The following is a 62724-nucleotide window of genomic DNA, read 5'->3' as shown; positions in this document are numbered from 1 at the left end:
CCCCCCCCCCCCCCCCTTGAGATCTGATGTGTTTTCAAAGTGTTCCTTTAATTTTTTTGAGCAGTTTACTTCTTTGATTTAGTGGAATTGGCCACAATGGCATATTTCAAACTGACACTCTTTTTAGTACATTGTGCAACCCTTACAGCACTAAGCTGCTCTCCATAATTGGGGACTACTTTATTAGGACTTTGACTATTTAATACAAAATATTTTAAGGTCTGCTATATCCTTATGTAAATACTTGGTGTGTAGCAAAAGCAATCTATGTTTTCAAAATTGTTCAAGGCCACATAGAATTGGACAGCCATTGTAACCACTGGGGTTTACACTCAACTTATTGCATGATAGAGAACAACAAGATTTGAGATAAATGGTCCTGGTCCTTAATATTCATATAATGAATAAAGGGCCCATGATTCATTAAAGCAAATAAAAAGAAGTCAAATAATATGAAAAGTTCTCTTACATTTCTCAACAGGTAAGAAGTTTAAATTCCAAAAATGACTACAGGCAAACGTGTGACTTACAGTTAGGTCCATAAATATTTGGACAGAGACAACTTTTTCTCATTTTGGTTCTGTACATTACCACAATGAATTTTAAATGAAACAACTCAGATGCAGTTGAAGTACAGACTTTCAGCTTTAATTCAGTCAGGTGAACAAAACGATTGCAGAAAAATGTGTGGCAACTAAAGCATTTTTTTAACACAATTCCTTCATTTCAGGGGCTCAAAAGTAATTGGACAATTGACTCAAAGGCTGTTTCATGGGCAGGTGTGGGCAAGTCCGTCGTTATGTCATTATCAATTAAGCAGATAAAAGGCCTGGAGTTGATTTGAGATGTGGTGCTTGCATGTGGAAGATTTTGCTGTGAATAGACAACATGCGGTCAAAGGAGCTCTCCATGCAGGTGAAAGAAGCCATCCTTATGCTGCAAAAACAGACAAAAACCCCTCCGAGAAATTGCTACAATATTACGAGTGGCAAAATCTACAGTTTGGTACATCCTGAGAAAGCAAGCACTGGTGAACTCAGCAACGCAAAAAGACCTGGACGTCCACAGAAGACAACAGTGGTGGATGATCACAGAATCATTTCCATGGTGAAGAGAAACCCCTTCACAACAGCCAACCAAGTGAACAACACTCTTACCAGGGGGTAGGCGTATCGATATCCAAGTCTACCATAAAGAGAAGACTGCATGAAAGTAAATACAGAGGGTGCACTGCAAAGTGCAAGCCACTCATAAGCCTCAAGAATAGAAAGGCTAGATTGGACCTTGCTAAAGAACATCTAAAAAAGCCAGCACAGTTCTGGAAAAACATTCTTTGGACAGATGAAACCAAGATCAACCTCTACCAGAATGATGGCAAGAAAAAAGTATGGAGAAGGTGTGGAACAGCTCATTATCCAAGGCATACCACATAATCTGTAAAACACGGTGGAGGCAGTGTGATGGCTTGGGCATGCATGGCTGCCAGTGGCACTGGGACACTAGTGTTTATTGATGATGTGACACAGGACAGAAGCAGCCGAATAAATTCTGAGGTGTTCAGAGACATACTGTCTGCTCAAATCCAGCTAAATGCAGTCAAATTGATTGGGCGGCGTTTCATGATATAGATGGACAATGACCCAAAACATACAGCCAAAGCAACCCAGGAGTTTATTGAAGCAAAGAAGTGGAAAATTCTTGAATGGCCAAGTCAGTCACATGATCTTAACCCAATTGAGCATGCATTTCACTTGTTGAAGACTAAACTTCAGACAGAAAGGCCCACAAACAAACAGCAACTGAAAGCCGCTGCAGTAAAGGCCTGGCAGAGCATTAAAAAGGAGGAAACCCATCATCTGGTGATGTCCATGAGTTCAAGACTTCAGGCTGTCATTGCCAGCAAAGGGTTTTCAACCAAGTATTAGAAATGAACATTTTATTTCCAGTTATTTAATTTGTCCAATTACTTTTGAGCCCCTGAAGTGAAGAGATTCTGTTAAAAAAATGCTTTAGTTGCCTCACATTTTTATGCAATCGTTTTGTTCACCCCACTGAATTAAAGCTGAAAGTCTGCACTTCAACTGCATCGGAGTTGTTTCATTTAAAATTCATTGCTATAATGTACAGAACCAAAATTAGAAAAAAGTTGTCTCTGTCCAAATATTTATGGACCTAACTGTATACACTTTTTATCTAAAAATGACCAAATTCAATTCAAGGGTTAATGCTGTTTAACTCCCAAGAGTTAAGTTTTTTTTCCCCATTCTAAATAGATTTTTTTCAGTTACCATTAGTCTTTGGGGTTAAGGATTTCATCTGTAGACTTAGTAATCCCAAGATGACAATTGTTATACTTGTGTAACTATGGCCCCAGACTTTTCTTTACATCCTAAATCATCTTTCTCATCAATTGTTGCAGCAAGACGTATTCGTTTATCTCTTTTCCACTGGTTATGAATTTCTTCATTAGTGCAGTTTTTCCAGTCTGACATTTGCTTGGGGAATTGCAAGTCACAAACATATGATATCTGTGTTTCAAAGACACACTCAAAAGCAACTCCTTAACGCTCCTAGCAAAACAGAACTCGCTCCTGCACCAGAACAGACTAAGCCACCCCCAGCAGTACACTTCCTGGAGGGCTACACCAACATAACTGGTAAGCTTTTTAAAGCGCTTTTATTTTGCCTTATTTTTATTCAAGACTTTTCCAAATTCCATCATCACGAATAAACATTTTTAAAGAAACATTACCTCTTTTTGTAACTTGGCGATATTGAAGGCTAGAACACAATTAGTTTAGGAGAAGATAAACAAGTCAGTTCATTTCACACTAAAGCACTTGTTTATTAAAACCTCTCCGTCTGAACAAACATTTTACTTGTGTTGAAAATACAACTCCCTAATGTTTCCTTTTTAACATATAATAATTAGCTCCCTTTATATTTCTATGTGCATCCTGATGATTCTAATTGAGAGAGCTATCAAGTTTGGAAGAGCCTTTATACAGGTTACTGTTAATTAAGCTTTCAATATTTAATAAACAGACAACACTCTTAGTGAACATCAATGCATTGTTTTTATTTGTAGATTTAACTTTGCACGTCTTTTGAGGTAAATAACAAAACACAGATTTCACACACCCATGTCCTACTGATTTGTATACAGACCACAAGTGCACCAGGCAAGAAACAGAAAACTGGTGAACTGTATGAAATAAATCTAAATATTCTAAGCAGCATATAGCAAAAGAAATACAAACTAACCAGAAACTATCCAGTTCCTTTAAGATCTGTCATTAGAACAAGCAACGTGCTTTCTTTATCGGAATTGTTCCCATGATTTTTACAGGAAGGAAAAAAAATGCATTTCTACTTTAGCTTTGTAGTTGTAAGAGTAATGTACCCTGTTAGTCATTTACGGATGCAATGAGAAGCAAAGCAAAATTACACCTTTTACTGGCTAACTAATAAGAAAGCTTACGATGCAACTATAATATCAAATATTAACAGACCTTTAGATTGGGGAGGTCTGTTAATAACACTAAAGATGTCTCAGAAGGGTTTTAAAAGTGGACATCTTTCCTGGTGTATATACTGTATAAACACAGGTAACTCCACTTTCTGTATTACACCTTGCCGGAAAAAGGGGCCTGAGCTGCCTTGAAAGCTTGCATATTGTAATCTACTTAGTTAGCCAATAAAATGTGTCATTTTGCTTCCCCTTCTCATTGGATTTTAGCTTTTAACATACAGTATATGTCAGAGCAGAGAAGTAGAATGTCACCTTGAGTTTTGGCAGTCAGTAAACTGTGTATACTGCACTGTTTTACAAAATCATGTAAATTAATCACTTATTTAGTAAACTATTCAAGTAGGAGAAATTTAACCAGATTCTTTGAACTTCATTAGAAAATACAGGAAAACATCCACAAGTATCCAGTTTACTGGTCAAATTAAAAAAAATACATTTCTGAATGTAAAAAATCTAATCCATGTTTATTTAAAAAAGCAGTCAGTTTACAGAACAAAACTACACATTGAAAGCTGAAACCAAATTTTGCGTGAATATCCAATTCAGTAAATGATATCCAGTTTCAGTAAACTGTACATAAATCACTTTAAATTCTATGCAGATAACACACTAATATTTGTTAAACATGAGGTATGATTAAAGGTTGCAGTTTATTGCAAAAACAAAGACATAATGTTTTGTTGCTGCAAACTAAATATGGAGATGATTTATTATGTTCCTGATTTGGACAAAGGTTTAAAAAAGTTTTTACAACGCAATACTAGAGCACATTCTAATATAGCAAAGTGCTGTTAGTTTTGTTATTGTGGAGACAAAATGATCTGTGCCTAAAGTTAAAAAGCCTGAATACAAATTCTAATGCAAACACTAGAAAGATTTGAGACTACATCATAGTTACAAATTAATATATTTTAATACGGTTGCTGTGGGGAAAATTATTTTCAAGAGCCAATCAGTAATTTTCGAATTTCCCCATGGGATTAATAAAGTTATGTGTCCGTCTATCAGAAGACTGTCTAAATTGTAAGCCTTTAAAAAAAAAAAAAAAAAACCCCCACAATATTCACCAATTAAAATAACGTATAAATGTCTGATTAACCACTAGATTTTAAAAATACCTTGGTTAAGTTAGAAATATATTTTTAGCCATAAAAAAAAAACTTATCACTTAGATAGAACAAAATACAGAATCATTTTATGATCCTTATGAGGGAAAATTTCCGATGTGTGACCTGTTTTTAAGGAATCAAAGATAGCACTTATCAAATTGAAGCAACCATACATTCACAAAAACAGTGCACATTCTGAGAAATTTTCACAGCCAATTTGGGCCAAAACCAAACACTTATTTAAATATAAAAACAGGCATTAGATACATCTACTTAATTTTAACAAGACAAAAGATATTCATATTTAAAGCAGATTTATATTTTACATTTCAAAAGGTAACAAAATAAGACCATTAAACTGGAGGCAGTTACTAATTAGGTTTAATATCTAAGGAATGGCAAATTTCAGGAGAATAATGTGAGGAAGATGCTACAGAAAGGGCTTCAGTGACTTACAATTAGGGTTACAAAAATGAGAGTTAAAACAGGGCAAGCAAATGTGCATTTAAATTCAGAAAAAGGGTTAATATTTTCAAATGACTGCGTGTGTTTTTGGTTATACACAGTATACATTATATCCAAGTCTAGTGAGAAAACAATTTATAAATACATTAAAACAATGGTGGTACTCAACATCCTGAAAGTCTTACAACTTTAAAAACTATTCTTTCTGATCCTTGCCTGCTGCTGTAATGAATGATTTTATTCTGTCCGAGAGGTCAAAAAGTCACAACAACAAACAAATTGAAATTAAAGCAGCACAAAATTGCTTGAAGCCCTTCTTGCAAAAAAAAAAAAAAAAAAAAATTTATAGCCAAGAAATGCCTTGAATCATTAAAACAAGCTAAATTTTTGTTGAATTCCAGCAAGGTTAAACAGATAGTATCTTTAACAAAGTCAAAGGCTGAATGACAAAAGCATCTTTATTTATTATGTTGCTATAAATCAAAGTCACAACATTCAGCCTGGGGAAAAGACTAAGCAATCCAGGATTCATCATACTGTGGTAATGATCAGGCTTGTTTAGGTTGGTCAGGTGTCTGTGTCCATCTTCGGCAAAGTTTTTACAAAGGTTAAAAAAAGAATAAAGACACCTTCATTCACCCCATGATTGGAAGTATGTAAGAAAATCATCCATGATTACATTAAACCACACAAGGCAAAGGGCTTTGAAAAGTGCTGCATCTTCAAGAACAGTAAATATATATAACAATATAAATACTTATCCTAAACTCACAAGATTATAACTAGCCCAGCATGTCACAGACATGAGACGATTGAAATAGCCACTGAGCTGGTAAACGGTGTTACAACAGGTAATTACGTATTCATATTAATTCATACCCATCAATACAAGATTAGTACAGTTAACAGTAAAAATACAAAAGATGGTCACTTAATTACTGCTTCTGAATGGAAAAGGCAGAAGGGTTTGTGTTTGTTCAAGACCTACAATGCCCTTAAAGTAAAAGCAGACCCTGTAAAACTTGACAAATGTAAAACAATGAGTCCTAATGACAAACACAAGTTTCTACACTTGTGTGAGAATTTTTATTTCAGTACAATGAGCAATCTTGTTCTTAAGCATGACCTCACAAAGATACAAAACAGGATAAATGAAAAACTAAATGTGTAATTTATTTGGCTATAAAAAAAAAAAAAAAAAAAAAAAAAAAAAGGATCAATTGCAGATAGTAAAAAAAAATAATTAAGAGGCACTGCGGACCCACTTGCAATTGGGCAACACAGAGAAGAAACAAATAAATAACACATCCAAACTGTATCTACTATACAGTAGAGGATTTTCTTTATATGCATTCAGTAGTTACAAGCTGCTGTGTTAATGTCTGAAGTTATGGTCACCAAAAACACTTCAGGACATGAAATGTTAAAAGCCTCTTCACCCCAGACTACTATTCATGTCTATGTCCAAAGGACAGCCATGCCCTATTGAAGGTCTGGAAATATTTGAATGCACAAGTTGTTTGTGATCCCACACTTCAATAAATTAAAAGATACCTGCAGGAAACACTGCAGTATATATTTTTGGTCCCCATGCAAGTTATAGTTAAACAATTAAACCCACTTTGGATAATGAATGTATCAGGAGGGATTAAGTTTAGAGTCAAAGCTACTTAAAGCTAAACAAAAACAAAGGGATAGGAGACAGATGTTGTAAACTATAATAAATATCTGTTATGTCAGGAATTTGACAAGTTCTCACAGCAGAATATGGAAGACAAATGAGAAATGATTGCACAATTCCTTGTTATTACACACATTTTCAAGTGCTGTTGGACATGACTGAATACTGACAAGATCTTAAAAATCTAACTTTAAATAATTTCATACAATAACTGTGCATGGTAATAAATGAGAAGACAGCATGGTCTCCCACTGAACTGTTTAGGTCCATCTTTATAAAGTTCACAACTTTGTTTTTTGTAAGAATAGTAAACATTTTTGGGAAATTAATTGTTTTAGGTCATTCTTCAATAGTGCATAACATGAACAATTTTAGTGTTGAAATGGATATTTAATTTCTAAACTTGTATTTCAGCAATTGTTTACACTAAATACTAGACACAATATTGTGTGATTTTCTAAAATATCTATGCAAATGGTGATATGCTGCTATGAACACTTCATTTGGATAATAAAAATCTAAAGCTGGAATTATTTAAATATCTTCCTCATTTTGCATGCAAGACCCTCCCCAACAATTCAATTTATTTCAAGTACATCTGTAGGTAATTTAAAGAACACCATATTCATTCTTTTGAATAAGGAGTACCTGAAACAAACCTCACATGTATCAAAATATAACACATTCTACTTTCCTACAAGTCTTTCTTGGCACCAATACAGTGCTTAGAGTACAGTACAGTAAGTCAAAAATTAATAAGAAAATGTGGAACAGGGTATCATGTGATTCAGCTCAACAGAAGGCCATCAGATAGTTTTGTTTAGCCTGAAAAGTCTTTCTGTATTTACTACTGACAAAAACCATGTGAGAGCGCGTCTCCAGCCAGTAGTTAACATAAGCCATGGGAAACGAGGCCCACAATGCAAAAAGCATGAAATACATGCATAAGTATGTTATAGCCAGAGCACTATGACTAGAACATTTAACAGTTACCTATTAGCACACTTTAAATTTGGCCTTCTATTTTTAAGATACTTTACATGAAAAACACAATTTCACAGATAATAAAGCATTAAAACCTGTCTAGTAATTCACTTATAGAAAGTAACTGCTTTTAGGATCATGGCAATTACAAACATAAACCAAAAAAGTAATACCATTAAGTGTATATCAGGTTATCCTAAAGCAAACAACAACTTAGAGCTGATGCATCTAGCCGACTAAGCCTATAGGTGACTGGATGGTAGTAAGGCAAGCATCTACTGTATAGAAAACCCTTATAAAACACAAGAATGTTACAATACTGAAAAAAGACAAACTAAGGTCAAAATGTATCCCATCTCAGTGAAGATGGCAATGATAAACAAACTTATAATGATCACTTGCTATCACAAATAATTTTATTTGGAGGAGGACGTTTTCCCTTAATCTTGAAACAAATGTCCTCTATGTTATAGTAAAATTAGACTTTTCAAATATGTGTCCATTTCAAAGGAAGTGCCTAATGCATGTGGCATGAGCATTCCAAATGCAATTTACATATAAATGCAGAAGTAAAATGTTTTTATGGTCTTAAATCCTTTTAACCAAATTAACACAGAATACTTTGCATTCAGAAGCTAAATATATTACCCTTGCCTTTGGAAGGAGATGTCAGACATTAGCAATAAAGACAATAATGGTTAAGATTATTCATTTTGGTTTGCTTATAGCACTGTATGCAATGCATACTAGAAACTTACAAGGAAATAAAGACATTTGAACTGGATCACAATTTACTGGCACAATGCTGCAAACACGTGGAGGCCAAGAACAGAAGATTTAATGAGAACAACACTATGTAATATGGTACACTTTTTTTGAAGTATTATATTGGTTACTGGTCTAAGACCATCCTTTTCGTTTTCTACAAAACTGTTATCACTGGTTTCTAGAATAGTTGAATGACCAAAAATAATACAAAAAAAAAAAAAAAAACATAAATGACAGTCATGTGTTAAAAAAATACATTTGCTCCCTTGGTAACAACACGTTACCACACTGCCGCAGTCTAACGAAAGAAACCAAGTTTCTCACGAAGCCACTCCTCAGTCAGGTCTTCTGTGTTCCTTATCTCAAACACCTGAAACAGATTTTTTAAAAAAGGAGAACATAAATAAATCCTCTAAAGATACTTCGGTTTTCCTCTCATAATCTAAAAATTTCCTAGTTAGGTTGACTGATAACTGTAAATATATGGGCCATGGGAAACACCAGTGCCCTAAGTACAATTACAATACAATACAATTTATTTTTGTATAGCCCAAAATCACACAAGAAGTGCTGCAATGGGCTTTAAGCCCCCCAGCCTTGATTCTCTAAGACGACAAGGAAAAACTCCCAAAAAAAAAAAAAAAAAAAAAAAAAATCCTAGTAGGGGAAAAAAAAATGGAAGAAACCTTGGGAAAGGCAGTTCGAAGACAGACCCCTTTCCAGGTACTTAGTACCCTATGTAGTATTGTGAAAAGTGCCCAGTGCTGCCAGGAATGTTTCTTACCTTTGTAAGTTCCACCGTTTGTACAAGTTTGTTTTTGCTTCCAGCATACATCATCTGCTGCTCAGGTTTGCATCCTAGAGGAAAAAAAAAAAAAGAAATAATAAAATCATCCTTAAACTGAACAAAATTAACAAGGGCAATTATGCTACAAACAGCACAATAATACATACTTCAGCAAAGCACTGCAATCCATAATAAAAGACAAAAAGTGACAAAGAAAAAGTTAAACCAAAAACTGAAAGGCATATTTGCTAAATGCTCCACTTTATCACATTTACAACAAAAATCTGATAAAATATTTCTAAGAAAAATATCCCAAAGCAAGGAGCATTATCTCATATATATTTCTGTTCTGGTTCGTCCTGCTTCCACTTCAAAACCGGTCCTGCCCACACGAAGCTGACACATCATTTCTCGATTCCTATTCGTCCTCTTCCATGTCATGCACAATACTGGCCTAATGAGCATAATACATCCAACAAGTACTCGAGATGCTGCCACAACGGTAAAGTAGCTTTACCACCTTTGCAGGAGCCACCTGTGTCTTTACAACAGCTTCTTACACAGCAAACATCAGAAGCTAACAATTATCATGAACACATTCGAGAATACAACTCTTCTCTAGCGTTTGCTTCCATGGGTATACAGATAACTCAACCTCCTGGCCACGGACCATACTATTTTAAAATACACGGGCTAATTTATCACCAAATCTCTCCACTATACACTAACATTTCTACCTCTCCAGGATATGGACAGTTGTATGTTTTTGACACAGCGCAAGCTACTGAAGTACGCTTACAAAATAAAGCAAACTCTGCATGCAGCGAAAATGTACTTCTCCAGCTAGATTCCATGCTCAGAACCATCAACCGCTTTGCTAAATCATACAAACAAATGCATGAAATCGCTCTGTCCAATCCAACAGCATTTGTATGAATTGTTTTCAAGGAAAACCCTAGGCAGGATTTACGACGATACAATGCCCCAACATGTCACACCGATGTTGCAGCGATTTTCGTCGGAGAAAATGGTGAAACGCCTGCTGAAAGGGACATTTGCATCTATCCCATAGGCAACTCCTGTAAACAGATTTCTACGCTCAATATGAATTGCGATCCGATGGTTTACCCACTTTTATTCCCTTATGGAGACATTGGCTGGCACAAAGTTTTACAACATGTTTCCGATAAAAGAACAGCTAAGCGAATAAGGCTTACTCAATGCCAATTTTACGCGTACAGATTAGCAATGAGGAATACATTTAGTATTTTGCACTCCAGCGGCAAACTATTCCAACAGTACGTCGTAGATGCATATGTTAAAACAGAGGGCGCGCGTCTCAACTATCTCAGATTACATCAACAAGATTTGCGCATGAACTGTTAGACGCACTGCAAGCAAACACTGAAAATAACAATGTACGTGTAGGTCAAATGATTATATTACCATCCACATTTCCAGGAAGTCCAAGATACATGCAACAAAACTATCAGGATACCATGGCCATAGTACGTAAATTCGGAAAGCCGGTTTTATTTATCACTTTCACATGTAATCCTGCATGGCCGAAAATTCTACATGCACACTGGGTCTTTCAAGAAGTATTTATTTCTTCTTGATTTCTGAATTCCTTTCTCACCATTTTCGATTCCTAGTCTTACACCGCCGTATGCTACGGCGGGCGTCGGCTAGTACTACTATATTAAAGCATTTCACACACAAAACAATTACTAGAAACTGCAATCAAATTTCTGCACTCCAAAATACAAACTGGCTTAATTTAAATTGTTCATATAACAAATGAAGCAGGGCCAATATTATACAACAATATTTATTTATATAGCACATTTTCATACAAATAATGTAGCTCAAAGTGCTTTACATGATGAAGGAAAGAAAAATAAAAGACAAAGTAAGAATTAAATTAAGACAACACTAATCAACACAGTAAGAGTAAGGTCCGATGGCCAGGGGGGACAGAAAAAACAAAAAAAACTCCAGACAGCTGGAGAGAAAAAAATAAAATCTGTAGGGGTTCCAGACCATGAGACTGCCCAGCCCCCTCTGATGATTATAGTAAATCATCAAAGGAATACTCCACTGAAAAATGATACATTCTTTATATGTTACTTGCCCAATGTATTTTGTAGTGATGGCAGAGAAATATTTAATCCCATGTTTTCATGGACATTGGAGAAACCAAACATTCTGAAAGTATGGACGTCTATGGTGGCCAATGCTAGACCACAGCAACAAATATAGAAATGTCCATGAAAAAAATCTCAAATTACTCGCATCGCACAATACACGTGTCAAGTCATCCAGTCTTATACTTTCATGGGCTAAACGCATGCATTTTTGATAAAATATTGTTACACAGACTGAATTAAGTTTTTTGTTTATTTTTATGTACAAGTTCCTTCATTAAAGAGCTGATAAGGAATTAGATTTACAGAAACAAAAAACTCCTTGATATACAATCAAAGGAAATTGCTACCAAGTATCAGGTGTTGCAAAATGTAATAATGCATCCCAACATTCTGATTCGTCGTATTTTGGAAACATTCCTGCAAAAATTGAAAAGTCTCTATACATTTAAGATAGCTAAATCCATATTTTAATTGGCAAAGAATGTAAGATAGCATTTGCATTTTGTAATTAAATTTCTTTTTCATCATCATGCGCCTTTTTGAAAATGTAGAGAACACTGAATAGACACAGGCTTGCTTGTTTGTTTGTTTTACACAAGCACAGAAGGTAAACGGCACACTGGACCACTGCATGTGCTTTTGTCTTCTGGCCACTATTCTAGCTTCTTATTAAAATGCTGAAAGTGCATTTGAGAGTCATCCATGTACTCTCACATTGGTACTTATTTGCACAGATTTACAGAGTAATGTAAAGAGTAAACAACTAATATTGTGATTACTTTTTCCAGGAAGTAAAGAGTAAAGTAATTATGTTATAGTTTGACAGCTGTAATTAGTAATGGATTACTTTCTTTAAGGATATACACCAACTCTGTTTAAAAGGGATATTAATATTACTTCAAGGATAGAGTGTTTTCATCATTGACTTTAAACTCTATCAAAGACTGAGCTTCTTCCTTCTGGCACATGCTACTGGTCAACTGGTCAACAAAGCAGGTGTTTTGAGTCTAAGACATCTATTATAACGAAGAAATATTTGTTTACATACCGAAAAATACTAAAAAACTGTCACCAAATAACTTTTGATAACACATCACTAAATGTACTGTCAGCACCAAAAAAAGAAAGTTTATTTAGAACAATGAAATCTGGCTTCATTTTTGCAAAAGCTATGGAAATTGATGTTACTGGCTATTTCTGCACAAGAAATGCTCCAGGGAGAGCTAGGTAACCCAGTGGCCAGTAGCAGAAAGGATTTATGTTGTCTGAATTTATTCTTCTCTGTTGCCAGTATGTGTTTTGCTCTGCTGGTATTTTTGTATTCTGGTTTAGTTACACTTACTTGGCCACTGAGTGGACATCCATCTACACATTCATTTATTGAATTGCTTAATCCAGTTTTACATCAGTGCAAGAAGGCGTGACTCAATCCTAAAAGGGGCATCAGTCCATTCCCGGGGAGACTTACAAACGTTAACTATGTATATTCATACCAGATAAATTCAGTGTCACTTATTAATCTTACATACACAACTTTGGTACATAGGAGAAACAACAGAACCCAGAGAAAATCCTCAAAGACAGAGAGAACTTGTAAACTCCATGTAAAGAGTGAAATTAGTCTTCAACTGGATCCAAGTCCACAGATATAGAAGGCAGAAGAGCTAACTACTGCAGCAGGTGCTATAAAAGGACATTGGCATGCGAGTCTTTGTCAGGGTTTCCATGCTACCGTTAACTTATTTTATTTAGAAACCCAGATTTAAAATCTAATTGTTACTAATCATTTGTAAACAAGTGCTTAATACAGTATACATTAGCTTAGTTTCAAATAAAATATACAAATGTACTTGTAAATATATTAACATATTAAAACATGTTACCCCATATAAATAAAAATAAAAATCTAGAGAAAAAAGTGTAAGTATTTTACCTAAAGGACTTGAAAAAATGAAACAGAGAGGATAAGAAACACGACCATCATCATGCTGGTACTTATAGCTGTATACAACAAATGTACTGAGAGTCAAGGAAATTCGTAAAAGTGCAGTGTTCAGAAAACTATATATAAATTACTAAAATAGTCAGCCATATAGATTCAAATATTTAGGTGCATAATAGATTATGCAAGATATTTTCATATTTAAAAACGTTTACAGATAGAATGAACAAGAAAGATTATGCCAATAATAAGAAAGGTTTTTTTTTTTTTTTGTTATGTACCCCTTATTGTTTGCAGTGATGGCTGAGAAAAACATTTAATCTCATGTTTTCATGGAGAATGCAGATCACAAAATTCCAAACACAATGAGCTACAATGCGGAGACATGGCTTACACAACAGTAAACATATATATTGGGAGTTATTTATGTTGCATATTTCAAATTTCAGGTAGCCAATCATAAGCTCACATATTCAACACAGATGTATTTTGGCTAAAATATCATTAAAATAAACTCCTAGAAAATGGTCTTGTGCAAGAGAGAGAGAGACAAGCACCCCCTTCACTGTCAATTAGTAAAATTACTGAAAAATTCTAATGCATAATTTTAATCTGCAAACAGTTACAGAAAAGAAACATTTCATATCATTAAGCATTAACTGAAAAATATCAAAATAATCAGCTTTCAAAATAAACTAAATAACTAAATATCAAAATGTACTATAATATAGACAAATTAACATCTTAAAATTGTTACAAGTAAATTAGGCAACCTAGAGACTACATAGAGACAATCTAGAGACTGCAAAGACCAAAGACTGTGTCAAAATTCTGTTCTAGTCCTATATTTAATATACTGTTTATAAATGTGCATACTTGTGGTATGCAGACTTTAAAGGAGTGTGAGCCGTGACCCAGCTTGATCCTTTATAACAGAAAGGGGTCTTTATACCAAAAAAAAAATGTACTTGTAAATATATTAACATATTAAAACATGTTACCCCATATAAATAAAAATAAAAATCTAGAGAAAAAAGTGTAAGTATTTTACCTAAAGGACTTGAAAAAATGAAACAGAGAGGATAAGAAACACGACCATCATCATGCTGGTACTTATAGCTGTATACAACAAATGTACTGAGAGTCAAGGAAATTCGTAAAAGTGCAGTGTTCAGAAAACTATATATAAATTACTAAAATAGTCAGCCATATAGATTCAAATATTTAGGTGCATAATAGATTATGCAAGATATTTTCATATTTAAAAACGTTTACAGATAGAATGAACAAGAAAGATTATGCCAATAATAAGAAAGGTTTTTTTTTTTGTTATGTACCCCTTATTGTTTGCAGTGATGGCTGAGAAAAACATTTAATCTCATGTTTTCATGGAGAATGCAGATCACAAAATTCCAAACACAATGAGCTACAATGCGGAGACATGGCTTACACAACAGTAAACATATATATTGGGAGTTATTTATGTTGCATATTTCAAATTTCAGGTAGCCAATCATAAGCTCACATATTCAACACAGATGTATTTTGGCTAAAATATCATTAAAATAAACTCCTAGAAAATGGTCTTGTGCAAGAGAGAGAGAGACAAGCACCCCCTTCACTGTCAATTAGTAAAATTACTGAAAAATTCTAATGCATAATTTTAATCTGCAAACAGTTACAGAAAAGAAACATTTCATATCATTAAGCATTAACTGAAAAATATCAAAATAATCAGCTTTCAAAATAAACTAAATAACTAAATATCAAAATGTACTATAATATAGACAAATTAACATCTTAAAATTGTTACAAGTAAATTAGGCAACCTAGAGACTACATAGAGACAATCTAGAGACTGCAAAGACCAAAGACTGTGTCAAAATTCTGTTCTAGTCCTATATTTAATATACTGTTTATAAATGTGCATACTTGTGGTATGCAGACTTTAAAGGAGTGTGAGCCGTGACCCAGCTTGATCCTTTATAACAGAAAGGGGTCTTTATACCAAAAAAAAAAAAAAAAAAAAAAAAAAAAACTTAAAAAGGATATCGTGGCTGCCTTTCTGGAAGTTCATCTTTCAGTTCATCAGGAGAGATGTTCTACAAGTGAATATGAAACATTATTTGCGAGAAGAGTATAAACCTACATGAATATCTATTCAATACAATTTTGAAAATAAAAAGTTACATACTCAAAAATCACCCTCACACATTTTTATGCATTTTCTACATAATGAGTCAGCTCTGTTGACAGACTTTTACACTACCTTGAAACTAGCCTGGAAACAAATAGATCTGGGATCATATTCATAGAACTTCTACACACATAGAAAGAGGTTTAAAATGTGCATTTAGAACTCTCCACGCAAATACTGATATTTTAAAAGAAACTGACACATCCATAGGCAACAGTTAGGAGAAACTGGGAAATGGCGACACCATTGATAAAGTAAGGGAATGCAGCAAAACCACCTCAGTGACGACTCACACATACTGATTCATATCACCATGCTGTTATTATAATTTATTTTGACTTGACAAACATATTAAACCTTAATATTGCTGAACAGGATGTACTGATTCTATTGTAGTTCCCCAGCTTTCTGGCAACAGGCACCTGCCAAATTAAGAACCTGAAGAAGAATTTCCAAGATATTGGGACAACCTATCTAAATGTAAAATGACTAGATAAACATTAATTCATAAAAAGAATCAGCCAATAATAGGTTAAACAAATTTGGAACATTTTGGCAGGCAAACTCATGTATCACTTTTACTCTTGCTGGGGGGGGGCGCATGTATGGGTAGATTTTGAAACATGTACATTTGTAGTTGAATACAGACCTCATGTTCTTCATCCAGGATGACCAATTGTCTGTCTTTGTCAATCTTCACTGGGTAGCAAAGAGATAAGGAGACAAAAAAAAAAGCGAGTAAATAAAATAAAAAAAAAAAAAAAAATTCAAACATGCAGCAAAACATACCACAAACATTACAAGAAAATTAGATTGTGCTCCTGTATATGTATACACAGACACATATACACCCACACCCAATTGAACATGAAAAATCACACCACATAATGTCAAATAAAAAAAAGCAGCATGGAACTGATTCTCTGGCATGTTTTTTTTATGTATTAACTGCTAAAAATCATTGAGCTTAAACACTCAGCATTCTTGCAATGATGGGTGCATAGTAGTCACCCAAGAGAATAATAACAAATATAAGCATTCACCTGCATCTAGAATCAGTCTATATCAGGCTGTCATATGTTATACAAAATGGCCTTCATTTTAATCCATTAGAAATGTCCTTTCTACTGCTGCAGTTAAAAAGTTGTGAAAGGTGTGCAGGGAAATTATGGGTATAGGCATGTAAATTAAACTGTAATATTTAATAATCTGTTTTGATGCTGGGGCAAATGACTCAAAACTCTGGACTGCCAGACACTCAGGTTTCATATGCTTTATCTATACTATTGGTAAAAATAAGACTAAACTTGTTCAAGCTGCTGGAGTGCAGGCAACCCAATAATTGGTGGTGATGGGGTCACCTTGGCCCTATTTTAAAAAATATTAAATATAAAAAAGGTATACAGTCCAAACGCCAGCAGAGGAAGCTAGAAGACTGGTGCACTGTTACAGTTACAGCATTTTCCTAAATTCCACACAAGATACCGATGTGACCTGAAAGTATCTCGAGGAAATGTTTTATTTATAGCTTTTAGAGTGTGAGAGTAGAAACAAACATAACTGGCTAGAGAAAAGAAGCCAGAGATTATCTAGATAGGTAAGAGATGAGAAAGACGTGCCATTAGCACTCTAGTGGTCATTTAGTTAAGATAGTCAATCATTACTAGTAGTAGTAATAATAACAACCCTGTGGCCTGTTTTGGCTGCAAGGTTATTTTTATGGATTGACTGGACATTACCTTTTTTGATAATACAGTTTACCCTTGATATACAGTACGACTGGCCTGACATGCGAACAACTTGATTTACGATCAAAATTTTAGTTTTCATTTACGACCAACATCTTGCGTTACAACCTGAATGCGGTCACGTGTATCCGCTAGCGCGATTTTAAACAAACAGCCGGGAGCATTCGTAAGCGTCAGTCGGAGCCCAGATACATGTGTTTGTGGACGTAATTTCGGTCAGTGCAGTGATTTATATAATTTTTTTTTGATAATTGCTAAGGAAGGAAGAGAAGGTAACGAAGGTAAAGAAAGCAATCACAATCGAAACGAAGAAGGAAATTGTGTGGAAATATGAGAGTGGTGTTCGTGTGACCAATCTAGCTAATATGTACAGCATGTCAAAATGCTCGACAATTTTACAAAGAAAAGATTTGTATAAGGAGGCTCCTTCCAAACAATAACCACCTTCCATTTCATTCTCCTCCTCCTCCTCCTCCTCCCTTCCTGCAGCTCAAAGATGTCAAATTAAATGGAGAGTACCGTATGAAATTGTTGTTTCTGGTAGGCTAGGCACTTTTTATAACTTTTTGGTTAGTACATTAGAAAAATTATGGGTGATTTTGGTAAATTAAGCACATTATACAACCCTTTTTTATTATGAAAAGGTTAAGTAAGTGTTGCTGTGGGAGGTTCAGAACGCATTATGGGTATTTCCATTATTTCTTATGGGAAAAATAGTCTTGACTTACAACCAAACTGAGTTACAACCAGCCCTCGCGAACGAATTGAGTTCGTAAGTCAAGGGTCCACTGTACCTTACTGTAAATTAGGGTGGGCAGATCAAACGTCACTATTTGAATATCATTTAAATGTATTTGGAGGCAAAAAACCTTTGAAGGCAAAACCTGATATTTGATTGTAAAACAATTGTTTATTTTACTTTGCAGTAATTTCACCACTACGTTACTTCAGACATGTTATGCAGTACTGCTTTTGCACATTATTTCCGCTATCAGACTTTTTGTAATTTTCCAATGGTTAGCCTGCATTATCATAAAACAGACAAACTTCTGCTTCTTACACACCTCACCTTCACAAAACAGTTTGGGACAGACTTTTTCTACCCCACCACTTTGCTTTTTAATAAACAGGTACATCAACAGGTTTACTATACAAAACAATTTTTTTTGTTAAAATATTGCTGAATACTGTTGATTGGCAAAATTCACCAAAGCATTTTTGAAAAAAACAGCTGGCAGTATTAGGATTACGGTCACCAGATAAATAACACTGATCCCTATGAGCCAGCAAGTCCTGACTAATTATGCATGCAAACTAGCCATGTGCCTAGCAACAACTCAAAACAAGCCTTAAAGTAGCCCTCCCAATCCCCTCATCAGAAAACAGAGGACACACTATGAGAAAATGTACTATTTACAACGCATTTCTTTCTAGTTGATACAAGATGAAAGCGCATAGCATTTTTTCCAGATACATGGGAAACCAAAAAAAATAAATAAAAAGACTTCCCGCTGTTCCCAAAGCCTGTCTTCAAATAATGAAACTAGCCAGTCCCTCGCTGCCACTTTGAGGCATGGCCAATTTGTGTCCCAAGGTTGGAACTCTGTGAGCACAATAATCTATTTATGTTATGTTTGTGGTATTTATTCTGTCAAGAGTTGTTTGTGTTTGGAGGCATCATGGCACTCAAATCACATATATGGACACAATAATGGGTCCAGTATAGTTGGCAGACTTTTCCCTATCCCTTAGAGACACTTAGAAGACCTGTATATTCCACTCAAAAGTAGTTCAGTCCCTCATTCCTCTCTGAATTCAATGGAGTTCAGCAAAGTTCACACACATTTCCTTAATTTAGTCAAACTTGAGGTGAAGCAAATTCAACATTGTGTTAAAAAAAACAGTTACATTGTAATTGGTGTGTAAAATTCTAGAATTTATTTTGGCGTGGTAAAGTATTCAGCAGTTTAACAGCTCTGAGATAGAACCTTTTCTTCAGTCTTGTTGTGTGTGCATGGATAGTCCTGCATCATTTACCAGTAAGGAGCAGTTTAACCCCAAGTACTTGCAGGAGTGGACTACCTCTACAGCCACTCTTTGAATAGTGACTAGACATAGAGGCTCTTTGGTGCAGCGAAAAGCAATAACCAGTTTCTTGGTTTTGCTGATGCGAATGATTTTTTTTTTTTAATATTAAATTAATAACAAAGAAGTGACTAAAATATTTTATATGAGATTTTTTTTTTCCAAACTGTCATGATACACAAGTGGATTAAATGTTTTCAATTACCCTAAGTTCTTGTCTATAAGCCGGACTCATGTATTAGCCGGAGACCAAAAATCATACGAATTTTTAAAATAAAATCGTATCATAGATAAGCCGGACTCATGGATAAGCCGAACGTACTATAACCTATAACTAATAGAAGGGAGGGAGGTCAGTGGTCTCACTCGCGCCCATTTAATTTCTTTAAGGGGGGAGAGAGTGTGAGATATTGCCGTCTCTCTCACTCCCCGCATGGCGCGGTTGGAGCGGCCGGAGCGCGTTCTTTCTGCTCTGGGCGTCGCCGAGTCAACACGAGCGCGTAGCGGTCATTTAAATTGTGATTTTATATGTAAGCATATTTAAATATATATCGCGGATTTCTGCGGACAATGGGTCTTTTAATTTCTGGTACATGCTTCCTCAGTTGGTTTGCCCAGTTGATTTCATACAAGGGACGCTATTGGCAGATGGCTGAGAAGCTACCCGGCTTACTGTTCTCTCTCTCTTGCGCTGACTATCTGTGATCCTGACGTATGGGGATTGAGCAGGGGGGCTGTTTGCACACCTAGACGATACGGATGCTCGTCTAAAAATGCTGAAAGATTATCTTCACGTTGCTATCTTTTGTAAAGCTGATTCCTGAAAAGACATGCTGCACAGTGCTTCGCATACTTAAAAGCTCGAAGGGCACGTATTGATTTTTGACTGAAAAACAAACTCTCCCTCTCTCTCTCTTTGTCTGCTCCTGACGGAGGGGGTGTGAGCTGCCGCCTTCAACAGCTTTGTGCCGCGGTGCTTCGCATACTTAAAAGCCAAACAGACATATTGATTTGTTTGCTTCACTCCTTTGAAGAGGAAGATATGTTTGCATTCTTTTAATTGTGAGATGGAACTGTCATCTCTGTCTTGTCATGGAGCACAGTTTAAACTTTTGAAAAAGAGACAAATGTTTGTTTGCAGTGTTTGAATAACGTTCCTGTCTCTCTACAACCTCCTGTGTTTCTGCGCAAATCTGTGACCCAAGCATGACAATATAAAAATAACCATATAAACATATGGTTTCTACTTCGCGGATATTCTTATTTCGCGGGTGGCTCTGGAACGCAACTCCCGCGATGGATGTATAAGCCGGACTTATGTATAAGCCGATATTCTATTTTTTCATTTTCACAACTTTTTTCCTTAGATAAGCCGCGGCTTATTGACAAGAACTTAGGGTAAATGAAAAAAATCTAAATAGTTTAGAATTGGAATAAATAAAAATGTACTTAAAATTGACATACATACAAATAGAACACAAAAAATATTTAAATTGTATCCCTTCATTACATGCTAAAGAGGAAGTTTAGTCTTTCAGACAGGTGACCTCATTGGTAACACTTAACACAGAGAGAGCTGATAATATAAATGGTTTATCTATGTGAGGCATGCATACAAATGATTTGATTTATACTTAAGTTCCACACTCATTCAAAATTATATCCAATTTTACATACCTTACAGACAAAACTGTTTCTTCCTACCTCTACCATTGCATTTGCCAATATAAATTGAGTCACAATGATTTTTTTCTTCACAATTACTTTACTGCTTCACTGGCTCTCTGTTCACATTTTGAAATAAAGGGCATGAAATAGCAATATATTTTCCTAATGGGACCAATTTTAGTGGAAATGACAGACCCCTCCATTTGCTTTCTTGTGATCTGCTACTTTTTTTCTGTCTTTAAGGTCAATCAACAGTACACTGCCCATTTTTAAAACCTCTGATATGGTTAAAAAATGAAAGGCCAATATTTAATACACTTTACAGATTCTTTTGTGTTTTAAAAAGTAAAATTCAAGCAAAAGAGAAAATGCATTTTGGGATATCAACATAGGCTCTTTTTAACACATGATTATCCCTCTCACAATAAAAGGGTGCATCCCAAAAAAAAAATTAAAAGACTACTTCCCTCCCAATATAAGATACCTTATGGCAATATGTACTTCTTTATTCATTTAATTTAAAAAAATGTACAGCTAGCAATTCACTTGTTCACTGGTCCTCATGGTCCACAATCTTCATATAGTATTACTTCCTTATTAAAATTTCATGTCACTGTCTAGAAGGCAGAGATAATTAAAGGATCCCTTTGATTTTCTTTGAAAAAATGCAGTTTTTACAGACCATTTACTAGCTAGTGAGAAGTTTTTTTTCTTCTTATCCTGTCAAGTCTGGTCACATTTCAAAGTTAATAAACATATTTATTCAAGCACATTCTAAAGTTTATCATTTTAAGTAGTGACTATTACCTGTAGAATATCATGGTGCTAAATTAAATTAATCTCTAATTGACATGTGTACAGCCAAAAAAATATATGTAATAACACATATCTAAACCTTCTCAACCCCAAATAAACCAGTTCAGAGTAATGGAGCAAGAGCCTCTTCTGGCAGCACAGGGCACAATGTAGGAGGAAACCAACCAACACTAGTCAATTCTTTCATCACAAAGCCTACTCACATAGTTCTAGTTAATAATTGCTAGGGGAGGAAAAAAAGTCACATGGTGACAATGTGCAAAATGCCACACTGACAGTGACCTGGTGCAGGATTTCAACCATGGGGTAGCAGCACCACTAACACCACACACACATACGTAGATACATAGTCAAATGGTTTATGAAATAACTAACAGGCAAATTGACCAGCTACAGCAGGAAAAGTCAAAGGAGCTGTTAGATGACATCTATGCCAAGATGAACAGGTGCTATATGTAGGAGTGAAATGGGCAACTCAATAGAATCATTAAGCAATGAGAGTTCATTGCAGATACACAGAAACCCCCATAATTTGCAAATCTAAGCAGTTTACAGTTTACTCTGGTACCAAATTGCAGTAATCTACATGAACTACAGATGTCAAGAATGCTTAATATCACAAATAACTGCAAAAATAAAGTACAAGAAAGTTCTTCATAAAAATACTTACTGATAATGGCAGCATTATTGGTCTCCTTCCGAAAACGAAACTTGCGGAGCTTTTCTACCAGTTCTCCATCAACATCACACACAACCAAAGATTCACTCTTTTAAAAGAAAAATACAAATATTAATTTTACATACTGAATTACAGTGTTTTTTTAGCACGCACATATGAAGAAAAAAATAAAACTTATTACCTGGTCGAAATTTAGCATACAATAAGACAACGACACTGCCAAATTTAAACTTGAAGGACTTTAATCGATTTGCACCTAAGGTGTTTACCTTTGACACTCGACTATCAGCAAGTGGTGGTCCCAAAATATTCTAAACTGGGCATTCGATTACTCAAGTCAAAAATTCAGCAGATCGCCCAATTCAAAAAGATACCTTACCATTGGCACTTTACTATTTACAGGAATATGAATGTAAAAAAATACTGACATTCCAATGGATTTGCATCTGAAAGTCCCAGATTTCAGAAAGTAACTCTAAATAGCCCAATGGCTTTTGGTTTTATTTGATTTGATATAAATTTATTAATCCCCAAAGGAAATTATTTAATATAACATAACAGCAGGTAGGACTGACAACCCTGATGCAGAGTAAGTAACGTGGCGATATGTTGAAAGGGGTTGTCATTGGCTTGGTCAGTTCAGGTTAACCTAAGAGTAGATTTGAAAAAGTATCTAGTGCAACAACACAAGCAGACAGGAGCAAGACAGCAAGTCTGAAGAAGACAAACAGAGATGAAGGCAGTGACTGTAACAAGCAAACACACAGTGGAGGGAAGACGTGGAAGGGAAGTACAGGCGGTCCTTGGGTTACTACGTCTTGACATACGACGTTTCGAGTTTACAACGCTCACTCCCATAAAAACTTTAAAAAAATTGAGACGTGAGAAGGAATAAAGGTAAGGATTTTTTTTTTTACACTCATTTTTTCTGTTACTACAGTACAGTGTAAAGTACAGTATATTTAGGTCCTTTTCCTTTTTGTGTGGCTTAGTTGTGTTTTTATGTTCTAGATTATGATTTTGCAAATGTGTTAGGATATGTAAGTGACTTAGGCTAGGGTGTGTTTCGACTTACACTAAAATTCAGATTACATCACTGTTGTAGGAACGGAACTGTGTCATAACCCGAGGACCCCCGTACATAAATAATAAAGGAAGAACAAAAGAAAACTAAGCCATGCCCAAATGACACATGGCTGTGAGGTGTCACAATTTCTCACTAAAACAGTACTCCATCCAAAAATAACTTTTTTTTTTTTTTTAATTTGTTACATACCCAGTTGCTTGTTGGAGAAGAAAAACAGTAAATCTTGTGTTTTTATGGAGAATGACGGTAACATAATTTCTAATACAATAGGCAACCATGGGGACTGACAGTGGACTTCAGCAAACAATATCAAAACATCCATGGGGGAAAAAAAATCTCAGATTGCTCGTGTTCCATAATCCACCTTTCAGGCATCCTGAGAGAGCATGCAAATGCAATCACTGCATCTGATGACAGGAAGAGTAGACAGAGGTAGGGCAAGTACAACAAACAAATTGCAGACAGCACTTTTATTTAGGGCTGAGTAATGACACAATATATATATATATTTTTTTTTTAACTTTAAACTTCTCCTAAATGAAAACCATCTAGTAGGTCATACTGATCTTCAGTCTAGAATGTACAAGAATGCATGGTATTTAACCCTAGTAGCATCTGAAGGCTTCATCCAACCTGCATTAGTACACAGCTTCAAAAGTATGTCCTGCGCTGTAAAGTATTAAGTTGAGGGCTACGAAACCCGTGGACTCCTGATGAAATAAGTAACAATGAAATTCAGCAACCTCTCTGCCAAAAACCATTGTCAAATATACTGAGAAATAAAATCTACAGTTTTCAAAATTTCTAATGTCTATCTATCTATCCGTATACATTTTGTACATGTCCGAGGTTTGATCCCTGTGAGGGGATGCAGTGGAGTGTGTACACCTGATGAGCCCAAAATAAGAGCGAAACACGTGTCGCGTACTCTTTGCATTATTTGACAGTAAACTATGGCAGCTGGTTTACTCTGTCATCAGGGACAATGTAGAGTAGCTACCATATGTTTATTTTCTTTTTGTTATTTTAATACAGAGATTTTTCAGAGCATATTTAATACAGAATACAGTAATCCCTCCTCCATCGCGGGGGTTGCGTTCCAGAGCCACCCGCGAAATAAGAAAATCCGCGAAGTAGAAACCATATGTTTATATGGTTATTTTTATATTGTCATGCTTGGGTCACAGATTTGCACAGAAACACATGAGGTTGTAGAGAGACAGAAACGTTATTCAAACACTGCAAACAAACATTTGTCTCTTTTTCAAAAGTTTAAACTGTGCTCCATGACAAGACAGAGATGACAGTTCTGTCTCACAATTAAAAGAATGCAAACATATCTTCCTCTTCAAAGGAAACAGAGAGGAAAGCAAACAAATAGGGCTGTTTGGCTTTTAAGTATGCGAAGCACCGCGGCACAAAGCTGTTGAAGGCGGCAGCTCACACCCCCTCCGTCAGGAGCAGGGAGAGAGAGAGAGAGAGAGACAGAGAAAAACAAAGTCAAAAATCAATACGTGCCCTTTGAGCTTTTAAGTATGCGAAGCACCTTGCAGCATGTCGCTTCACTAAGCAGCTGCACACAGAAGGTAGCAACGTGAAGATAATCTTTCAGCATTTTTAGACGAGCGTCCGTATCGTCTAGGTGTGCGAACAGCCCCTCTGCTCACACCCCCTACGTCAGGATCACAGAAAGTCAGCGCAAGAGAGAGAGAGAGAGAGAGAGAAAGTAAGTTGGGTAGCTTCTCAGCCATCTGCCAATAGCGTCCCTTGTATGAAATCAACTGGGCAAACCAACTGAGGAAGCATGTACCAGAAATTAAAAGACCCATTGTCCTCAGAAATCCGCGAACCAGCAAAAAATCTGCGATATATAGTTAAATATGCTTACATATAAAATCCGCGATAGAGTGAAGCCGCGAAAGGCGAAGCGCGATATAGCGAGGGATCACTGTATGCCTTTTTTAGCTGCCTCCACTAATAAGCAGCTTCTAACTAATCCATATACACATTCTGGTATGAGAGGACCAGGTCTATGTCCTCAACAACTGCTGTGTTGGCACATACTTCCTGAAATAGCAAGGGGTAGCTAAAAAACAATTCCTCAGACTTGTGTAGTAATTAAAATAATCAAGCGTCTTTACGATCATTTAAGCCCAGAATCTTTTTTTTTCACTGCAGGAATAGTCATGTTGCATGCTGCAAAGAATTAAAATGGTTTCCACACAAACGTAGGTGTTTATTTCAGGTTAAATTAACATATCGCCAGAACAGGCCAACAGAAATTCTTTTAAATTCAGCATTGTACAATCCTCTTCATGGCCAGCTCAATGCCAGACAAATGGAAGGCTAAAATATTATATATGCTGTTGTTAGCTAACTAATTAGCAAAACAGTGTAGGATAAGTGCTATCTATAGCTTACAAGGTAATTATCAGGCAAGTTAATTTACATTCTGACATGATCAGCCTACCAGAAAATGAGAATGATAGCAAAGCAACACAGAATGGAGAAATTTATTTATTTATAACATTCTTAAAACTAATTCAGGGCTATGTGTGACTGGACTCTATCCTAGTAATCCTAGGAATAAGGCAGGAAACAGTTCTGGAATAAACCGCAGGCCCCATTCACACAGCATATCTTTGGAGATGGTGGACAAAAACTAGACAAAGTCTAGTCGGGGGAAAAGTGCAAACTCCAAACAGACAATGACTGAGTTGAACACAGGATGCTGGATCTGTAAGTTAGCAGAGCTAACCATTGGGCCACAGAGTTTCTAGATTTAATATTATATTTCACTTTGAGCAGGGCAAGTTACAGAGGAGTTTTACCACAGAGTACACACAAGCAATTTACCAGAAGTGCCACATAAAATATCAGGTTAAAGATGTAATCATACAAATATCTCAGCATTTTTTACATTGTATTTATAAACAGAAGTATTTATTTTTCATTAATTGCTTTAAAATAAAATTCTTGGTGAAACATCAGGATTCCTTGTGTATTTTTTGCATTGTATTTTAACACTAACATCTTACATATATACATTGTTTACTGCATACTACAAAAACACATCCAAATAATTATCATCATTATTTTTATCCATTTTTCCCCACCCTACTTTGATTTGCTTCATAGACATATTCAGCATGGTAATATCATCAAAGGAGGTAAAAGAAACCAGAAAGAGTGGACCACCATGATTTTAATGTAGTAAAGATGTTTTAATAATAAAACAGTAAGTAGTGCCAAATAAAGGAGGACCCAAACAGTCAATTCTGTGCACTGCAGATCATTCCCCATCCTGCTGCTCATTATAATATTTTAAAACACCAAAGCAGATAGACTGATTTAAAACACAAATGAAATTGCGATGATTATAACACAATGGCTGGTAAATGAGTTTTTAGTTGATTAGTAAATTTTAAAATGAAGTGATTTTAAATGTCACCTTGTTAACTGCACTACTGTAAACTTCACATTACCTAATTGCCTAAGATGTGTGGCATACAAGCAAGACAACCTCTTCATTTATCTTGAGCAGATTTGATTACTTAACTAAACCTAGAAGGTATGAAACCTAATTTTAAAATTCTGCTTCTAGTGTACAAATTATGAATAGCTCTGCAAACCTCACCCTCCTCTACCTTACATAGGCTACCTATGCTTAGATTCCAAAGCATGCACTGCAATCATAACTTGCAGGTGTTCTAAATTTCCCTAAGGAATAAAATAAGGCCTACTTAATCGAACCTTAAAGTCCTAAGGATAAATAAAACTACAATGGAGACAAAGCCTTTGGTTACGCACCTCAAAAGATGTGCAATCATCTATCTGCTGGACTATGTAATTAATGCCTAATCAATCTCTTCATTTAAACTTCAGCTAAAGCATTACCTTATCATAGTTTACTATGGACACAACTGGTGGTATGGCTACTATTATTTAAATGTGTGTCATGTTCTGTCTAAACAGAAATAGTGACAATGATGATCACAAGCTACTACTATCCGTGTTATTTTTCTTCTCAGTCTCCTGCTGTGGTATTTGCAGCTGTTTTAACACAGTTTACTCCATCCTAGCATATCATCAGGGTGGCTGGCCTATGATGGTCTGTTAAAATTACATATGATGGATGGTATCACCTTATAGGTCAAAGCAGTGTTTTGGATCAAAGACCACTTTGCTAAAGTAAAATCTAACAGCTGACCAACCGAGTCTGACGGTCACTTACAAGCATAATTCTGCATTACATTTCCCAAACTTATTTTACAAAAGGCATATATTTGAAAAATACTAATATTCAAATCCAGTGCAGCAGCAGTTGTCCCTTTTTTGGGGGGTGAGTGGAGAGTTTGGGGGGCAAACCACGGCAAGCAAACAGGACCAAAGCTGGATGGCATGGAATTCAAGGAAACATTTGTGACTGTCCACAAGAAATTTAGATGGTGTGCACTATGGTGTTGGTTCTGGATCCATTTCTTGTGTATGTAACCTAACTGGTTCTGTAGCAGCAATGTAGGCTAATAGCCTCAACTGTTACATATAATGTAAATGCTAAAGTAAGTACATAGCACACTAATGTATCTGATTAGTTCAAATGTTACATATTCCAGATGCCTGTTAGCTTTGTAGACCACACTTTGCGTACACAACGACAGGCTGGACAACCAAGGCCGGCCTGCCAGCCAGCCAGTCAATGACTTAAATCTTTCCAACACATCATTGGTCACATGAGGTTTATTAATTCTACAAATACAGCTTCCTGTCCTCCGTTTCTCTATCTAGTTAGTTACTTTAACTTATTTTTGTATAACTACTTTCCAACATTTGTAATACTGAAACGGGATGAATACACAAGTTTTGATTTTTAATACTGATTTGGATATATGCACAGTATTTAGACATGCACACGCGTAGGTTTATTTTAAATTACTGTTCCTTTAACAGGAGGCGGTGTGTATACGAAGAGATCATTTCGCCCGTAATCACTAGTGACAGATTTCTTTTTTGGGGGGATTTGAAGAATGACAAGTTAATACTTTACACATGGACGGAGTAGACACTGGTTGCTTTTTGCTACGCAGACGAGCACAGCCGATATGGTCGTACATTGAGATAATTAGCAAGTTAGCCTATCAACCGAGTCGCCGTTATGAAATCTAACATTGCGGATATACGAGAAGCACTGCTTTAGAACTCCCACACAAACTATGGCTAAGGACTGGGTGGTCTGCTGCTCGCACACAAAGGGAGGATGTTCGGATGTAAAATTTGCACACGAACAAACATACGCACATAGACAAGAGGGGTGCGGTGACGATTAGAAATGGCAAGCTATCACACACGTTACATGAATTATTACAAATATTATCAATGATATTTCGGAAATTAGTTTGTAGATTTGATGCGTTTTCTTATAACACCTTATAAACAAAGAGGAGGACAGTCCAAGAGCCCCCTGCTATCTAAAATGCACACCGCTAAGGGAGGTGCACTGACACAACCTCCTCAAAAAATTGAACGAAACAAAATATCCCTCATGCACAGTCAAGGACTGAAGTTTCAACGACTCCGGTTCGTGTCACACATCTAACTAAAGCACTATTCTAAGTCGTAAACGAACATCTCTATCAATAAGCATATCTATTTATTTTCCTACACAGCCTCCACCAACCCTCTAACCTCTCCCGTTCGCTTCTACAGTAGCTACCCACACGAACATACACTCCTACTCACCATTTTCCTGCAGCGTAGATAGAACTCTCCGGCTCCTCCGCCCACAGAGGTATCAGATCTCGCGAGAAGCTTAAAAACCAATGAATACACAGGGAAAAGAAGTGTCCAGGCATAGTCCTCAGAACTGGAGCCACTGGAATGTGGGAGGGACACACGTTAATTACTTGCTTGTTTCTCTAAAGTCACTGCAGAATATACCTATCAATCATTCCCATTAGGCCAATCATCAGCAGGGATGATTTATCGATTGTGTTGCATGATGTCATTCAGCCAATCACCTATACTTGGCATCAAATGAGGGCGAACCCTAAAAAAAACATACGAGAAAAGGTTTCGTGGCAATAACCGCAATTATAATATTTTTGTTTGTAAAATACTTTTTTTTTTTCGTATAGCCCAGTCATGTGCCTGATCGTAGATGTTTAATGTATTCGGTTGGGGAACTTTCAGGGGATCATGTAACCTTGTACGGTGGAAAGAGCTGATACAAGACGAATAAAGCCAAAATTGATTTATTGGGAGTTTTCCCTGCGATAGACATGGCGGGTTTTCATTGCAACGTTTGATGCAGAGATCAGCTAAACATTTCACATTTTCGTAACAGACATTAATACTGTTAAAAAGTGGGTTAAGTTTACTGAATTGTCCTGGTGTAAGCGTGGGTGTGTAGAAGTGCCTACCAAATTATATTTAAATAAGCGGCTTTAAAACATGAATGCGTTCAACTATTGGGGTTTAGCCCATAAATGAAGTCATCAAAAATGTGAAGTATGCGTTAGGACTAAACACACATTAATAAAATTGGACGAGACTGAACTTGGCTACTTATTCTCGTCCAGCCAGTTACTTATTCACATACCTTGTGCAAACCAGTTACTTATTCAACGTTGCCAGAAATACAGATGTCGCCAATAAGTAACAGTTGTTTTGCCCGTCCTAATGGGGGTACATGGGTCAAATGGACTGGCAAATTTGCCACTTTGAAATAAGCAAAAAAAATTAAAAAAACAAGTACAGGAGTAGTAGGCTACATTTATTTCTTAATTTCAAACTCAGCATGGTCAGGAATATATTACACAGCAACCTGACATTATTTATTTGCAGTCCAAATGTTGAATGCAGACGATATGGGCAGAAGACCTAAGTGACTTTGATAAGGCCCAAACTGTTGTGGCTATACAAACATTTCCAAAACAGCATGGCTTGTAAAGCTTGTGATGAGTACCAACTGACAGTGGTCTGAGGAGAAAAAAGCCACAAAGCATTGACTCATCAACGTGAGGTGTCAACAGAGGCTATCCCTTCTAATGTAGCACCCTATGAAGGAAGGAAACATGCAAGAAAATATTTTCTTGAAGTAGGCAAAAGACTACTGAACTTTATTGAATGCTACTAAACCATATACTGTACATAAGTGTTGCCTCTCCACTCATCACCCCACCTCCTCCCACACTGCAGTGTATGTGAATTATGTCCTTACAGTGGTGCAGCGCTTACAGCGACTACCCAGGCCCCCTCAGAATTCACATGCACAGGCATTGTTAAGTTAGTCGGGGCATGCACTATGCACCCAATCTGTGTGCCCAGATTGTGACTGCACCTGAAGAAATGACATCTGCATGTTCAGTAGGCACAGGTGTGTCAGGGGAAACCGGAGTCAGGTCACCAACAGGGTCCAGAAAAGGGCACTCGAAAAACTGCGACAAATCTGTGTGCATAGGCTTGAGGCCATCAACAGAGATTGTTCGCTGTTTGCGACCAATGTCAAGCATGAATGTTTTCTCTCCGTATTCCAGGACTCAGAAAGGATCGTCATAAGGTGATTTCAGTGGGCTGTGATGTGCCTTGTGCCGGACAAACAAACTGCTGACTGCAGGTGGCATGGGATCCAGGAGTGAGGTGAGCCGTAATGGGTGGGAAGTGCTGGTTGGAAGTTGACTGCTGGGTCTACAGGTGGAGAGCAGTGTTGGGATGCGGTCTAGGGGACAGAACTCTGAGGGATAAAATCCCCAGGCACACAGAGAGGCTGACCAAACACCAGTTCAATGGACAAGACTTGCAGATCCTCTTTCAGAGCTGTACATAGCCCCAAAAGCACCCAAGGCAGATGGCCAACCCAGCTGTAGGAGAGGCTTTGAGGCTGACTTTAGTGACTGGTGTAAATTGCTTACAAAGGCCGTTAGCTTTGAGGTGGTAGGCAGTGGTATGGTGCAGCACTGTTTCCAAAGTCCTGTGCCATTGTAGCCCAAAGCTGTGTGCTTAGTCAGACATGATGTGGGAAGGCATGCCAAACCATGCAACCCACGTACTGATAAAAGTCCTTGCTACTTCTGCTGCAGTCATGGACGTCAAAGGAACAGCTTTAGTCCACCTGCCAGTCCTGTCAACAACAGTGAGCAGGTGTTTTGAAACCTTGTCTATGTGAACATTGTCGAAATGGCAAGCAGGCACTGGGAAAGGGGTCATTGGGGCTTTAACATGGCAATGCATTTTAGCCTTCTGGCATGCTACACAAATTACTACCCAGCCCCAAACATCTTTATTGAGGCCCCGCCAAACAAATATGCTCCCCACCAAATGTTGGGATGCTCACGGCCTTGGGTGTGAGACGTTGTGTACGGTGTCAAAACTGTGCTATCTCCAGTTGCTGGGGACTTTGCAGACTGGCCTTGTAGTGCCTCATATAAAGGTTGCATAATGAGAGCTGCCTGAGGAATAAACCAGTGGTACAAAGTGGCCATGCTCAAGATAATCGGAGGGCACATGCAGTGCAGGGTTGTGGAAAATCGGTGAAAGCAGAGACTTTGGAAGGCAAAGGAATCACAGCCTCCTTTGAAATTCGATATCCCAGGAAGTCTATGACAGGTACTCAAAACAAGCACTTAATAGGACTGATATAATCAGCCCATGCAGGCTAAGGCTCTCGAACAAGGCTCAGAGATGGACAAGTTGTTCAACCATGGAGGAACTGGCAACCAAGATGTCGTTTAGGTAGACAAAAAGGAATTCAGAATCACTGACGACAGAGTCCATCAACTTTTGGAATGTTTAAACAGCATTTTTAAGACCGAACAGCATATGCAGGAATTCAAAAATCCGAAGGAGGCGATGACTGCCATTTTGGGAATGTCTGCCGGGTACACAGGTACTTGATGGTAGCCACAAACCAGGTCCACCTAAAAGATAACTATTATCTGGTCCTGGTGATTTGTTTGATTTTGTTACATTTATGCTAAGCAGTACTTTTCACTCCACGATTTCCTAATCACTCAATACCTCCTTAGTAGTCCCTGTTACCACTAGGAGGTTACCCACTTTCTTACATGTGAGAACTTAAAAAAATCCAAATTTAGAGTATCTGCTATTTCACTGTCTCTATTTTTTGATTCCTTTTGGCTATTCCTGATACACTTCACCTCCTCTATGATTGTTCTTTTTCTACTGAAATACTGAAGGAATCTTCTTTGCAATATTCCTCTCTAACTGCCTTTTAGTTTCCCAAATATACTTCTTAATAGTTTCCCTCATATTCTTATATGCCCTATGATTCGCATTGGAGTTATTTTTTATCACATTACTTACCCACTGCCGATTTTTTTTTGTCAATTTCCTACTAATTCCAAATTTTGGGATGTACCTGTCCTGCATTACATTTAAAACATTTTAAACCTGTTCCACTGCTCCTTAACAGTTCCCAGACTTACAAGCTTATCCCAGTTTATCCCTTTTAGACTTTGACTAAAGTTAAACTAAGACATGTTTTTGTCCTTGCACTCTTGTTTATTCAAAACATTGAGAATTGCATTATATTATGGACACTTGACCCTAGTGCTTCAATCACCACACACCCTCAATTCTATCCTGGTGATTACAAGATACTAAATCTAAACAGGCTTCCTCCCATGTTGGTGCTTTAACATACTGTGTTAAAAAAAGGTCACTGATTATGTCTACAAACTCCTGTTATTGTGCTTCACTATTTACAAGAGTAGCCCAATTAATATTCAGGTAGTTTAAGTCTCCAATGACTATAATATAGCCCTGTAAACCTGCATTTGTAATATTATTGAAAAGAATTGGTATCTGCATCAGGACATCCATAGCACTCCTAAAATTAGGCCTCTTTCCCTAATGCTTTCCAGATGAATCCAGACATCCTCATTAAGATGCAGCTCATTGTCCAACTGCAGAAGACTTGCATTTAAATTGTTTTATATAAGTGGACCTCCACCCCTTTTCTTTTCTATTATTCCTTATAAATATGTACACATCTACTGTATGTTATAGTCATCTATATCGTCATTATTTAGTCAGGATTCTATCATTTCTATAAGCCTGATTTTTTATTGCAGTGTTTTGAGTGGTGTATGTGTCCCGAACAAAAGACAGCTTGGTGCTGTTAATATTCCTTGCCACATTCACCACCCTCTGTAGTGCTTTACATTCTTGAGCTGAGCATGTGCTTCATCAGGATGTGATACACCCATTGATGATGGACTTCACTGTACATCGGTAAAGTCTGTGAGAACAGGTGCAGAAATGTGAGCTGTCCTCAGATGTCTGAGGAAGTAGATGTGTTGGTGAGCCTTTTTGGAGAAAAGCCAGAATGTTGCTGCTTTCTGGATAGTGTCCATTGCTGCCAGGATGGGCCCTGAACCCCAGTGACTGAGAATGGAATAACTGTAAGTAGGTTTGAAAATGCTATGTTATTACCTTGTGCTCAAGACATTGCTTGGTAGGAACCCATCCCCATTGCCGAGCTCAAACATCCATACCTCCTCAGTCATACAATTCAGATATGTGATAGGCAAGCAGGGAACAAATCAGGCAAATGTAGGGGGAGCTAAACATTGATGGTGGTCTCTGCAGCTTGAAGTCAACAACACTAACTATAATACTTTGTACTGTGTCAGGTGTTTGTTCAATCCAGATTTATAATGCCAAAAAGATACACAAAGTAGGGCAAACTGTTTATAAATAAAAATAAGAAAGGAAGGGAATATCAGTAGAATCAGGAGACAGGCACATAGTAGTTCAAAAAACAAGAACAACTAAAAGTTAGGTTTAGTTGAGTTAGCTGTGAAATAATCTCAGGTTCTATTTATACAGGCAAAAGGTATTTCTATAAAAGTTACATATATTTAATAATTTAGATCACAAAAGGTAGGTAACTTATGATAAAGAAAATGAGCACCATGGCTCTCATTTTTGCTGTGACCTAATCCAAACAGCCAAATAAACACTCATGATATTACTTGGACATTTGCTTTGCTTTTAGCCTTCTTTCCCTATAGGTACCTTTGTCCTTGTCTTAGGACTGACCCTGGACCTTAAGGAAGATAAGTGGAACAAGCAAAATCTTGGGCCAGGAAATTGGACAGATTTACTAACCTCACCAAACGTATGTCATGCAAGTTTCACCTACTACTGAATTTTATCCCAGGAGCCTGAGATGTTCATCTTTCCATATTAATTGAAAGAGGTTCATTTAAATCTGTTTCAGCATTTGACAAAGTCACTTTCTTCTGAGAAATAATCTGCAGCTACTGGGACAGAGAAATCCTCCTACAGCTGTTTCTGCACCTGTCTATACTCCAGAAGGAAACAATGCTCATATGTATTCCAGCTCTTCCTCTTTAAGTTTGTGTGTGCAATACACTTCCCTGAGTAACTCATAAATGCTGCTTTTTGTTCATTTGTAATGCTTTTGCTTATTTATCTGTATGTTCTGTCTGTGACACCTTCTATACTAATGCTGATCACCATTACAAGGACTTCCTGTCAGTGAGGATGTTGTCTGCACCAGTTTGTCAGACTTTTGCTTGTGCCTTGTTTTAGTAGCTCATGCAGTGGTACGTCTTGCCTGATATGATTCATTTAGACTTAATATTTGTTATGGCCTGTTGCATACTCTGTGTTTTGAGGATAATTTGTGTTGTACCCTGCCGTGGGCTATTTTTGACCAGAAGCATGTGATATGAAGACATGCTGTTTTGGGGGGATTGTCATGTCTCCTTCTCTGTCTCTGTTGTTCCCATCCCAACTACTTCCCCAGCTCTTTCCTTGCCCTGTGCACTTTTTGGCCACTCATGTGTACAGCCTGCTGTAAACCACATGCTTCTTACTAACCTAACCTAAATTATTAAGTTGTCATGTGATAAAATTTTACAGCCAACTTAAAAAAACAAAGAGTTTTAGATTTCCCTAAGGCTCAGTCTTTGTGCATCTGGTTTTAGTTAAATGCCTGCATCTGGACTTTTGGAATTTTTGAGCCTTGCTTGTTCCCTACTTTTGCCATTGTGAATTGATTTTGCTTTATATTTCATCCTGGTTTTCCTGAATTCCGTCACAGACCACCTTCTTTTTGATTACAGCTCTTTCTCCATTGTATTGAACTACAACTCCTTTCCTTCCATAATTGAATCCATTTATCCAAATCTACATTTTGGGTATTGGGTATTTGGGTATTGGGTGCCTGCAATACTCCCCATAATTATGGTTGAACTCAGGCTTATCAGTTAGCAGCTCTGGCCTATATTAAAATATATTTATATGTTGTACACATATGAATTTACAAAAAAGCACAAATCCCAGATGATAAGCTTTGTAATAGATGGAATTGTAAACAGGGGGTTAATAGGATCATTAATGTCATATGTACAGAGTACAATGAAATTCATACTTGTATGTGCAAAGCAACATGCAACATTGTTACCACATGGCTTCTTGCAGTCGTTATTTGTCATATGTTTACTGTTGTGAATATACTTTATTTGGGGGAGAGTTAGGAACCACTGAGAAGTTCATTTCATAGTTATTATTATGAATTGTGACACATGAAAATCTCAAAGTAGTGAAGCCAGCCTTTGAAAACCACACAACACCAGGTATTCTCTCAGTAAAGGTATGAATCCACTGTGGCCTCACTCCAGATACCTTAAAATATTATTAAATCACCATCAAACCTTGGGCCCACAATAACAAAATACAATTTCCTTATAATTAAAGAATGTATTCAAATAATTCAAAATAAACAACCACTACTAAGGCAAGGCAGGGAAGCAAGAACAAACATAGGTTTTGCATGAAATGTATATTATTTAGCAAACAAATGCAAAATCACAAAACAAAGACTGCACTGTTAACAAGTGCAGAAAAAATCCAAGAAATCCAAAACAAGAAGCATAAAACCAATAATCAAAATCAAGGTGTAATGCTGAAACTTCAGTTTAAACTGTAGCCTCCTCTTTTACACAGTTGGAGTAATCCCCTGGCTGCATCATCAGGTGGCCCAACCGCCTTGGCCTCCTCTTTAAGGCTGATAACTAAAACTAAAACATTTAACATTAATGGAGCACAAAATGTCAAAAAAATTAATAAAGAAAATATTAATAAAACATGATATGACAGAAATACAACAAAGAAAAAGCAAAACAAAAATCAGAATTAATAACATAACATACAAAATAATATTCAAAGGACAACAAAAATATTAAATAAACACAAAACTTGCTTGACCCAGGAATACAATATAATACAACTTATTTCTTGTATAGCACTCTTCACTGAGTGCAAGCACAGAATGCTGTGAACAATTCTCAGTTAAAGTACAAGTATAGTCAGTCAGTCATTTTCCAACCTGCTATATCCTAATACAGGGTCATGGGGGTCTGCTGGAGCCAATCCCAGCCAACACAGGGCACAAGGCAGGAACAAATCCCGGGCAGGGCACCAGCCAACCGCAGGGCATACACACCAAGGACACACTAGGGACAATTTAGGATTGCCAATGCACCTAACCTGCATGTCTTCGGACTGTGGGAGGAAATCCACGCAGACACGGGGAGAACATGCAAACTCCATGCAGGGAGGACCCGGGAAGCAAACCCAGGTCTCCTTACTGCGAGGCAGCAGCACTACCACTGTGCCACCCTAGATTATATTAATTACTAGGGGGCTTTGCCCCCTGCTCGCTTCGCTTGCCAACCCCCCCAGGCCTGCCCTATGTGCCAGCCACTTTACCTCTCTGCTGTTCACGTATGTGGATTTCACTTTCACCAAACAACAAATCTTTTAATTAGTGTGGATATGCCTCTTCATTGGGAAGAAACACTACTTTTCCCTGATGGCAACATGAATTAGACAATCTATAAGTCTCTGACTTAAACTTTAAATCCGAACAATATATTCAATCTCTTTTCACTGTCCTGTTATTTCACTGAGTAATAATTTCCATTTGTTTGCACTAATGTGATCTTTACTATCATTTTTTTGAGACTTTCACATTTTACTACTTTCATGATCTCTAACCTGCTCTGCATGTGTATCGCGCCAACATTTCTGAATTCTTTACAACGTTCTACTTTGTCATCTACTCTTTGTCTTTTATTTCCAGCCTCGGGCGTAGTTAAATCTCTTGGCACAAAGTCTCATTTCACGGGACATGAAAGTATCTCTCTGAGAAAATCACATCTTGTCCCAGGCTAAAATGTCTCATCTCATCTCAGGATTTTTTTATCATAATAGAGAGACTATTACAGACATGGGACATTTATAAATTCAAATTTATTAAAACACACACAGAACAAGGTAGAAACTGATTAAACATAAATGGAAACCAAGTATATCTGTCTATTAATTGATGAGCTATGGCCAGTTGGCAATGGTAAAAAGTAAACTAGTAAAAAAAGAAGTCAAAAATAAAGTCACAGTCCTGGACACCTCGGCCAACTGACCGCCTACCCGCTCCTGAGTTTTCTATAGTAGAATCTGTGCAGGCTGTGCAATCTGATGAGGGAATCTTTCTATGCAATGATTCCACGCTCCTTTATCCAAGATGACTTTTCCATACGTCAGAGAGCAGGCTGCCAGTAGAGCAGTGGTAACAAGTGCAGGTGGAGACCCTGGCTAGAATGTAACAGTTACTCCCTTCTCATTGTACTACCTTCCTCTCTTTTCACAACAAACTTTTAAAGTACATTTTTGTGATAATTTCCTACCAGAAAAACTTAAAAGTCTACATTTTATCTTAATATTATTACTGCTACTAAAATTGAACAAGCTTTAAAAGAAAACAGCAGAAAAAAGATTTTGTACTTTACAGAATTCATAGGAAACCAATCAATTAATGCACGCAGAGGAACAATAAAAAAAAATCTCAGTGGGAACATTTTATGAATATGGCTTTTATTTTAAGCAACTGAGGCATAGGATAAGCACAACAAAGAAGATACAGCTGCTGAGTTGAAGGCATGTCTCTCTGTCACAGGGGTCACAAGCATTTTTGCCTGTGTTGTTCCACAGCACAGTCTTAAAACTGTCACAAGAACTTAAAATACCTCAATGTCAAAACATCCTACCTCAGTTCCAGACTCCATAGAATGACCTGTCAAGGTCCTGATGTCTTGTCTAGACAAGGGTCTACAGTGGTACATCAGGAATAGACGGATGTAGGCATTTGGAAAAATTAAAAGTAAAAGTCTACTATAGATTTAAAGTAGAAGAACCATGATCTGTCAAGGCCAAGCTTTCTTTATCACTTCCGCTGCTTTAGATCTTGCTCTCAGAGTGGCAGATATAATGGATCCCAGACCTGGAGGTGCTGCGTCTGGCTTTTTTGAAGAATCAGGCTGCTTGACAATTTCTGGTTCATTTTGCTTTATGTCCTCTTCCATAATATGACTTAGAACAAAGGCTGCTTTTTGGTAGAGATCCTGTAATCTAGATGACAGAGAGAATAAATAAAAATAAAAATGTTGAAAAAAAAAAGTGTCAATGCTCTAAAGGCATAAAAGGAAAAAAAAATATATCAGCATGAGAATGTTTACAGATTTTTTTTTAGTTGTTGTAAAGACATTTTATGCATTGGAATATTGTATGTAGTTATTTATCAGCCATCTTTAAAAATCATATCGGTACAGCATGGATATTTTGTTATTTCTAAGCTTGTAGCTTTGGATGATTATGAGACTTGCTCAGGGTCACACAGTCAGACAGTTCTGGTGGGCATCTAAATCAGAAATCCTTACTTTTCAGTCCAGACCTCTAGCAGCTGAGCCACACTACCAATAACCTGTGCTCCCCATAGAAAATGATACTGAACAGCTTGAAGAAACTCCGGGACCGTGCTAGGCTTTTCATGTAAACTATGGACATACATTTCTAAAACATGTATACTGTACTTTCAAAATCTCTCCAAAACTGACCTTAATGAGTCACTAATTTCTCTATCCTTCCATTTCTGAATCCATTTTGCTTATTATAAAATTGCAGGAAGGCAGAGCCTACCCCACTAGCTTTGAGTGGAAAGGTGGGATACAAACCTGGACTACAGAATTCTCCATTACAGGGAACCAATTTAGAGTTATCAGCTGGACTAACATGCATATGTTCAGGATGTGGAATTTAACTTGTGTACCTACAGAAAACCCTTCAAACACAGAGAATGTGCAAACTCCTCATAGATGACAAACAAGCATAAAAAGGCAGTGCTAAGACACTGACTAAACTTACATATAAAATGTAATCATATTACTTTCATATTTAGAGTTAAGTCCTTCTCTCTAAAACAGGTGTCTTAGTTTAATGATTTGATAATAAAAATGTAAAACTTTAATTATTAAAGGACTTGAACATATTAAGCTAAATGTACATTTCATAATGTTTCAAACTGTAAATCACTGCGTGGTACACCAATGTTTACATCTTTCAATGTAAATCATTAAATGCCTTAATTATCAGAAATTTCTGAAATGACAAATCAGCTATTAAAATTTGATCATTTCCTGCAGTAAAAAAGTTGCTAAGCAATTGTGAAAGTACAGGAAAAAAAAAGGTTTAGTCAATTCATCCACTTTCCAAATGTTTCTACCAGTCATGGAAGGCCAAAGCCAATTCTAGTGGCATTGGCTACAAAGTAAAAAACTGACACCAGATGGGATTCCAGTAGTTACAATAGTGATACTTTTAAAGAATAATATTAAATGAAAGTTTGTTGAAAGGTCAGTTGCAGGAATTTTCAGAAATTAATTTGGTCTGACCTTTTTCAACTTGATATCAGACAGGAGAAAATGATACTACTATTGGAAAATGATCAAAATTTGCAACTCTTCTTTAGACAAGAATCTCCCAATAGATTATAGAAGACGTTTTACCATGATGCTAAATGACAGTGAGGGTGGCAATATGGTTCCATGGTTTGATCTGCTGCCTCACAGGCCCAAAGTCCTTGGTTTAAAATCCAGACCATTTGCCATCTGTGTGGACACTGTACACTCTCCATTGTGTTTGCAGTTTTTTTTTTCTCTAGCCCTCTTATCTCTACCCACATCCCAAAGAGCTGCCAGTTACATTGACAGATGAATCTGTCCTGGCATAAATGATTCTAGATATGTGAAATGGGCTGGTGTCCTGTCCAGGGTTGGTGTCTGCTTGTGTCTTTTACTGCCAGGACCCTTCCAATTAGTATCATTATAAATAATTAGAATGAATATTTTAATATATTCAATGTGTTGTTTTTTGTGTTAACATACAAAATATGAACTTCTTTTTTCATAAATAGTACTAGATTTCAGTGCGTGTTTAACCTGAAATTCGCGTTTTGCTTACAATGATATATCAAAGATGCAACACTTGACCTAAAGCCTCATATCTCAACAAGATTCAGACACACTTTTGTGTTACACTAATCCAAGTACACACTGAAGTGGATGTTATTTGTGCAGTTAAAGGTGTGATCAGATATTGAGGAAGAAGGGGGCTTGGGGTATTTGTAACATTATACAAAAATGAGGTCTGTGGAAGTAAATGAAAAAACCAACTCCTGCAGCATACTGATCCATTATTATTATTATTATTATTATTATTATTATTATTATTATTATTATTATATATAATGCAGGCTTTCCTGTTAGGGAGCACAGAAGAATTAAACTTGTCAAACACTCATCCACGTTCCTCTTATTCTAGTGTCAGTCAACTTAAGAAAAATTTAGTTTAACTAACATCTGAACATTTTTGTCAAATAAATCCAGAGTTGTTAAATAGGTTCCAATGAAAGACAAACTGGTACACAGGTCCTCCGTGACTACTTCATCGCCAGGGTGATAAGTGTTCTTCAGGTCAGTGATGAGAGCAGTTAAATTCTTGTAGTATTTGCTTTCCTGGACAGATAAGGAAACAAACAAAGACATATTGGCATACCTTTCAAAATTCCAATTTTAATAATGCTTCTTACAATATGAAATGTCTATGGGCCAAAAGAACATCTGATCATTTAAAATGTTCATTCATCTGCCAAGCAACAGCACTAACTGTCCTAGACTATCTATCCTGGATGCCTTTTCTTTACTGGTGGTTTCTCCTCTGGACTCAGGTGGAACAAAGAAGGGAAGTAAACACTAATTCACACTTAAGACCATGCAAACCATGCTATCGCTGTGCTGCCCTAGTAGAATCGTTTGAATGTATTTATCTGCATAACATTGCACATATTTAAATTACTGATCAGCTTAAAATTATTTTTTTAAATCATCAAATTCCTTTCCAATTCTAGTAGGATGGAAAAGCACAGATTCGTCTCTCCCAAAGACATTTCTTGGTGTAAAAAACAATAGAGAAAGACTTTATTTTGCTTGAATTATTCCTTTATGTGTTAGGTGAGTTATTCAATTTTAACCTTACCGGTTTCTGATAAAGATTCATAAGCCCCTGCTTTTCTTTTTCTAAAACTTTCCTCCTCATCTCAGACTCAGTAATTTTCCGTTTGGCCAGGTTTTGTTCGCGATCATCTACAGTGGAATTCTTAAATATTGGAAAAGCATGACAGAACACAATAAAATAAACTGTAAGAAAATAATAAAGAGTAATGCGCTGATTATTGTCATGGTAGATTGTGCTTGATTAATTTCATACCTGAATCTCCATGATGACAACAGCAACAAACATGCTAAATAACAGGAAGTATGCGATCACAATGAATGTTATGACAAACCAGTAGCAATATTCAAACTGAAACTCAACCAGGCGATCACTGACATCTGTCCATCCATCCACCTGTAAAAAATGGCACAGAATGTGTCTGATAAATATGGTTATTATTTTGGTGGAATATGTTATTTATTTTAATTTATTTAATGGAAATAGAAAATAGAATAAGAACCTAAAAAAACAAACAATCTCTTCAAGTCCATCACACCCATCTCATGCGTGAATTTATTTTCTGAGTGAGTCTCTATAGACAGATAGATAGATAGACAGACAGACAGAGTGATTGCCACAGAGGACTGACAGGCATCCTGGCTGGACAACGGCGTGACCTTTGGACAAAATGGAAAGAGCCAGGGAATGGACAAGGTAGAAGCCAGCAGCCAGTGTCCAGGAGCAGTTCAATCCCCCATACATTAGGTGGCAGTGGAAGTGCAGCCCTGTTGGAGTCCCTGGGTGCCACAAGGGGGTGCTGTTGGGTGAGAAGCAGTTCAATCCCCCATACATTAGGTGGCAGTGGAAGTGCAGCCCTGTTGGAGTCCCTGGGTGCCACAAGGGGGTGCTGTTGGGTGAGGACTACCCTGGTTCCCAAACAACCCAGAAGTTCTACCCACATGTCATGCCAGGTCACTAGAAGCTGTTACAGCTTCAGTATAAAAGGAGCCTGCTGCCTTACCTCAGAGAGTCAGACTTGGGAGGCAGTGGGCAATACTTAACTAGAGGTGGAAGTAGAGGATAGTTTCTTTATTTGTATAATTATTGGCTGTGCTTTGCTGTACTTTATGGTATTTAGTGCTTGTTAGCTTAAAAAATCCATTATTTGAACCTGTGACTGTGTTGGACATTGTGGGTCTGGGGTTTGGGGCATGGTGGTGCCACCTACAGGAAACAGTAGACAGACAGATACAGTATATAGGTAGACTAGACAAAAAGCCTGTTTCGACAACGTAAGATGAAACGGGCACGAGTCTGTGTCAGCAGTGTATGAAGAACAAATGATAAGTAAGAAATAAATAAGAAAGTGATGTAAGCAATGATAATTAACTAAGAGGTTTGGGATACATATGAGTTTATCACGGCAAAAAATACTGTACGCTTAAAAAATACATGCAATCTATGACAACGTTTTTTGTTTGTATACTGGAGGCCTGTCAGTATGCAACTAAAGTTGTAAAATCTCTCTGTAGACTATATTTTTTGTGAAGACACTCTCACTGTTTGGTAGTCATTTCCCTTGATGTGGCCCATCTTTAACCTGCACCTTCACATCACTCGCCCACTAAAGTACTTAATAATAATATGTTCTTACATATTATTTTGAGTGTGAGGGTTGGCTTTGATCGGAGCTAATATCCTACGCCTGGGCAGAAGGATTTGGGATTTCAAAATAATAATCCGGAAATGCGTAGGCTAAATCCGCCGCCTGCCGCGATGTTGGAGTTGGATTTCGGTCTCGTAAGGTTTATCGGGCAGCGGCGCAGAAGGCGACTGTGCATTCAGCTTCGGACAGACGTGAGTGAGTGAGTGAGTGAGTGAGTGAGTGAGGAGGCACGCGAATTACGTATTAAGATAAGGCACTATGACAGACAGACAGACAGGTATATAAGGCACTATATTAGACAGACAGACAGACAGACAGACAGACAGACAGACAGATAGATAGATAGATAGATAGATAGATAGATAGATAGATAGATAGATAGATAGATAGATAGATAGATAGATAGATAGATAGATAGATAATCAAGACAGGGCTTTATTGTAGTGTGAAGTAATGCTTTAAATGGTTATGCAGACACACATGACCATTTTAAAGTATAAACATTCACACAAATAACTCAATTAAGGCATAATACACTTTAATATAATTGGAACTTGCGAGAATGTTCTACTTCCAGAGAGGCAGAGAGATAGAAGCTATTAGAAAAAATTGGACAATTTGTTGGATACATAATCAGTGTTTAAATAAATTGCATAAAAAAGATCAACCAACACTTTCTGTTGCTGTCTGTCTGTCTATCACAATAGCTTCACACCTTTGAAATGTCTTGTGGGAATTCATCAGTCTGTTCAGTCTTTGGACCTCTTCTTGTAACAACACCTCCCTGAAACAGCTGAAAAGCCCAAATCTCTGGAATAGACAAGAAACTCGCCAATGATCCTCTTTTTCTGTTTTGTTCTTGAAATAATGATGGTTACCTGTCTTTGATTTAACAGCTGAGTGTTTCAAGAAGATAAACTAACATGGAATGTTTTTGGAAGCACCTGTACTAACCAAATGTGCTATTGATCTAGAGATCAATGCATATAATCTTAGCTCACATGAACCACCTTCACTGTAGGCAAGTACATTCAAGTAGCCATTCGTTAGTGTATCATTTTTCTGAATCTGTTTTGTCCACATAGGCTGTTGGGGCTCACCAGTACCCAATAGCAATGTGTGGAAAGCAGAAAGCAACCCTGGACAGAATGGATATCTGTGGCAGGGCACAATCATGCACACACATGCATTCATTCTCTTTGTGACTGCTTAGAAATGCCAATTATCCTAACATATGTGACTTTCAAATTTAAGAGACAACCAGTGTGGTGCTGAGGTGTCACCTGCTGCACTCGGGTCCCAATCCAGGTAGTTCGTCATGTGGTGGGTGCAGCAACGTGTGATCAGTGCATGTGCTCTACCAATGCAAACAAAGTGAAAAGGTAAACTCCACACAGACAGTAACCAGGTCAGGAATCGTTCCTGACTCTCTGGAACTGTGAGAGAGCAGTGATAACTGTTGTCCACTCCTATTTGACTCATTACTTTCACGTTGAAATTACAGAGTTTTGGCTTGAACAACAGGTGCCATCTTTATTGCTAGACACATGCAGAAAAAGAAACTGGCAAGGGAAAAGAAGGTACATTATGCATTTGTAGATTTGCTGAAGGCATTTGAGAGGATGGTACAAGAAGTAGTGAGGTGGGCATTGAGAAACTTAGATGAGGATGTATGATTAGTAAGTAAGTAAGTGTAAGAGGAAACATGAACAGTGGCCAGGACAGCAGATTGGGATGGTGATATGGAGTTGTCTTGGAGAAAGTGGGGAAGTTCTGCTACTTTGGCAACATGCTGTGTATAGGCATGTGGGTGCCACAGTGATATCAAGCATGGTAGGCGCAGGGGGAAAAAAAATCCATAAGCTGTCCCCATTCTAAGTTCTGAAGGAGTGTCCTTAGCATTGAAGGAAAACTTGTATAAAAGTTGTGTGAGGATTAGTATACTCAATGAAAGTGAGATGTGGTCAATGAAAGCAGGACAATAAGAACTGAGATGAACAGGGAACAGATGGACATGTGGAGTATCACAAAATCTGAGAAAGTCATATTATAAGCCAAGAGAAAGACTTGGTGTGGAACAGATAAATGCTACAATGAGAAGAAACGGACTAATGTGATTTGGGCATGTGGAGCGAATTGGCAAAAGATGATTAGGTGAAAAAGTGAATTAAGACTGAGGTGGAAAAATTAAACCAAGAAAGAGGCCAAAAAAGGTATGGCATGAGGTGACGTCAAATGATAGGAAAACTATTGGTATCACCCCAAAAAATGCCAAGGAATATGAAGAATGAAGAGATACAAATTTGGGGGACAACTGGCTAACCTGGGTAAACCTAGAGATTGGCCATTACATTTGTGATGATGATGATGATGATGATAATTAAAGAGTTTTAGGTTAATCAAAGGTAAAAGCTTAACTGAATATATTTCAGTTTTACATTGTAGTTAACATACTGTATGTACAAAGTCCAGTATGTGATTTTTTTATGTTTTTAGAACATAGGATACAAGTGGAATCCTCTAGAAGAGAAACCAAGTCAGACACACATACACACACACACAAATGCAACACACATATCAAACCAAACTGAAAAAAGGTGAAAGCCATGAGAAAGGATAACACTGGCTGTTGCACCACAATATCATGAGAAGCAATTTAATATAATACATTTCTCCACATTTAATAAAATAAGACTACCACAAAATGCCTACCGTTACTAAGCTGAATAGTGTGAACATTGCCAGAGCAAAAGTGCCCCAGTTCTCTAGATCGCCATCCTCCTCGTCACCAAAAAAATGGCTACCCAACATGGCAAAGACAAACATCCACATGAACAACAGGGCTATGGCACTGACAACATTCTTCATCATCCTTACCATAGCTTTGCTCAATGCCTAAGATTAAAGGAAGAAAACAATAAGAGAAACATAATAAATAAGAGCTTTTCTTTGGCTTTTACATTAAACTTCATATTTTGTTAATAAGGACCATCCCAGTAGTGTTGCTGCAAGATGGAAAATGGCACATAAACAGGAAACTACAGCAACCTCCTATTTTATTAAATTATATGTGTGCATTACCAAAATAAATAAACGTTCACAACTACCATTAAACCAACAGGAACTGATGTATGTAGTTTGCTTATTCTCCAACAGAAAAACAAACAAACAAACAAATAAATAGAGAAGAAGAAAAGGAGGTAAAACTGAAACTAAAGAAACAAGCACATTACCTTAAGGCCTTCGATGTAAGATATAAGTTTAAGAGTCTTCAATGTCCTGGCAGTGCGGAGCATCTTCAAGACAGAGCTAGTAGTGCTGTCATTATCGGACTCTGGTACTAATTCTGTCATCAAAGCCATGACCAACAGAATAAAGTCCAAAATGTGACTGGGGGACTTCCAGTAACCAAAAGGTCTCACATAAAATTTAATGAAAAATTCAAAGAAGAAAACGGATACAAATAAATCATCCATTAACTGTAAGAAAGAATTTGGAGCAAATCAACATAAAAGAAGTAAAAGGTGTATAAAATTTCACAAAATGTAAACTAAATCAAACATAGGAGGTCATGGTGGGGGACAGTTCTAGATGCTATATCAATTTAAATTATTACTAAATGTAAATGGTCAGCCTGTAAAATACCAAGAACATTCTCAGTGAATATTATCATTGGACCACTGTAAGGTGTCATAATATATGGTGTAAAGCCTAATTATGTGCAGCTTTTAATGTACTGTTTTAATGAAAAAAGAAAGGTGCAAAATGTATCATGTGACTGAAGTCGGGCTAGAAAAAGACCAAATTAGTTTGCTGCAAGTGTCCACTGATGTCATCATGATACCACCAGACTGTCATTTAGAAACTTGAAAAACGAGTCTGTATTTAGGGGCTCTGTATCTCTAAATTACATATCTTTCTTATGTAAGTGTGCATCATTTATTTATTTTTTGAATACTATCTATTATTATTCTGATCTCAATTTAATTTGTTTTCTTTGCATGTAACTACTTTTTTGACATTTTGTAAAGCACTTTGAGCTACATCCTTTGTATGAAAATGTGCTACAGGAATAAATGTTTTTGTTGCTTTTGTATCTGATGCACGGCATGTAAAATCTAAATAACATTCGCAAATCTGCTTAATTCAGTTAAGGGTTGCCAGAGTCTTGGTTCAGCTGAGGGGTACCAGAGCCTATCTTAGCAGCACTGGGTTCAAGTTGCAGAACCTTATCACAGAGCCTATTCAGACATGCAGGGCCAATCTGGAATCACCAATAAATCTAGCCTGTACATCTTTGAACATTTGGACTGAAAACCAGAGCACCGTCCTAGAGGATAGTCACATACAGATATTGGGTGAACATGAGGCAGCCAATCCACCTTAGTAACACGATAAGTCTCTTTGTGTCTGTATGGGTGTCTGTCTGGTTGATATATTTCTCTCATTTCAAAAGATCGCACATCACAAACATTTTTAATAATAAAATGCATTGCATTTGTCATTCCAACAACAGTGCATCACAAACATTTAGACTGCTTTTAGAAATCCCATACCAAATGGCATATAACAGAGACACGGTGCATTGCACATGTTAACGCTGAGGGGTCTATGTTGACTATTTAGATTTTAACCCATCTTAGATGGGTAGCACAGCTAGTTAAATATAAAATGTTTACAAATGTGTACACATTGAAAATAACACATAATTGGTGACATTTTGCAAGTGCTGTGCTGTTGTATATATTACTTTGCTGTCGAATTCATGCGGGTAGGAATGGAGGGATAAGAAGGTGACGATTTTACTTCATGTGAAAAGTGAATTAAGTCCCTAACAGATTTAAAAAAAACTGTCCCAGTTTTTTACCAAAGGTCACAGATGGTCTGAGATTTTATTTTGCATTTTGCACATGTAACTTCAGCACACTTACTCCCTGTTTTTAGATTCCTATGTGGTAGATAGGTGAGTCTGCCTTATTTTTAAACCTGGGCTTTTAATTATAGTGTGTTGGTTTCTTCAGGGACACTGTCTGGGGAGCTAATTGTTCCCAAAGGTAAAGGTTTTTTAAAAAATTATAAAGTGAGAAAAACATTTTCCATCATCTGTTTCACCTTGTCATGGTAATCTTGAGCTAATTCTGTATGATTCATTTTTAAGGTATAGTATTAAATGAAAGGGAGGCCAAAAAGCATCAAAATGTATGTACTCTCTGTTATCTTGCTGACACAGGGCTACTGCTGGCTTTTACATAAAATCTTACTTTATAAATATATATCTTCTTAACTAAATTTTTAATAAAAAGACCGGTTATTTTTATTTTTGTTAAATAATAAAACACTTACTCATTTGTCTCAAGATAAAGTTCTATAAAACAGACCTGCGAAGGCTATGGTGTTATTCTGTTACCTATTCTAACTTCACTGTAATTGTGGGGTACATTTCTTGCTACTATTTTAGAGCAAATGCAATTTTAAAAATGAAAATGCTCAATTCGTAGTTGCTATGATCATATTGTACAAGTCAAAAATGCTACTGTATGTTTAAAGATATTTAAATTTGTGTATTTCAATAAATATATACTCTATTAAGTCAGCACTTTTTACAAATGGGACTATCAAATCAGTGCAGTATCTCACAATTTGTTTTCTTTTACAATGGATGAGCTCATTTCTATGCTATGCATCAGACAAAGCCAACACATTAGTCCATATTTTGAATTAACTTCAGCTACGAAAATGCTGATCTTGGAAATACATAATTTACAATAACAGCACTTTAGTAAAGAAACTTTAAATTATTTTGTGATCCATAAAAGGTAGTTATTGCACATGAAACAGACATAAGTATTTCAAATGTCTTAGCTTAAGCAGCTCAACATAACCCTCCATGCTCCCCAGGTTTTTTACCTGACATGTTTTTGTCTTCTTAAATTCTGATAATAATTTTGGTAAAGGTTATTTGCTGTACCAAAGTCATTCATACCTCTGCAAATTCATATTCGTTATCTGTAATATTCTGTGTACTCTCTAGTCCAATAATAGTGGCATCCACAACAATACTGAGCATAATGAAAACATGAAACAGTCGACTTTGTGCAATTGCATTATTAAAGTCGTAGAAGCTCTGGTCAAATCTCCTGAAAACAAAATAAGAAAAAGGATATCAAGTAAAGCATTTCAGTCGAAATTAATTACACGACCTCTTCAGGTAAGCATATTGTCAGGATGCACTACAAAGTAAATAAAACTTACAAAAAAGGGAATAACACGATGAATAGCTTATAAAAAATACATTTTGTAGATGTATTACTTGTAAAGGCATTACTGAGAAGTACACACATTTTCAACAGCCACTTTCTGTGTGGGGTTTACCTGATTCACTATGTCTGTACTGGTTTTCTGTTAGGAATCTATTCACTCCTAAATCCCAAAAACTAGCATTTTTCATTGAATTGTGACTCCAGACTGGTCCACTATGAGAAATGTGGGCTTGTATAAGATAACGCCTGGTAATGCACTAGTACACTAACTAGAAAAATCAGCTCCTATTTTATATCAGATCATACTGGGATTTAGTGACCCCTGCTGGATTTGGTCGATAAAGAAAGCACATAGATCATGTAAAAAATTACAAAATGAAGATTGAATATTTTGAAAGCAACAGAGGGAAAGATAAACCCCAGTTTGATGTTACAATCAAATATGCACCATGCCACAGAGATTTCTACAGATTGACCAGTACAAAGTTGTAACATTAAGCCCTCTCACAGTCCGTAATGGACCTTTGCTTCCTTTTTTCTTTTGTATTAATATTCTGAAAACTGTTCAATGTTGCTTAAATTGTGAAGTTTTACCTAGAACTGCAACATTTTTGTTTTTATGGTTATTTAATGTGAAATGCAAATTGGACCCTTGTGCCCATAAAGTCAGTAATGCTATGAAGAAATAGATAGAAAATCCTAAACAATGACATATAACAAACAGCTTCTAGAATTAAGGTAAGAAGACCAACAAAAAGACTTATAGCACAGATCTATATGTGATTTATGACCTGCTATACTAATTATCAGTGTGAAGTTTGAACATTTCCCCTTTGATTTTCTGTGGGTGTCAGGTTTTCTCAAATGTTAATGATAATATGAATATAATATAGCTATGGACACTAACACTGTTGGTAACAGTTACTCACTGGACAACATTCAGATCTTACATAATTCAAATTAACGCTGCAAGCATTGGGACGTTAGTAACTTTAAGACATTTTTATGGTGTATATACAAATATACTGTATATGGGTAATGTTCTGTGTGAGGGTCACTCAGTGAGCATTGGGGATCTATCTATCTATCTATCTATCTATCTATCTATCTATCTATCTATCTATCTATCTATCTATCTATCTATCTATCTATCTATCACAGTTTTACAAAGAGCTCAAGCCTACTCTGACTTTCACCTGACAGCCACTAATATATCAGGACACAAGCACTGGAGTAATTAACAAAAAATACATTTCGAGAAAGATTCTGGTTTTGACCTTTACTTTGTATTGACTACAACTTTGATTTTGTTCTCCGTGACATGACCTTAGCTGGTAACAACAATGGTTTTGTTTCAACCCCTGAAAAAATGACCATCTCTGGGCTCTGTCACTCATTAAAAAATCTGTCCGATACGACACTCATTACATCCTACTCAGCAATCATGCTGGCCCTGCTGCTCTCTGTATACGTGACAATAACAACTCTATAAACTACATACCGTACACAGCCTGCCGACACCATACCTATTATTAGAGTACACTAAAGCAGTAAAAACAAGCAGCTGTGCATACTATACACTAATGAGAAAAAATGCAATGTCTTGTTGAATTCTATGTGTGCTGCATCTTGAGAAAATTAAGGAACTGATTCATTAAAACTTTACTTTCTAACTCAAACCACCAGTTACTGCTTCAGGTCAAATCTGTTTCTTTAAAAGTGAGCTACTATAAAAGAAGAATATTTGACAAATGCTGGAATTCACAAGACTGATTTCTTCCAGAAAATGAACTCTATTTGCACAAAATATTTACTAAATAAAATGTTTTAGTCAAGATGAGTTAAAAAACAAACACTTTTTGCCTATAATGAGGATAAATACCTATTATTTTTATTATTCAATTGTTTGCTTCATGACTAGTGCTACCTCCAGCATACAAATACTAACTGTGGTAATGTTTTAATGAAAAACATCAGAAAACAAAATGTGTTTAAAAAATAGACCAAGTTCATTATCAATAGATCATACAACCAGCGCTAAAGTATCAAGACACTAACCACCAATTTAAGTCAGAAAAGCACACACAGATCACTTGACAGCTGTTTTAATTTACTAAAGATTCTAAAACATGCAGTTAATGACACGCTGTAAATGTAATTGTTGCTCTGTAAATCATGGAACACCGGCACCAGGTACACACAAGAATATTCTTGACTTTTTTTTTTTGGACAATCTGTGAGTAGCACAGAATTCACTGAATGCTTTAAGCTTTCTGAATCTGATCACCCAAGCCGTTTATCCTAGTCATACTCCCCTAGGTATCACTGTCATTTGAAAGAAGAAATGTTCCAGTAAGCTTGCAGATTCAATAGACGGTACAGTGTCTCTACTCTGAAGAGATATTACATGTCTATATACAATAATAGTTAACATTTTTCTCTCTACAATAATAGTTAACATTTTTCTCTCTGCTGAGTTGAAGCCAGATATTACCAAGATGAAATTTGTACAGCTCACAGATAGTATCTACACATCCAGCCAGGGCCTTTCTTTTAGGAAATCAATTGAGAGACAAAGCTTTGAATGATACTTTGCTATTTTTATCAGTTAATGTAGACCTGTCAATTCAAGAGAAAGGGAACAAAAACTGTTTTACCTTTGAATAAAAACAGCACAGTGAGTCAGCAACAGCTTATCACAATGTATTTAATTACTTAAAACTAAACTGGTCAAATAATATCTATTGACATCAGTAGGACTAACTATAACTATCCAGGGTATCCAATGCCACCAGGCCATTCAAGTGCAAACCTACTGTTTAAACAAGTTGTGTTTGATATCTACAAAACATGAATAGGACAAACCAGAGTGTATGTGTGAAAGGCAGGAACTAGACTTGGACAGGGAACCAATCCATCACTGGGCCTACTCACAAAACACCCAGACTAAAACATGACTAACTGTGAACTGGCAGTTAAACTAACATGCATGTCTAGGCTCCAGTTACATCCAAGGGCCCACTTATCTAGGGAGACTGAAGACTACCTCCTTTTTTTAACACAAGTGTTTGTAACATTTAAAAGCTAGTTTGCCAACTGTCTAATCATTATTAAACCTTCTTAATCTAATTTTATGTTGGAAGTCAAAAAGCAGATTTAGAATTCTAACAGGAAACCAGACTCAAACCTGCAACAGGACATAAATTTATCATGGTGAACACTTATGCACAATCTGACCCTTACGTCGGACCAATTTAGAGTCACCAAATAATTGAACTCATATGTCTTTGGGATATATAGGTGTAGCCAGAGTGCCCAGAAAATAACCCAAGAAAACTCAGAGAATGTTCAAACTCCACAGACAAAAGTATAATTGAGGGGTCTCAGACGTTTTTGTCTCTGTTTCTTCAGGCTCTTCCTCTATATCCTCCAGTTCATCTTCATCTCCAGGTTCACCCTTATCATCTAACTCTGGTTTAAGTTCATCCACCATCCCCACATGCTTAAATTCTTTGTGGCTAAGGCGAGGTAATACAAAACCACCATTTTGTGTAGGCTTCATATTTCCTGGATTGGTTACTGACATTAAGCTGACATAAGAAATAATGACTTTCTCTAAATGTTCCAATTGTCAAGTGATTGGTAACACCTATTTGGACTGTTCTGTGAGGGAAGGGAATTATATGAATAGGTAAATTAAGCTCCCCAGCTTCCTTTTTTTTCAAATTATGTAGCTGTTCAACTTTCTAGAAATCGTTTCTTGTAAAAGTCATCATTCTTTCATTGGTTTACTCGAATATCTGTAATAGAGAAGTGGAGAGAATTATTCATTCTCACCCCTACATTAATCAAAAATGCAGCAATTCAAGAAGATGAGAAGTTTGGGTTTGCCAGACTATCAAAGAGTTGAAACACAGCTAAAGAATCACATAAATATCACAAGATAGGACAAAGAGCTGGTAGAAATTCTCTTTGTGGAAAAATGTATTGATTGATGTACAAGCGTATTAACAGTGCAGTGGCCAACATTGCCCCAGAATGTAATAATAAAGCTACCTTTCCACTTTTTCTTAAGCTCAACCAAAATGGAAACCCATTTATCAGCCTGATATGTTGTGATATTGTTGTAAACACATGATGAATAATGAGAATTGAAGGAACATCAAAAGGGGAAAGTAAAGAATCTTCAGGAGAAATGGGCAAAGCTCAAAAACTGAATAGATTAATGAGTACCAAGAATACCAAAGCCCAATACATTAAACAAAATCTAAGTCATTGTATAAATGCCAAGTCCAGATTCCTTAGTATGATTTTCACTATCTAAACCCACACAAGAACATTTTACAATGCCCAGAATTTTGGGCATTGAGTGTAGCTCACCGCCATTTTATTTTGGTGGACAGTGATGACATATGTCACATTACCTATCTAACCATATGTCATGTGACCTGCAACAGGTATTCTGACCACAAACAATGTAGTTAAAATCATGTAAATCACACAGAATGGTGGCACTTGTGAGAATAAAACAGAACATAAAATGGTGACATGAAAACATGCAAAACCAAGATATCCACATATAGAAACCTCAAAGATCATACAGATCAACAAAAGTTGATGGGGAAGATGACATCCAGCGTATCCTTAGATATTTGGTCCAAATAAATTTGTTACTTCCTGTTGTGGTAACTTCTTATAATAGGGCACAGTTAGGGACAGGGTCAGGAATGGGACTAAAGAGATGGCTTGAAGTTTTTTGGAACTTCTGGTTAGTCAAAGTCATCTCTGCTGCTGATAAGAATACAGCATAGCTAGCCACCTTACACCTCTTCCCTCATATATATCTTAGTGGTTGGACCCCAGAAGATAGAAGTTTTTTCATTGCGTGAGACACAAGTTCCCCTTCAGTTCTGACCCAGGCGTTATGTTACAATGGAGAGTCTATCTATTGCGTTCAACTTTAAACTTATATGAACGCTTTTGTATATGTTGCTAGCCACTGCAAAGGTGCATGGTCGGTCACAAAGGTGAACTCCCACCCAAAGAGATAATTCCCTCATTGTGTTACTGCCCATTTAACTGAAAGGTCTTCCCTCTCCATGGCTGTTGTAAGCAAAGGTCAACAACAGAAGAGTTGAGGCTTCAACCAGATCCCAGTTTAATGCATTTTTACAAAGTGGTGTTTTATCGCCCTCTTGTGAGGCTAAGAAGAATAGCAGGAGCATGTGGCCATCTCTTGCTACTTGTTTATATTTTCTATGCTGGATGACTGGAATAGTCGGAGCTTCTAAGGGAAGTGAGGACAAGTGTCCACTTGGGGCTGTTGCTCCACTCGGACCTACCTTTTTGTGTTTAACTATGGCCATTATTTTATGCTGTAAATTTTTTGACAACTGTGGCTAAACTGTGCCCTGTACTACCACATAACCCAGGAATTTCAACACTGCTAGTGCAAAATGTTGTAACAGTTTTTTGGCTTAATTTGCTTTCAAGCACTTTTCAGCTTTAATAATACTACCAACAGGGAGTGTAAGTGTTCCTTCCAGGTACTGGAATAGAAAATAATATCATCTAAGTAGGCAGCCCCAGAGATACTGGGCTTTGGTAGTCTGTCTACCTGATGCTGAAAAGTGGTGGGAGACCCTGAAGGACACAGTACTGCTGATATACACCGAGGTGCTGAATGTGTTTTGTTCTCCCCTCTGCTTTAGTCAAAGGAATATGATAGTACTCCTTGGTTATGTCAAAAGAAGTTAGGAAACAAGCCTGACTTTTGTCTTTCAATTATATAGTCAACCCTGAGAATAGGGGCAGGCTTAAAATCTTGAGGCTTTATTGAATCATCAGAAATCATTGCTGAAACGCCATCATCCATCAGGATTAAAAGCAAGAAGAATGGGCCCAGACAAAGGACTCTTACTAGCTTCTACATTTTCTGCATTTCCAAACTGACTTCAGAGTATTTCACTTCAGGAAGACAAAAATGTAATTCTGAAACTATCACCCTGAGATTAGTTCAAATATTGTGTCACATGATGGTGGTTAAACAGAGTCTGGGGTCCGTGCTATCAGCTGCCTGGTGTAAGACCTTGTTTAACTGTTGTCTTTTTTTGGTGTTCAGGTAATTCCCTTAAATTTAATTTTGATGAGGCAGAAAATAAAGCGAGAGCAGAGTGTGCTGCCTGGGAGAGATTCATCTCTTGATTTCACAGGAAATGGCACCTTAGTGAACCCTTGTTTAACAAAATCAAAGTTTAAACAAACTGAGGTCAAAACGAGAGACAAAGAATGCCTGCAAAATGCTGCAAAAACCAAAAATAACTACACTGCAATAGACTGTTTATTTATGGATATACAGTAAAACCTTGGACACCAGGATCAGCAAGTCACCATCCTAAATACTCTCCCAACAATGATGTACATCAGAGGACCTTCCAGGCATTACATGATAGCAGCAGACAGCATTGCTAATAAAAACAAAGCCACTCAGCCTGAAAATACAAACAAATTGATGGTATCACGGTTTGGAATGAGTCTCGCCCCTGTGATTTGTATCTTTTGTATGTTATCGTTACACTTTTCTGCAAGTCATTGTGCTTTGGTTTGAAATTTGTTAATCTGCTTTCCTTATGGTTGTATTTTGAATTACCCTTTGCTAATCTCTTCTGTTAGTTTAATTATTTTTCCTTCATATTTCCTTAATTATGTCAGTTACTGTTTAATTGTATTTGATTGGAGTTTTTTTTTCTGTTCGTTCTGGCCTTCTGACTTTATCATCAGACTGTCATTTAGAAACTTTAAAAAAAAATTCTATATTCATATCAATTTAAATAATTACTTAAGTTAAAGCTTGTAAAATAACAACAACATTGCCACTGAACATTGTCATTGGACCAGTGTGAGGTATAATATATGGTGTAAGGCTATTATGTGACAGTCAAAAATTTGATACCCAAGGGGCTTGACTGGTGTGCAGCTTTTAATGTACTGTTTAAATGAAGAAGTATGAATGCAAAAGAAAAGTGTAAAATGTATCAAGTGATTGACGTTTGACCAGAATATGAACAAATTAGTTTGCTGAAAGTCTCCAATGATGTTGTGAAAGAAAATTGAACTGCTTGCAAGCTAGTAAGGGATAAAAGCTGTTTTATTATAACGGCAGGTTATTCATACAGGCATCTGTCATAAGACAGGTGGCAGTAAGCTGACCTCGGACAACTTCCGTTTTTAGGAACGTGTCTGTTAGACACAGAAAAGGTGACATTTCCTTCTTTAGGGGCCTCTCTTGATACATACACAAAAAAGAAACGGTTGGCCGATTTGTGTAATATAAGATGAAATGCTTAGACGCTGTTTCATAAGTAAGGGGGAGGGAGGAAAATGAATATTAAAAGCCGATTGAAACAGGGGAACTTTGCTCTTCTGCTTTGCAAAGCATGAATCCATGTACTCATCTGTGACTGAATAAAAGCTGATTGATTGAACGATTGTCTTCCTCGGGGGTTACTTCCACAATGTCATCATGATATCAATGAACTATCATTTAGAAATTAAAAAAACAATTCTGTATTTAAGGACTCTACATCTCTAAATTATATATCATTGTTATGTAAGTGTGCATTATTTATTTATCTTTTGTGTACTATTTATTCATTATTATTCTTATCTGATTCTAATTTTTTTTTTTTGCATGTAACTACTTCTTTGACATCTTATAAAGCACTTTGAGCTGTATACTTTGTATGAAAATGTGAAATAAATGTTGCTGTTAATGTTGTTGATGATGACTGTGAGGTTTGGCACCTAATTCGACAACAGGCTCCAGGTGATATAATCACCTATATGTATAGTAGAGGGGTGGCTCAGACTCTTCATGGACAGACTGGCATTGGATTCTTTGTGTGCCTGTAATCTCCTTTCTATGTTTTGTGGTCTATGAACTAGTGTGGCTTTTGGTGAGTCCATTGACATTTTTGTTCTTGCTTTTGGAACATTACTTTTAATATGTAATCTCCTGGATTTAGTTATTTATAATTAAGCAAGTCTGAAATGTCTATTTTCAACCCTTGAATTGCTGCTCTCAATGAATTTTCCTTTATAAATATCATTTCTGTGTGGACAGGTTTTTGACAGTTTTTCCTTCCCACTGTGGCAGTAACCCTTGCTATATCTGTTTGTTTTTATTTATAGTATGTGTTATTGACTGTTTTAAGGATTTATTTACGGGGAATTAATTTTTGAACTTGATTTTCACTTTTGGTTTGTTTTTGTGTGTTTTTTTTTCATTACCATCATATTTTTTAATTACTTGATGCCATGTTGTTTGTGATTTGTCACATTCTCGGCCTTGCAAGAGCCTTTGTGGAATGGTCTATCAGATGGGTTGTCTGCTTACTGACACCACTATATTAACTAATATCTTTGAGGGAGTTGTCTTTCCGCTGCTCCATCTTAAATAAAGAAGACAGTGGGGTAAACTTAAACTGTGGGATTTGTATTACTAGGCCCATGGTGATATTCTGGGTGGAAGATACACTGAATGTTCTGCTCCAAAGACAATTTAGTGACAAAATGGTTGCATGGTGGATCAGAAAATAAAAAATATGGTTAGTAAACAAAGTAAAGGACATATCCAAGGAAACAAACTATCAAGTGTCAAAGATAAAACGAAACAACAAAGTCAGAAGTAAGGGCTTAAGTCAGAGGTTCCCAAGCTTTTTTGGTTTGTGACCCCATTTTGAAATCTGAGCTTTTTCGTGTCCCCAGCTGTTTAAAATATTGACATTCACTTCCTATTCAATACATTGTTTAACGTTTTTGTTTATCTATTTTTCAATATTTTCTCGTGACCCCCATTTGCATATCAGGTGACCCCACTTGGGGTTGCGATCCTGAGGTTGGGAAACACTGGCTGAAGTGTTCAAAACTAGATATCACAACTAACCACAAGCACAAAGGGTTAGAGAAAATATTGTCAATCCTGGACAGTGTATTGGAGTATGGCACTGTGTTAAATGGAGTCACAACGATAATGTCACACAACACAACTTCCAGGAAAACACTCTGTAAAAATCAGAAGTCGTGTTATGGCAATGGGAAAAATAGCAGCACAAAAACAAAATGGTGTTCTGGTAAATTTTAATCACATTTTTAAAATAAAACAACAGACCAATAAATTAAATACTGAATATATAAAAATGAAAGTAAAAACATACATCATCCAGGCCAAGGTCACAGGAGGTGCGGAGCATTTCATTTATACACCCTGCTCTTTATAAATTAAAACCAGTAATAAAATTACCACAGGAGGAAGAAACATTGATCAAATACAAAATAACTTTAGACACAGAAACTAACTAAACATCTGTGTGGTTCAGTATCTGAGTGGGCAGGTTTTTCCACTTCACTTCCTTGATAATTTGTTCTAGTTTCATAAGCCTCCATTGTGTTTCTTTGATTCATCTTTAACACATCTTCCCCTTATTTTCCTTGAGAATATAAGTTGTTGTTTAATTGAAACACTTCTGATGGATCAGATTCTCATACTGCCTTCTCTGATTAAAACTAAGAAGATTTTGTCCACTTAGTATGTCAGAGTAGGACATGTCCTTTAGTTCTGGAATTACTTGATTGCACTCTTCTGCTGTTTGTTGTACTGTTGTCTCTGTTTTTTTAAAATCACAAACAGGAATCCAAATACAGTCTTACTGGCAAATGCTCAGTCTACCATTCTTTGATTTTTTTAACAGTTTTATTTATATTATCTAACATTAGACAGTATATTGTTTTCCAAACAATAAGCCCTGGATTACTAAGGAGCTTAAAGGTCTTCTGAATGAGAAGAAGAGAGCATTCAAATCCGAGAACAAAGAGGCTCTGTAGGATGTACAGTACGTGCTAAAGAAAAAGCTGAGTTGAAAGAAAGGAAGCTTACAAAGCTAAAACAGAAAACAAACTTACTCAGAATAACATGAAGGATGTCTGGAATGGACTGGGCATAATTACAGATCTCAAGCAATCCAGGGCTCAGGTGCTAGACGGGGATGTGGACAAAGCTAACACCCTGAACTAATTATTTAATAGATTTTCCCTTCCACTTCCACCTTATTCCAATGACCAGTCTCCCCACACAATTGCTACTACATCAGCAACTCCTACCACATCAACTGGAATGGTCAGTGACAAGTCCACCTCTGACCATCAGTGTAGACTGTCCATAACTGAAGACAAAGTTAGGAGACAAATAAGGAATCTACACACAGGAAAAGCTGTGGGACCAGATGGGATCAGTCCTCAAGTTCTTAAGGCCTGTGTTAACAAATTTTGTGGTGTCCTCTGTCACCTGTTCAGTTTGTCCCTAAGGCTTCAGGAACTTCCACTTCTGTGGAAAACATCCTGCATTGTTCCTGTCCCAAAGAAGGCCTCTTCACCTAATGACTACAGAGCAGTGGCACTTACAGCACGTCTCACATAATGAAGACTTGTGTGACTGATCCTGGACTATATGAGTCCTCTTGTGCTGGGCCACCTGGACACACTGCAGTTTGCCTATTGGACAAAAATGGGTGCCTTGAGCATGGGAAAGGTGCTAAATAAATAAATAAATAAATAAATATTATTATGGTTATTATTGTTGTTGTTATTGTTATTATTATTATGGAGGATGCAATTACTTATCTTATGTGAGGCTTATTCTCACATGGACAAAACTGGCAGCACTGTGAGGATTCAATGCAATCCAGCCATCCCTGTTATGCTGTAAGCTCAGAGATAGGCAGGTGGATGAACCTGTGGTGTCCTGGATAACGGACTATCTGTTGGGCAGACTGCAGTTTCTGAGACTGAAAGACTGTGCCTCTGATATGGATGTGAGCAACATCGGAGCACCACCAGAAACAGTCCTGTCTCCTTTTATCTTCACTCTCTACACCTCTGACTACAAATCTAACACCAGGTCATGTCACTTGAAGAAATTCTAAGATGATTCTGCACTTATGGGGTGTATTGATAAAGTGGATGAGACAGAATAGGAGTCAGGTGCAGACATTTGTTTCTTGGTACAAAGAGAATTGTCTTCAACTTAACATCAGCGAAACCAAGGAACTGGTTATTGGCCTTCTCCACACTGTGAAAGCTAGGGGCTACCAGTGAGCCCCAAACCCTAAATATGATCACACAAGACATTCCCAGGTTTAAACAAAGGGTGCTGTTTACACAAATACCTTGTTTACACATGCACAAAATACAAGTTGTCCCTCATTTCTTTCTCTCTCACCACCGCACTGCTCTCCTCCAGTCGAGTGTTGCCTTCCTTCCTCCCAACTTCAACTCACCTGGCCAAGGCAGCCTGGTCCTTTTTATGGGGGACCTGGGAATTCTTCCGGTGCCAGGGGTTTGCCTGTTGGAAGGACTTCTGGGTTGACTTCCAGGCTGCACCCCGGCAGGGCTGCATTACCAGAGTATAATTCCTGGCATTCCCTGCTGGTGTCTGAATGGGCATCAATATCCAGGGTAGCTGCCCTATAATGTCCTGGGGGATTATACAGCCCCCAGAGACAGTTCTTTCCTGTGCTTCCCATTGATCCTGGCCAGGAAAGGTACCATAAGAATAACTGGTTGAGATGCCTGTCCATCCGTGTTGGGATTCCCATCCGGTTGAGGGAACTTCTCTCCTGGTCGTAACGCTGGTCCATTTACCTGGGGCCTCCCATTTGGGGAAGGAACCTTTCTCCATTTTGGCTGGGATGCCTGTCCATCCACTTGAGGCCTCCTGTGCGGGTAAGGATTCTTCCCTTCTCTTAGCCAGGATGCCTATCCATCCCGCATGGTAGTTACAGCACCAAAGAGCCTCTATGGACGATCACTGTTCAAGGAGTGGAGGTGGTCCACTCCTACGAGTACTTGGGGGCCCACATTAATGACAGGTTGGACTGGTCTTGGAACACAGAAGAATTATATAAAAAAGAGCAGACTCTTTTCCTTAAGAGACTGTGTTCCTTTAATGTGGGAAGTGACATTCTTCATGTCCTCATAACTCTGTGGTGGCCAGTGCGATTTTCTGCGCTGTAGTGTGCTGGGCTGGTAATATCACTTTAACAGAGGCCAAACAAATCAATAAGCTAAGTAAAAGGGCAGGCTCAGTTATAAGACGCACTTTGGACCCTGGAGATCACAGCAAAGGAGAGAATTAAAACAAAACTGAGTATCATTATGAACAACTAGACAAAGAGTCCGTTTCGACAACGTGAGATGAAACGGGCATGAGTGGAATAGTAATAAGTATACGCACCACAAACCTGATATAGGTGTATTGAATGAATGCGTAATTAGGCCTCGAGCTGTAGTCGAAATCGCCTTTCAGGCCTCTAGAGCTTTAATCGAAGTCGCCTTTCTCTTTGAATTTTTGCAGCCGTAAATCCGCCACCTGCCGCGATGTTGGGGTTGGATGTCGGTCGAAGTCGCCTTTCTCTTTGAATTTTCGCAGCCGGAAATCCGCCGCCTGCTGTGATGTCTGTCTCGTAAGGTTTTTCGGGCAGCTGCGCAGAAGGCGACTGCACATTCGGCTTCCGACGTGCGCAGAAGGCGACTGCGCATTCGGCTTCGGATGGATGTGAGTGAGTGAGTGAATGAGTGAATGAGTGAGTGAGTAGGCTGGCGAATTATATATAAGATACTGCACATCCTCTCTCTGATACACTAACACTGAGGAATTTCAGCCAATG

At 37.0% G+C, this 62724-nt stretch overlaps 2 protein-coding genes across 2 annotated transcripts; both read right to left on the bottom strand.

Annotated features, from left to right (window-relative positions):
- Positions 1-3060: 3060 nt before the first annotated feature.
- gmfb (glia maturation factor, beta) lies at positions 3061-29575 on the bottom strand. Its single transcript, XM_028822340.2, has 7 exons — positions 29438-29575; positions 22603-22699; positions 16265-16314; positions 15471-15520; positions 14470-14552; positions 9324-9397; positions 3061-8909 (listed from the first exon to the last, which is right to left on the bottom strand). Exons 1-7 carry the CDS (start codon positions 29438-29440, stop codon positions 8838-8840), a joined length of 429 nt encoding a protein of 142 aa, XP_028678173.1. The 5' UTR covers positions 29441-29575; the 3' UTR covers positions 3061-8837.
- Positions 29576-38631: 9056 nt separating this feature from the next.
- Positions 38632-41628, bottom strand: LOC127526002 (cation channel sperm-associated protein 3-like). The gene is made up of 2 exons (XM_051919750.1): positions 41441-41628; positions 38632-39157 (listed from the first exon to the last, which is right to left on the bottom strand). The coding sequence occupies exons 1-2, from the start codon at positions 41626-41628 to the stop codon at positions 38953-38955; spliced, it is 393 nt and encodes a 130-aa protein (XP_051775710.1). The 3' UTR covers positions 38632-38952.
- Between the last annotated feature and the right edge of the window lie 21096 nt (positions 41629-62724).

The sequence above is a fragment of the Erpetoichthys calabaricus genome, chromosome 16 (genome assembly GCF_900747795.2).
Source record: "Erpetoichthys calabaricus chromosome 16, fErpCal1.3, whole genome shotgun sequence".
In the NCBI taxonomy this organism is placed as follows: Eukaryota; Metazoa; Chordata; class Cladistia; order Polypteriformes; family Polypteridae; genus Erpetoichthys; species Erpetoichthys calabaricus.
This window is presented reverse-complemented; position numbering and strand designations above follow the sequence as displayed.

What these genes read in the sequence shown, in the direction of transcription:
- LOC127526002 (XM_051919750.1), bottom strand. Translation starts at nt 41,628, where the DNA reads ATGTCTTTGTTTGTTTCCTTATCTGTCCAGGAAAGCAAATACTACAAG. An exon ending in TTTGACAAAAATGTTCAGAT is followed by an intron (nt 39,158 to 41,440) that starts GTTAGTTAAACT and finishes TCTGTCATCTAG; the next exon opens with ATTACAGGATCTCTACCAAA.
- gmfb (XM_028822340.2), bottom strand. An exon ending in TCCTGGATGAAGAACATGAG is followed by an intron (nt 15,521 to 16,264) that starts GTCTGTATTCAA and finishes ATTCACTTGTAG; the next exon opens with AACATCTCTCCTGATGAACT. An exon ending in CATTTTTTCAAGTCCTTTAG is followed by an intron (nt 9,398 to 14,469) that starts GTAAAATACTTA and finishes TTTTTCCTCTAG; the next exon opens with GATGCAAACCTGAGCAGCAG.